The sequence below is a fragment of the Mauremys mutica genome, chromosome 1, assembly GCF_020497125.1.
Source record: "Mauremys mutica isolate MM-2020 ecotype Southern chromosome 1, ASM2049712v1, whole genome shotgun sequence".
NCBI classification, from domain to species: Eukaryota; Metazoa; Chordata; order Testudines; family Geoemydidae; genus Mauremys; species Mauremys mutica.
The window spans coordinates 362,793,014-362,864,663 of NC_059072.1; the positions used below are offsets into that span (position 1 = coordinate 362,793,014).

General features: G+C 46.7%; 4 protein-coding genes across 4 annotated transcripts; all 4 read right to left on the bottom strand.

The window, feature by feature from the left end:
• Positions 1-5,467: 5,467 nt before the first annotated feature.
• Positions 5,468-6,466, bottom strand: LOC123365304 (olfactory receptor 52R1-like). The gene has a single exon (XM_045008040.1). It carries the CDS (start codon positions 6,464-6,466, stop codon positions 5,468-5,470), a length of 999 nt encoding a protein of 332 aa, XP_044863975.1.
• Positions 6,467-22,697: 16,231 nt separating this feature from the next.
• Positions 22,698-26,467, bottom strand: LOC123361987 (olfactory receptor 52D1-like). The gene is made up of 2 exons (XM_045002210.1): positions 26,419-26,467; positions 22,698-23,763 (listed from the first exon to the last, which is right to left on the bottom strand). Exon 2 carries the CDS (start codon positions 23,694-23,696, stop codon positions 22,698-22,700), a length of 999 nt encoding a protein of 332 aa, XP_044858145.1. The 5' UTR covers positions 23,697-23,763; positions 26,419-26,467.
• A 14,510-nt stretch (positions 26,468-40,977) lies between these two features.
• On the bottom strand, positions 40,978-41,976 carry LOC123364065 (olfactory receptor 52E4-like). The gene has a single exon (XM_045005831.1). The coding sequence runs from the start codon at positions 41,974-41,976 to the stop codon at positions 40,978-40,980; it is 999 nt and encodes a 332-aa protein (XP_044861766.1).
• Positions 41,977-64,014: 22,038 nt separating this feature from the next.
• LOC123349613 (olfactory receptor 52R1-like) lies at positions 64,015-65,507 on the bottom strand. The gene has a single exon (XM_044987817.1). It carries the CDS (start codon positions 65,459-65,461, stop codon positions 64,463-64,465), a length of 999 nt encoding a protein of 332 aa, XP_044843752.1. The 5' UTR covers positions 65,462-65,507; the 3' UTR covers positions 64,015-64,462.
• Positions 65,508-71,650: the final 6,143 nt, after the last annotated feature.

Here is a 71,650-nt window from a genome sequence, read left to right on the forward strand (position 1 = left end):
ATAACTAAGTGTAGAGATCAAAGTAAAATACCTAAGAAATAAAGTGAAATCACAATCTGAGTTCTATAAACTAGACAGGGTTTGAATCAAGCAATATCTCACCCTGATGGTACAAATAGTTCATCAAACTTCCATACATGGGCCGGGAATTCTCCTTTTCAGCCTGGGACCACCTCCCCAATCAAAATCTTTTCTCTCTAGCTGTGTTTTGAGGTGTTGAGTTGTGGGGGGAGTGATGCCTAGGGCTGATGTCATTTCCCCCTTTTATAGCTTCTGCCACGTGCAGGGAACTTCATTGTCCCAAACGAAGCCCCCAGCACTGTTAGTGGAAAAGTACAGGCACATGATGGAGTCTGGTGTCACATGAGCTGGTCACATTCCCTTGCCTGCTTCAATGAGTCATAGCAGGGACCATTACCCATATCCTGGCTTGAATGTTCTCAGGAAAGTCCATCAGGTGGGGACAAGCTTCTTCCATGGCTCATTGTGCTTTCTGATGGGACATCAACATGAACAGTCCATTCACAAAGTTCTGGCTCGACTGCATGGAAACTACCTTGTGGACGTTACCACAGAAGCAAACACATTTGAAACACAGATATATAGTCAATATTCATAACTTCAAGCAAAAATGAAACATGCATACAAATAGGATCATCAAACCATAGCTTTTCCATTGACACCTCACATGACAAAGTTTCTACAAGATTTGTGGCAACTATATAACAATGGTGAATATAAAAGCAGCAAAGAATCCTGTGGCACCTTATAGACTAACAGACGTTTTGCAGCATGAGCTTTCGTGGGTGAATACCCACTTCTTCAGATGCAAGTGGTGGAAATTTCCAGGGGCAGGTTTATATATGCAAGCAAGAAGCAAGCTAGAGATAATGAGGTTAGTTCAATCAGGAAGGATGAGGCCGTGTTCTAGCAGTTGAGTGAAAACCAAGAGAGGAGAAACTGGTTCTGTAGTTGGCAAGCCATTCACAGTCTTTGTTTAATCCTGAGCTGATGGTGTCAAATTTGCAGATGAACTGGAGCTCAGCAGTTTCTCTTTGAAGTCTGGTCCTGAAGTTTTTTTGCTGCAGGACGGCCACCTTAAGATCTGCTATTGTGTGGCCAGGGAGGTTGAAGTGTTCTCCTACAGGTTTTTGTATATTGCCATTCCTAATATCTGATTTGTGTCCATTTATCCTTTTCCTTAGAGACTGTCCAGTTTGGCCGATGTACATAGCAGAGGGGCATTGCTGGCATATGATGGCATATATTACATTGGTGGACGTGCAGGTGAATGAACCGGTGATGGTGTGGCTGATCTGGTTAGGTCCTGTGATGGTGTCGCTGGTGTAGATATGTGGGCAGAGTTGGCATCGAGGTTTGTTGCATGGATTGGTTCCTGAGCTAGAGTTACTATGGTGCAGGGTGCAGTTACTGGTGAGAATATGCTTCAGGTTGGCAGGTTGTCTGTGGGCGAGGACTGACCTGCCACCCAAGGCCTGTGAAAGTGTGGGATCATTCTCCAGGATGGGTTGTAGATCCCTGATGATGCGCTGGAGGGGTTTTAGCTGGGGACTGTATGTGATGGCCAGTGGAGTCCTGTTGGTTTCTTTCTTGGGTTTGTCTTGCAGTAGGAGGCTTCTGGGTACACGTCTGGCTCTGTTGATCTGTCTCCTTATTTCCTCGTGCGGGTACTGTAGTTTTGAGAATGCTTGGTGGAGATTTTGTAGGTGTTGGTCTCTGTCTGTGGGGTTAGAGCAGATGCGGTTGTACCTCAGTGCTTGGCTGTAGACAATGGATCTTGTGGTGTGCCCGGGATGGAAGCTGGAGGCATGAAGGTAGGCATAGCGGTCGGTAGGTTTTCGGTATAGGGTGGTGTTAATGTGACCATCAATTATTTGCACCGTAGTGTCTAGGAAGTGGACCTCCCGTGTAGATTGGTCCAGGCTGAGGTTGATGGTGGGGTGGAAGCTGTTGAAATCGTGGTGGAATTTTTCCAGAGTCTCCTTCCCATGGGTCCAGATGATGAAGATGTCATCAATGTAGCGTAGGTAGAGAAGGGGCGTGAGTGGACGGGAGCTGAGGAAGCGTTGTTCCAGGTCAGCCATAAAAATATTGGCATATTGTGGGGCCATGCGGGTGCCCATAGCGGTGCCACTGATCTGGAGATATATATTGTCATCAAATTTGAAATAGTTGTGTCTGAGGATAAAGGCACAGAGCTCAGCAACCAGTTGTGCTGTGGCATCATCAGGGATACTGTTCCTGACAGCTTGTATTCCATCAGCGTGTGGGATGTTGGTGTAGAGAGCCTCTACATCCATGGTGGCCAGGATGGTGTATTCTGGAAGGTCACCAATGCATTGTAGTTTCCTCAGGAAATCAGTGGTGTCACGGAGATAGCTGGGAGTGCTGGTGGCATAGGGTCTGAGTAGAGAGTCCACATATCCAGACAGTCCTTCAGTGGTGAATATGGGGGTGCCAGGGTGTTGTTTTGGGGTACAGCCAGGAAGCTGATGGAACCGCTCTCCCCTAAACCATTTAGCTGGGTTGGCCTCTCCCCCTGCTTTGCTGGTGACATACAGCCAGCCAGCCCCTCTGGGCCCTGTTACCACCCAACACAACAGCAGGTGGTGTCACGCCCAGTTGAGTTACCTGAGTGCTTTACCTAATCCACTCATGGACCAACAATGGAGGCACCAGAGAAGTTCCCAGCTCCCAGCCTTGCACCCCTACTGGAGCATACACCCAGAATTAGACCGTCTTGCACTGCACAGAGATCTGTACAGCGTAAATTCATTAAATAGTCCGCTCCTCCCTCGATGAGGGGAAGTTCTGCACCAGCCTTTGCTAACGGAGCTAAGATTCCCAAACATCTCACTCAAAAGCAAACTGGTTAAGATAAAACATAAATCAGGTTTATTAACTACAGAAGGAGGGATGTTATGTAATTATAAGAGACAGGAAACAGATCAAAGCAGGTTACTTTGGAAATCAAACAAACTTGCATTCTAAGATTTATACACACTAGATAGAACAATAGAATATCAGGTTGGAAGGGACCTCAGGAGGTCATCTAGTCCAACCCCCTGCTTAAAGCAGAATCAATCCCCAACTAAATCATCCCAGCCATGGCTTTGTCAAGCCTGACCTTAAAAACCTCTAAGGAAGGAGATTCCACCACCTCCCTAGGTAACCCATTCCAGTGCTTCACCATCCTCCTAGTGAAAACGTTTTTCCTAATATCCAACCTAAACCTCTCCCACTGCAACTTCAGATAATTACTTCTTGTTCTGTCATCTTCCACCACTGAGAACAGTCTAGATCCATCCTCTTTGGAACCCCCTTTCAGGTAGTTGAAAGCAGCTATCAAATCCCCCCTCATTCTTCTGTTCTGCACATTAAACAATCCCAGTTCCCTCAGACTTTCATGTGCTCCAGTCTCCTAATAATTTTTGTTGCCCTCCACTGGACTCTTTCCAATTTTTCCACGTCCTTCGTGTAGTGTGGGGCCCAAAACTGGACACAGTTCTCCATATGAGGCCTCACCAATGTCTAATAGATTGGAATGATCACATCCCTCGATATGCTGGCAATGCCCCTCCGTATACAACCCAAAATGCCATTAGCCTTCTTGGCAACAAGGCACACTGTTGACTCATATCCAGCTTCTCGTCCACTGTAACCCCTAGGTCTTTTTCTGCAGAACTGCTGCCTAGCCATTCGGTCCCTAGTCTGCAGCAGTGCATGGGATTCTTCCATCCGAAGTGCAGGACTCTGCACTTGTCCTGGTTGAACCTCATTAAGTTTCTTTTGGCCCAATCCTCTAATTTGTCTAGGTCCCCCTGTAGCCTATCCTATCCCTACCTTCCAAGATATTGAACAAAACCAGCCCCAGGACCAACCCTTAGGGCACTCCACTTGGTACCGGCTGCCAACTAGACATGGAGCCATTGATCACTGCCCATTGAGCCCGATGATCTAGCCAGCTTTCTATCCCCTTATAGTCCAGTCATCCAGCCCATATTCCTTTAACTTATGGGAAAGAATACTGTGGGAGACCAAATCAAAAGCTTTGCTATAGTCAAGGAATAACACGTCCACTGCTTTCCCCTCATCCACACAGCCAGTTATCTCCTCATAGAAGACAATTAGGTTAGTCAGGCATGACTTGCCCTTGGTGAATCCATGCTGACTGTTCCTGATCACTTTCCTCTCCTCTAAGTGCTACAGAATCGATTCCTTGAGGATCAGCTCCATGATTTTTCCAGGGACAGAGGTGATGCTGACTGGCCTGTAGTTCTCCAGATCCTCCTTCTTCCCTTCTAAAAAGATGGGCACTACATTAGCCTTTTTCCAGTCATCCGAGACCTCCCCCGATCGCCATGAGTCTTCAAAGATAATGGCCAATGGCTCTGCAATCACATCCGCCAACTCCTTTAGCACCCTCGGATGCAGCTTATCAAGCCCCATGGACTTGTACTCTTCTAGCTTTTTTAAATAGTCCTGAACCATTTCTTTCTCCACAGAGGGCTGTGAAGTAGAATTGTCTATATCTCACCCCGACTGATGATACAAGCAGGCTTACAGAGTCTTGAGGCACAGGCTGCATCTGCTTTGCAGTCTGGGTTCCCCTCCCCCATTCAAAGTCTTTTGTCTTACAGAGCTTCTTGCACGTGTTGAGTTGTGCGGGAATGAAGACAAGAGATGATGTCACTCCCCATCCTTTATAGTTTCTTCCAGGTTGCTGGAAAGTCTATGTATGTGACATGGGTGGTCTGCCTCCATTGGACAAACATTCTCCATTGTCTCCGTACTCCCTCCGAGTAGGCTTTCTTATACAGAGTTCCTGAGCTAGTGGTTTCTTCCCTGGATGAGTGTTGACAACAGCAATTAACAGTATCTGGCTACTCCTTTCACATCCCTAAAAGGCTGGTTTTGGGTGTTTCCAGCCTCACATCACACTTTAGTAACTCACACATAGCAGGATTTCATAGCTTCACATACAATGAGAGTGCATACAATCCGAGGGGATATCAATGTTTAGCAGATTAAGACTTTAAGAATGATACCTCACAGGGCATATTTTGTACAAGACATACCATAATTACATCGCCATGGTAAATATGGGTGCTTTGGGGTGCAGAGTGTCACAGGGATGATCCAGAGAGTGACAGGGGGTGGGAAGGAAAGGAGCGAGTGAGGGGCGGGGCTTTGAGGGGAAGAGGCAGAGCCGAGAGGTGGGGCCTGAGGCTTCCAGTTACCAGCAATTAGAAAGGTGGCAACCCTATGAGTTGTACATAGGCAGATTCCCCAGTTTGTCAGGCTGACACAGCACAGTAAGGTCAGGAAAGGATTTAATGTCTCCTTGACTGGCTAGTCAGTGATTCAGGGAAGAGGGCCCAGTGCCGTGTCACCAGACAGCTCTGCATAGAGCTCGGTCTGAGATCCAGAGAACCAGGAGAAAACTTTAGGTCCATTTATGAGTAAAGGGCTGGAGCAGCCTATCCCGGATCTGTTGGTTCCTCGCCCCATAGATGATGGGGTTTAGCATGGGGGGCAGTAGGAGGTACATGTTGGCCATGAGAACGTGGAAATGTAGGGCCACATTGTGCCCAAAACGGTTGGTGAGGAAGGAGAAGAGAGCTGGGATGTAAGAGACTAAGATGACACAGAGGTGGGAGCCGCAGGTCCCAAAAGTCTTGAGCCGGGTGTCCTTTATTGGGAGTCTGAAGATGGCCCTGAGGATCTGGGTATAGGACACGGCGATAAAAAACACATCCAGCGTGGTCACGAAGAATGCCTCAGAGAGGCTGTAGTAACTACTGACGCTGATGTCAGCGCAGGCCAGCTTCACCACAGCCATGTGCTCACAGTACGTGTTTGGAATGATGTTGGTTCTGCAATATGGCCACCTCCTCGCCAGGAAGGGATGGGGCAGTATGAGCATGATGCCACGCAGCACCATGGCCAGGCCAATTTTGGCCACCACAGGATTTGTTAGGGTGGTGGAATGTCTCAGGGGATCGCAGATGGCCACGTAGCGATCAAAAGCCATGGCAACAAGGATCCCAGACTCTATCACAGAGAAGCTGAGAATGAAGTACATCTGGGTGAGGCAGGCACTGAAATTGATCTCCCTGGAATTGAACCAGAAGATGCTCAGCATTTTGGGTAGGATGGCTGTAGACACTACCAGGTCAATGATGGCCAGCATGCAGAGGAAATAGTACATGGGTACATGGAGGCTCGGCTCCGTCTTTACCATAAAAAGGATGGTGAAGTTCCCGAAGATGGCTATGGCGTACATGGTGCAGAAGGGGATGGAGATCCAGACATGGGCTGCCTCCAGGCCAGGAATGCCCAGCAGGATAAAGGTGGAGGGATTGATGAAGTCGGTTGAGTTGGAATCTGACATGATGAAGGGGAGAAGGTGTCCAACACTGAGGCAGAATGGTGTTTCCTGCATATACTGTATGTTCCCCTGACTTCCTGTATGTGCCCAGGGTCTTGGGTGATGGTCGTAGGACAAACACCTGGATGGAGAGACAATGTTAATATGAGACACTATATGCACTACTGGAGGCTGTTCTCGTGGATGAAGCAGATTGGTTGCTCTTCACACACTGAAAAATGACATTTTCATTATTCAGATAAGTGAATTATGAACAACTGACCCTACTAATGCCAATTCTATATTTTATGGTGCTCCTGCATCAATAGTTCCTCCACATCGTGGTGTGGGAAACCTTAGGAGGCATCAGCAGGAAACATGAGTGTATACTGGTTATCCCTTATTGTTCTCTAGGTCTTCTCTACACTGCCAAGTTTTTTCACCAAAAAGCAACATTTGGTGATAAAATAGCGGAGGTGTAAACATTATAAAGCCACTTTTGACAACGGAATTCCTCAGTTTCAGTGACGTAATAAATCCATCTTGACGAGAGTTGCAATGTTTTTATGCAACATTTTTGTCTCCAAAGTGCCAGTGTAGACACTGTTCTCGATGTTATCACTGTAATTGGCCAATTGCTTTTCTCCCATGCCCAACGTCCCCCACCCCTGGGAACACTCACCATGCTTCCAGTGTTCACCATCATGTGTGGTTGTCAAGGGTCAACGGGAAAGTGACTGGTGTGTTATCAGCAGTGTGTTTTGATGTAGTGTTTCAGTGCTGTACGTGTACTTAACAATAATGCTTCTCTTTATTGTTACTTGTGCTTCTCCAGATATGTCCTTGAAAGGAGGCACCCCCTCCACTCCAGCTGAGTGTCTCCACCAGATAAGAAAGTGCTCAAGATGGAGCAAGGAAGATATGTTCTGGGAGGTGCTGCAGTACTCTGATGCAGACAAGACAGAATGAAGGTGGTGGAAGGAAAGTGATAAGCAGAAAGAAAAGAAAATGAGAGATTCACTAGGGATGCAATGGAGAGGCTGATAAATTTTTTTTAGTGGCAAACCAACATGCTGCAGTCCCTACTGATGCTTCATACTGAGCAGATGGGTCCTTGCCTTCCCCTTCAGCACATTCAGAACTCTTTCCCATGTTCTCCCCAAACTCTACCCGCACATTTCTTTCCGATTTCTGGGATGTCTCACTTTCCCGTTCACTCGACTGCCACAGACACCTTTTCAAATGAAAACTAAATTAAATTAATGGAGATATCCTATCTCCTAGAACTGGAAGGGACTGTGAAAGGTCATTGAGTCCAGCCCCCTGCCTTCTCTAGCAGGACCAACTAGGAGTATAATTAATGCCAGTCAACAGCATGGTTTATGGAAAACAGGTCATGTCAAAGCAATCTGATTTCATCCTTTCATGAGAGTACACGTTTGGTGGATCAAAGGAACCGAGCAGATGCAATAGACTTCGATTTCTCTGCGGCATTTGATTTAGTAGGGAAAAACATTCAGTTAAAAAATGAACACTATACAAAGAGCACATGTTAAATGGACTAAAAGCCGGCTAACTGACAGCTTTCAGAAAGCAGTTGTCAATAGGCCATTGTCAGTGAATGGGGGTGTTTCTAGTGGGGTTCTGCAGGGATCAGTTCCAGGCCAAATGCTATTCAATTTTTCTCGTCACTAATCTGGAAGGAAATAGAAAATCGTTGCAAATAAAATTTTCTAACGACTCAAAGCTTGGCAGAGTGGTTACAATGAGGCAGCCAGGGTAGACATAACAATTGATCTGGAGCATTTGTTGAGCTGGGCCCATGCAAACAAAATGTTTTAATACAGTCAAATGCAACGTGATCCTTTTGGAACAGGCAATGCAGGCCCGACCCCCAGGCTAGGGCACTGTACTATGGAACGCAGGGACCCTGAAAAGGATTTAGGGGTCATTTTGGAAAACAAACTCATCATGAGCTCCCAGCATGATGCTCTGGCCAAAATGGCTAATTCAATCCTTGGATGCATAATCAGGGGAGTAATGCATTGGAGCAGGAGAAGGATTTTACCTCTGCAAATGGCATTGATGAAACCGACTGCGTCAAGTTTTGGGATCCACATTTCAAAAAGGACGTTGAAGAATTGGAGACAGTGCAGAAAAAAACCACAAAAATGATTGAAGACTGGAGAAGATGCTTGACAGAGAGAGAGATTTAAAGAGCTTCATCTATTTATCTCATCAAAAAGACAATCAAGCAGAGACTGCCATGGGGAGAAAACCGTGGCTACTAACGGGCTCTGTAATCTAGTTTAGAAAGGCAGAGGAAGACCCAATGGCTGGAAGCTGAAACCAGACAAATTCCAATCGGAAATAAGGGCCAAATGATTAGCACTCAGGGTGATTAACCGTTGGGACAAACAGCAAAGGGAAGTGGTGGATTCTTCAACTCCCCATGTCTGCAGATCCAAACTGGATGCTTCTCTGGAAGATCTGCCTGAGGGCTTTTCTACACTTAAGCATTTTGCAGTGCCACGGTAGTGTTTTAAGTGTAGACACGACTTACATGGACAAGAGGAATTCTCTCGTCAGTATAGGTAATTCACCTCTCCGAGAGTTGGCAGCGAGGTTGATGGAAGAATTGTTCCATCAACCTCATGCTGTTTACATCGGGGATAGGGTGATATAGCAACAGCTCTCAGGGGTGTGGATTCTTTTGTTGTTGGAAAAAAAGGAAATGCAATTTTGGGTTGCATTAACAGAGGCATAGCGCGCAAGTCATGGTAGGTGAGAGTACCGCTCTTCTCAGTGCTGGTTAGGTCTCAGTTGGAGTGCTGTGTGCTTTTGTCACTGCTGTCTGGAAAGGATGTAGAGAAACTGGAAAGGATCCAGAAGTGAGCGACAAAGATGATCCAAGGGATGGAATGCAAACCATAGGAGCAAAGGCTGAAGGAACTGGGTATGTTGAGGTTGGAAAAGAGGAGGAGGGTCATGATAACAGTCTTCAAGTATTTGAAAGGCTGCCATAAAAAAGATGGAGAAAATTTGTTCTCTCTTGAGACAGAGGGCAGAACAAAAGGCAATGGGTTCAAACTCCATGTAATGATACTGTCCATGTCAGCCACTCAATTAGGTCATTCAAACTCCAAATGCTGGTGGATATTCCAATATTTAGATTTACCAAGGCAGCCCAAAACAGCCCCTGTTTTACCTCACTGGCTACTCTGTCCAAACAATGCAGTTCCCTTAACTTAGTCTCAGGCCTCCATCCAGATACAAATGTCAAACATATGATGATAAATTCTGAAAATCTGATTTCATCATATAAAACAAAAGGTTTTTCCAATCCCAAAGGATCAGTCACACACCCAGTCCAATTATAACTTAGATCTTATCCAAAATACACGCTTATAGCCAATTCTTGTTAACTAAACTAAAAAGGTATTAAAAAAGAAAAGAGGTAGAATGTTAGTTAAAAGATCAATATACAGACAGACTTGAATTCAATTCTGGAGGTTCAGATACAAGCAGAGATGAGTTTGTAGTTTCCAAAAGTCCGTTTAGAAATAGTCCACAGGTTATAGTCCAATGTCCATAGTCAGGGTGATTTTAGTCAGTGATTGGGGATCTCAATTCTTATGGCTTAAGGTTTCCCCCTCTTGAAACCCAAAGCAGATCTGAGATGAAGCAGGATCGTGTCCCAGGGTTTTTATACATTTCCAGCAGCCTTTTGGCCTGAGAAAACAATAGGCTTAACTTTCCTTCTCCCAAACATCCTGGCAATTAGCACAGGGTCATTTATCCATTAAATAGTTCAGATGCAGGTTACCACAACCTTCAAAGAGACATATAGACAATAATACTATTTCCCTCAAGTGTCTCCCTAAATATTAATACTCCTTTCTTATCTTTGAATCAAAGCCATAGTAATAGACAAGACTTGTTTCCTTACATCACAACACCTGAGCAAAAATGTACCCTTCTATCTCTAGCAATGCAGGCTTGCATTTCAAAACTCTATTCATTTACATTTCTTCCTAACAAGTCTTTAAAGTTTGGCAATGGGGCAGGTCAGTCTGTGAGTCAATTAACTTTTTCTGGCCCTGTGTCACCTTTCAATGAGATATTATATTACACTCATAACGTCACACTACAGCAGAGCAGATTTAGATTAAATCTCAGAAAAAACTCCCTAACTGTAAGAACAGGAGGACAATGGAACAGTCGCCTAGGCAGATTGTGGAAGCTCCTTCACTGGAGGTTTTCCAAAGGTGACTGGAGTCATCTGTCCTGGATGGTTTATACACAACAAACCCTGCATCTTGGCAGAGGGTTAGACTAGCTGACCGTTGCAGGTCCCTTCTCACCCTGTCTACATCTACATGTACAATGTCAAACCCTAGTGTAGACCAGGTCTTGGTCAAACACAAGTTATGGAGCTCAATACAGAGGTAACTGGGTTAAATTTAATGGCTTGTGTTATACAGGAGGTCAGACAGGATGATCTAATTGTCCCTTCTTATCTTAAACCCTATGAATCTATCAATAAAGAAAGTAAATTTTAACTGTTTGGACTGAAATTTCCCACACTGGGTGTCTGCTTCTGGCGGAATTGTTTTTTGAAAGTTTCAGGCATCACAGTTCAGCCGACTTCTCAAATGAAGCCAGGAGAAAAGATGTCTTGTCTATGTTGAAAAATTCATACAATTATTCCAGTGAGGAGCCCTAGCACCACCATGCTTTCTATCAGAAAGTCAGGTGAGAGCCCCTCCGCCCCCCGTTAGCAGCCAGAGCCCTGAAATGTTGTGCAGCAGGACATCCAAATATGCGCTCTCGACTTCATCTAACCATGAACAAAACTGTCGGTGGTTTAACCCGTTTGCAATTATTTTGTTCACTATCTTAATAATGAGGTTCATCACTTCCACACATTCAGGGGGGAATGTTTGAGCGCACAGTGCTTCTTGGTGCAAGATGCAGTGAAACGTCATCAGCTCTCGATCCAGCGACTTTTGAAGTAAATTCACAAAAGCCCTTCTGTGCTCCTCTCATACTGGGTGCACCATCAGTAGACACCAGGTGAGTGGTGTTTATTCCTTTGGCTTTTAGACAACTCAAAACAGCCTCACAAATGTCCTGTCCCCGCGTTTGGCCCTTTAGCGGTATGAGTTCAATCAGTTCTTCCTGCGGCCCATCAAAGTTCACATATCTGCATAACAGTGCTATCTGCTCAATATCGTTTACATCACTTGACTCATCACAGGCAATTGAATATGCTTGAGCTGAATTGATGTCATCAATTTGCTTATTGGTGATGTTTGTTGCCATTTTAATGGTCCTGTCCTTGACGGTCTTTGCAGAGAGAGGCATTTCTTTAATTTTCTGAATAATTTCCTGTTTGTTTTTGAATTCAGAGAATAGATGCTCTGATATTTTTATGAACGATTCTTTCATGTATTCTCCGTCTGTGAACGGCTTCCCCCTTCTTACGATCTCATGAGCTGCCACAAAACTAGCAGCTGTAGTTGAGTTTGGAGAGTTGATCCACTTCCTGAAAGTATGTTTGCTCTGCTCAACTTTCCGTAGTAGTTCCGAAATCGCTCTCTTTCGCCCATCTTCAGTTGGGTACTTTTCAGAAAATGCTGAGTGCTTGTTTTGAAAATGTCTTTCAACGTTACATTTTTTGTTGTTTGCTAATTTCTCGCCACATATCAAGCACACAGGTAAGCCAGTGTCGTTGGCAGTGAAGGCAAAGGAATCTGTCCATGCAGAATTAAACTCTCTATTTTCTTCTGAGATTTTTCTTTTTTTGGGATGTATTCATGGTTAGCTTACCGCAGGGGTCGCACACTCAAGAAGCTGCCTGCAGGTAAAGGCGAGGGCTATAGACATGGATGTGACGCATATTTTAATTGACAAATTATAAAAACTTTTTAAAAATTTGATGTTAAAGTATCACCTCGAACTCCAAGATAACTGTGCAACAAAATAAACAAAAATAAAATAATATATAAATAAAAATTAAATTAATAAATAACCGTTATTCTTTTTTTTTCTTTTTTTTTTCTTTTGTCAAGGCCGAAGGGAGCCACAACAAGGAGGCTGAAGAGCCGCATGCGGCTCCGGAGCCGCGGGTTGCAGACCCCTGCTCTAGCCAATGTCTCTCTTTCCTTGTCTGCGCTTCTGTGCTATTTATCCAGCTTTAGGAGTAAACAGTAATTAAGGGACTTTTCCAAAGGGAGATGAGAACCCTTGGGCTCTCCGCTGAGTCAGAGAGGAATTGGCTGCTCTGTGTATTTGTGTATTTTTAAAAAGTAGTTGATTAGTAAGAAAACTAGGCATAATATTCTGATACCCTGTTAAGGCCTAGTATTAATGGGTAGATAGTAGCCAGAGAGATCTGGAGAAAGGTGACTGAGGGGAGACACAAACACTTTCTGCAGGCACACGGGGCTATCGCTAAGGGATCAGAGATCAGTAATTCTCATCAGTAACTATCATCATACTGTGCAGCAGGTTTCATTGAAGGATCTTCAAAACACCTAACAAAGGAAAGTCACTATGAACATATCGTCATTATACTGATAGGTAAACTGAGGCAAAGGGCGACGTGACTTGGTGAAGGTCACACAGAGAATGACAGACAGAACCCAGGAACCCTGACTTCCCTGCTGTAACCACGGTCTCTCCGTTAGTAACTGAGGGCATAACAAGAAAGAAATGGATTCATTGTGTAGCAGGGCTTGTTCCTTAGGTGGATGTGACAGACTTGGTCAGGATGCAACCTGGAACGGGGGTACCGCTGAGCCCTCTAGCACACCAACCTGGGCTCCGTCTCACACTGTGAGGCTGTGACAAGCTACAATCCTTTCCAGGTTTTGCACTTCCACAGCCAGACACAGCCAGGGACTGAAATTTCCAACACTGGGTGTCTGCATCCGGCTGAATTGTTTTTTGAAAGTTTCAGGCATAACAGTTCATCCAAATTCTCGAATGAAGCCAGGAGAAAAGACGTCTTGCCCATGTTGAAAAATTCATATAATTATTCCAGTGAGGAGCCCTAGCACCTCCATGCTTTCTATCAGAAAGTCAGGTGAGAACCCGCCCCCACCCGTTAATAGCCAGAGCCCTGAAATGCAAGAGGAGGAGGTGAGAGTCCCAGTGCATTAACTCACACACAGCTTACTCAGTTCTTCCTCCAAGGGGAGCAAAGAGGGACATTTTGGCCAGTGATATTGGAGCAAACTCATCCCCTGTGACAAGGGCCCTGGCACGTTTAATGGCTCTGCAGAGCAGAAAGGACCACAGACCTATTCTCCAACCCATCACGCCCTCCTTGCACTGGGTTTGTCGAGCAGGTGAGCTCCTCAGCAAGAGCTGGTACCTGTAAATTGTGAGACGGACGTGTCTTCCCTGGCAATCCCCCACAGGCAGCCGTTTCTCACACCTCTCTCACCGCAGCATCTGCAGCAGCATCCCATGCCAAGAGCTGACACAGGGGTGTGCACCGTTTATAATATAGCTGTGAGCAATCCCAGAGGGGTTCGCTCTGCCTCTAGGGGAGAAGCTGCAACTGAATGGAAACAGGCTGGAGACCAGAGACACTCTAGCCAATGTCTCTCGTTCAATGTTTGTGCTTCTGTGCTATTTATGCAGCCTTAGGAGTAAACAGTAATTAAGGAACGTTCCCAAAGGGAGATGAGAACCCTTGGCCTCTCCGCTGAGTCAGAGAGGAATTGGCTGCTCTGTGTATTTGTGTATTTTTTAAAAGTAATTGCTTAGTAAGAAAACTAAGGACAATTCCCAGCTCTCCATAGGGTCTGATACTCTGTAAAGGCCCAGTATTAATGGGTAGATAGTAGACAGAGAGAACTGGAGAAAGGTGACTGAGGCGAGACACGAACACTTTCTGCAGGCACATGGGGAGATCAGTAATTCTCATCAGTAACTATCATCATACTAAAAACATCAAATAAATTTGTTAGTTTCTAAAGTGCCACAAGTACTCCTGTTCTTTTTATCATCATACTGTGTAGCAACTTTCATTGAAGGATATTCAAAACAAATAGCATAGGAAATTTGCTATGAACATATACCCATTATACTGATAGGTAAACTGAGGCAAAGGGAGACATGGCTTGGTGAAGGTAACACAGAGAATGAAAGACAGAACAGAGTCCTGACTTCCCTGCTGTAACCACTGTCACTCCGTTAGTAACTGAGGGCATGACAAGAAGGAAATGGATTCATGGTATAGCAGGGCTTGTACCATGTGTGGACTTGCCCAGGCTGCAACCTGGAACAGGGGTACCGCTGAGCTCTCTGCCAAACCAACGTGGGCTCCCGCTCACACTGTGAGGCTGTGACAAGCTGCAACCCTCTCCAGGTTTTGCACTTCCACAGCCAGACACAGCCAGGAACAAACCCAGCTGCAGTTACATGAATGCTTTCACTAGGCACTTATGCACCAACAATAGAGAGGCTCCAGGCAATTCCTCCCAACCCCAGCTCCCCAGCCTAGGACCCCAGAGCTGCACCGTCTTACCCTGGTCAGAAGCCCAGTGAGGGTAAGTTATTTACCCAGTCCGCCCCTCCCTCCATGTGGAGAGCACAAGGCACTGGCCCCAGTCCCTGAGCAGGTTTCCCTTTGGCATTTCAAACAACACACTGTATTAGGTAAATAAAATATCAACCTGATTTATTAACTACAGAAGGACAGATTCCACCTGTCTTCCATACACAGGCTAGAAATCCCTTCAGCCTGGGACCAAATCACCAGTTTGGTCCTTGTTCCTAAGGGTTTTCCAGGTGTTGAGTTATGGGGTGGGGGAGTGAGGCCAAATAATTTTGTTACTTCCATCTTTTATGGCGTCTTCCATTTGGAGGGAACTTCATTTTTCCAAGCAAAAGCCCCCGGAACAGTTAGTGGAAAAGTACAGACACAAATGGAATCCAGTGTCACATGAGCTGGTCACATGCCCTCGCACGCTTTCAGAACTTTAGGTACAAAAATGATACATGCATACAAATAGGGTGATCATATTCTGCAAATCATAACTTTTTCATTGATACCTTACCTGACATACTTTGTATAAAATACATCATAATCATATCACCTTGGTAAATATGGGAGTCCCAGAGAGTTGCTTTCAGGCGCAGAATGTCACACCTCCCCGCTTCCAAGTATTTTTATTATACCACACCCTCTGCTTGGACACTTTGATTTGTTCAATGCCCATTGTGTCTTTCAACTCCTCCCTGAACCTTAACATGTGTTTAGTTACTGGTTTTCCTTTCCTCTCATTATCCCCTTGTAATGGGAGGCGGCCTTTGGCGGGACACTACTGAGAGTGTCAATTCAGAACAAATTGCTTAGAGCAGGGCAGTCACAGCCCAAGGCTGGGGGTCCTTTACATTTAAGGTGCCAAACCAGCCAAAGAGAGAGGTCTTTGGTTTTACCCCACTGGCTAACCAGAAGTCACACAAGCAATTCCCTCAGATACTCCAGTTCCCTTGTATCACCACCAGCACCACTCCTTATGGGGATGAATGATTATGAAAACCAACACCCCAGTAAAAGAAAAAAGGTTCTAGTCATCCCAATGGACCAAGCCCCAGACTCAGGTTAATCTACAGATTAGATTTTACCCACAAATCACTCGGTTGTCAATCCTTTAGAATCTAAAATCTACAGGTTTATTTATAAAAAGAAAGAAATATAGATGAGAGTTATAATTGGTTACATGGAATCAAATACATACAACAATTGCAAAGTTCTTAGTTCAGGCTTGTTTCAGGCTTGATGGGATTACTGTGGATTTAAATCAATCAAGTCTCTGGAGTAAAAAAACATCCCAGCCTGGATGGGTCATCCAGTCCTTTGTTCAGATCTTCAGTTTCAAGCACAGTTCCTCCAGAGGTCAGAAGCAGGATTGAAGACAAAATGGAGGGGATTCCAGGGCCTTTTATATCCTCTGCCAGGTGGAAGGGCACCCCTTTGTTCTTACTGTGGAAAATCACAGCAGCAAGATGGAGTTTGGAGTCACATGGGTAAGTCACATGTCCATGCTTGACTCAGTTTTAAGGCGGCAGCCATTGCTCCCCTGCTATCTTGAACGTTCCCAGGAAGGCTTCTCACATGTGGATTGGGTCTCCCAAGGTCCACTGTCAGTTAAGTGTTTCTTGATTTGACACTTACTCAGAATAGTCCTTTCTGAAGGAGCTGACGAAATGCTTCACCGATGCTATGTAGAATCAAACACATTGAGATACAAGTACGTAGCCAATATTCAACAAAGAGTCCTGTGGTATCTTATAGACTAACAGACGTACTGGAGAGTAAGCTTTTGTGGGTTTATACCCATTTCGTCAGATGCATAGCCACTATTCGTAAATTCAACTACAAAAATGATACACACATACAGACAGCATAATCATAACCAGCAAATTACAACCTTTTCATAGACACCTGACTCGACCTTCTTTGTGTAAGTTTTGGTGCTGCTATATGACATTGGTTGCAACAATGATCTATACGGTCACAGTTAATGTCAATAATGTCACAACCCTTCAGTAGCGATCTCAGCCTAAGGCGATCTTTGGGGTCTTGGTATGCCAGGTCTGATGAGGTAAGGAAGTAAGTGGGCTTTACATGTTGGCTAGCCCTCTGCGGAGCTGCTTCCCAACCCCAGGGTTATACCCATGGACATAATCCACCCCCCTCTTGGACTTTCCTTGTGATTCCCACTCCCAGCACTGGGACCTTCCCCACCCCCTTTCCGAGAGGGTTGTGATCTGTGCTGTCAGGGCTAACAGGTGTGTCTTTTCACAGCTGCTTTCTGTGTCTTCCCAACCCAGGGAATTTTCTCCTCCCCTCTGTCAGTTGGGTCATTAGCATTTCCACAGACACCACAGACCTGCATCCTGTCTTAAAGAGACAGAGTTAGTTTTCACAACCACCTCAGGAACAAAGCCCTGAGAAGTCGGGAGCTGGATTGGGGTACCCTCCGTCACCCCCTCTCTATCCCCGAGAGGTCAGTTGTGTGACTGCTCCCCTCCGGCAGGTCAGTTACACAGTTCCCTCTCGAAGCCTGAGCTACCGGTTGGGTGCCTGGGAGCACAAATGCTGAATCTTCAATTCTGTCCTGGGCATCCTCCCCCATGTGATCAGTGAGGAGACATTCCTGTACCCCCACTATTCCTCCCCCAGTTTCCCTCACTGGGCCCCCCTCTAGGGCACATACCCCTATGCTCTCTGGAGTGGGATCTCTCCCCTCGTCATCCGGGAAGGGCTCAGACACAGCTAACAGCCTGGACAGTTGTCTCCGTGGCAGGCTGCACACCCCTCCGTTCCCGAGGTGCTGTTGCCTCCTGCTGCAGTGTTAAAGGAACCCACATCCACCTCCTCAGTGGTTTCTATGAGCCTATCACCCTTCTCTGGCTCCCCTCCCGAGCACATCTCCCTTTGCTCCCTAGCATTGTGTCTGTACCTTGTTTAGTAGCACCATGGTCCCTTCTGGCCTTAAAGTCTGTGACTCTGTAACAAGTTGTGGATTTTACCCTGCTTGCTGTGCCACTGTGCAGGACTTCCCTAAGGTACAGCCTGGAACTGGGGTGCTGATGAGCCCTCTGGCACACCAGTCTGAGTCCCATCTCACACGGTGAGGACCCTCCAGGTCCTGCACTCATACAAACATTCATAGACAGGGACACCCCTGGCTGAGTCACATGAATGCTTTCACGAACCACTCATGAACCAACACTAGAGAGGTTCCACCCAATTCCCCCCAGCTCCCCAGCCTAGGACCCCAGAGCTGTACCGTTTTACCCCGGTCAGAAGCCTGACCAGAATAAGTTTATTACCCAGCCTGTCCCTCCTTCACTGTGGAGAGGACAACGCACCAGCCCCTGTTCCTGAGCAGATTCCCCTTTACAGTTCAAACACCACAGTGTGTTAGGTAAAAAATATAAATCAGATTTATTAAGTACAGAGAGATAGGTTTTAAGTGATTAGAACTAATAAGCGTAGAGATCAAAGTAGATTATGTTCTTATATACATGACATAGTTCCTACAAGATTTGTGGGAACTATATAACAGTGGTGAATATGGGGGTGTAAGAGTGTTGCTTTGGGGTACAGCATGTCACAGCAATATATCTATCAAACTAGAGCTCTCTAAGATCGAATTTTGTGTTTTTATATAAGGCATTCATCCATGTCCTGAAAAAGACTACATTCTGGTCTGTACCAAAGGAGAAAACCAAACTGAGGTACAGAGCAAAGGAATATGAAAGAGTGTTTTCCCCGCTACCCAACACACACGCAATATGTGACCCCCTGAAAATGTCCCTCTCACTTTCCTTGTTCAGCGAGTGTCACCTGCACTTTCTGTTTGTCAGACCTCAGCTTCACACACATTATTGGATCAACAGACCTTTTGCCACAGTATCTGGGGAGCTGTTCGTCCCATCAGGTATCATCATCATTTTCATGGGAAACCCCAAAGGAACATAGTCTCCTTACAAACCGAGCGCTGCCCGGATTGATCTTTGGGAAGGTGTTTAAGCAGGTCAAGTTACATATTTGTGCAGCGGCTGGTCTGTTGTGCCACCAAAGCTTTTGGCACCCAGGTGATCACAGGCCATATCGTGGAATTCCTTGGCATGCCCATTTCAGAACTCGCTGGTCTTTCACTCTAGCAATGTGTTCCCAACAAGAAAACTGCCAAAAACTGACACAGTGCTGATGGGGGCGGTTGTGGGTTGACTATATCCTCACTCCTGATCTTGTGCTGAGGATTTTGATACGGAGAAGCTGCTGGAGACCACGAGCATTGAAAACATCAGCCCAGAGTTCCTCAGCCTTCCTCAGTCCCCCACATTTTGCTTCCTTCCACTGGAGCTGGGGGACCCATTGTTCTATAGAGCTGAAGCTTTGTAGCAGCCTGTGGCCATGACATCCCCCCAAGGGCTGCACTGTATGAACGGAGCACCCACATCTTTCAAGCAGCCTCCAGCCCTGTCTATGTAGCTACCATCTGCCCAGCAATCCCTCTAGACAGGTTAATACTGAGCTGGTTGCTTTGCAGTTGCAGGCTGCTTGATGGTAATGGCCAGGGACTTCGTTTTCCTTAGTTAATAACCAGACTAATGCACCCGGCTTCTTGCCCAGCCAGATCAGCGCTCAGCTGCAGCCGTTCACAGTGCTACACCTGCACTTGCCACTGAAGTTTACGGAATAACAGACCCTTGAGTGTTTGTAACTGGTAGCCAGGGTGGGATGCACATTAGAAGCGGTAGAGAGAGGGAGGCGTGTGTGTGTGGGGGGAGTTAGAAAGGAAAGGAGAGAAAAGGAACCAAAATGGATGGAGAGAGTGAGAGAGAGAGAGAGATGGGACGATATCCAGTAGAACAGGGACTCCCTGCCTCTTCCATTCTGGGAAGCACTTTCCAAGGGAGAGACAAATGCTCTCCCTGACCTCAAATCCTCTCCCTGACCCTAAACCGGCACTGTCTAGTTCAGGAAATGTTTCCTTCAGGGATTCTGGCTGGATCAGTCTGGGAATTGGAGCACTGTGACCCACTCTCGGGGTGCAGCTTCCATTCTAGCACCTCCCTCTGGGAGCAGAGACCTGCAGGCCAAGCGCCAGGGCCCTGAGACTAGGTTTGGCTGGGCTCCCCCAGACTCTCCCATTGCTTCAACACACCCTACGAGAGCTCCTCCTTGGGCGCGCTCTGTTCCCAGTTTCTCTCTTTCTGGGCATAGGATCGTTAAAGCAAACAGCCCCGGCCTTACAAAAGGGGTTGTAAAACAATCCCTCTGCTTTAGAGAGCACAAGAGATACCCAGATCCCGTTAAACACCACACAGAACAGCTGCCCACCATTCCCTGCTTCAGTGGCCTCACTGCCCTGGAGCGTTCTTTGGGATTGGGTCAGATCTCTCTAAGGTGTCCAGGAGCCACCTCCTGCAACTCCTGGCTTCGCCTCCATCTGGAGTGTGTCTCTCAGCTGCAGCCATAGCTCTGCAACCAAAGAGTCCCCTCTGCCGTCCTTGTGCCTCTCCTGCCCCAGCTTCTTCTGACTCATCCAGTCTCTGTGTTTTTAAAGGGCTGGACCAACCACTCCTCTCTCTGTTCCCTCTTCTGGGGAGGTTCCACTCCTTCCAAGCCCAGCCCTCAGCAGAGAAGCTGGAGAACACTGGCTTTATCTAGAATGCAATTACTCCTTCCTTCTATCCAGGCGAGAACTTGTTAGGGCTGATAGTCTTAAATGGCCAACCTATCTACAGATAGATACCTCCGACCCAGCCTCTTGCCTCTGAGCACAAGGAGCCTGTGTGAAGAGTACAGTAAAACCCAAAAATATAAGGATACAGATGGTTCATACAATCAAACGTGAGTTAATAGGTGTGACAGATGGTCAGAAAGGGTTATGCAACTAGAAGGCTAATTGACTCAAATTCAACCTTTACAGACGTATTAGAGAAGTTTATAAATGGTAGTTAGGGCTATTCCTCATAAATAGTAATATATATGGGAAGTGGAATAGAGCTTTGAAATGCAAACCTGTATTGTTAGAGAATTAGCGGTAATGTTAATTGTATGTGTACTTATATCTGGTTACATGTTAACCATGTAACCATGGTTACATGTTAACCATGTAAACAGATGGTTCCTGTCTGTTGGTATGTCGGTTGATTCAAAGATCAAAAGAAAATATTAATATTTTAAATTAAACTTGGGTGCAATAACTTCATTGTCTCTACTCTCTCTGACGTTTGTAGTAAATAACCTATGAACCACTTTATGGATAATTATCTTATGCTGATGAATGGAAGAGTTACCTGTGTATACGTAGGAAATAGGTAATTCTACTTCAAAGCAACTATTCTTCATTATAGTAGCCTGCCAGTGGCCTATGAAAGAACACTTGGGTCATGTTCCTGTCATCTCAAATCTGCTTAAGCTTCATCAGGGGAAGCTCAAGTCACAAGACTCAGGTCTCCAGTTCCATTCTGGACCACCCTGATATTGGACATTGGACTGCAACCTAAGGATTAATTCTGAAAGAATTCTTTGCAACTCTAAAGCTCACCATCTCTACCATGAAACTGACTTAAGAATTCTATTCATATCTCTATGTATAACGATGTCCAGTTACTGCAGGGCAGAGAGAGACGTTGAGTCATTAACCAGGCCCACCTCCTACCCACAGGCAGGCTCCTTGTCAGGCTGAAGCAGCTCCCATCCCAGCCCGGGAACAGAGGGAACCCAGCTGTGGGGGATGGATGGAAAGTGGAGATTGTGACGGGATGTAACCCCCAGGGTGAAGCCTGGAAGCTGTTGGAACCGCTGTGCCTCCAAACCATTCAGCTGGGTTGGCCTCTCCCCCTGCTCTGCTGGTGACCCTCAGCCAGCCCATCCAGGACCAGTTATCACCCAACACAACAGCAGGTGGTGCCACACACCCAACTAAGGCACAGGCTGTATCTGCTTTGAGCCTGGGCTCCTGTCCCCCGTTCAAAGTCCTTTGCCTTTCAGAGCTTCTTGCAGGTGTTGAGTTGTGGGGACTGAAACCAAGTGATGATGTCACTCCCCATCCTTTATAGTTTCTTTGAGCTTGCTGGAAAGTCGATGTATGTGACATGGGGTGTGTGCCCTCCGAGGAGGCTTTCATATCCTGAGTTCCTCTGCTAGTGGTTTCTTCCCTGGATGGGTGGTCACGACAGCAATTAACACTGTGTGGCTACTCCTTTGACATACCTGAAAGGCTGGTTTTGGATGTTTCCAGCCTCACATCACACTTTATTAACTCACACATCGCAGGATTTCATAGCTTCACATACAATGAGAGTGCATACAATCCGAGGGGATATCAATGTTTAGCAGATTAAGACTTTAAGAATGATACCTCATAGGGCATATTTTGTACAAGACATACCATAATTACATCGCCATGGTAAATATGGGTCCTTTGGGGTGCAGAGTGTCACAGGGATGATCCAGAGAGTGACAGGGGGTGGGAAGGAGAGGAGTGAGTGAGGGGCGGGGCCTTGAGGGGAAGAGGCAGGGCAGAGAGGTGGGGCCTCAGGCTTCCAGTTACCAGCAATTAGAAAGGGGGCAACCCTGTGAGTTGTACATAGGCAGATTCCCCAGTTTGTCACGCTGACATAGCACAGTAACATCAGAAAAGGATTTAAGGTCTCTTTGACTGGCTAGTCAGTGGTTCAGGGAAGAGGGCCCAGCACCATGTCACCAGACAGCTCAGCACGGAGCTCGGTCTGAGATCCAGAGAACCAGGAGAAAACTTTAGGTCCATTTATGAGTAAAGGGCTGGAGCAGCCTTACCCGGATCTGTTGGTTCCTCGCCCCATAGATGATGGGGTTTAGCATGGGGGGCAGCAGGAGGTACATGTTGGCCATGAGAACGTGGAAATGTAGGGCCACATTGTGCCCAAAATGGTGCGTGAGGAAGGAGAAGAGAGCTGGGATGTAAGAGACTAAGATGACACAGAGGTGGGAACCGCAGGTCCCAAAAGTCTTGAGCCGGGCGTCCTTTGTTGGGAGTCTGAAGATGGCCCTGAGGATCTGGGTATAGGACATGGCGATAAAAGACACATCCATACCGATCACCAAGAATGCCACAGAGAGGCCGTAGTAACTACTGAAGCTGATGTCGGCACAGGCCAGCTTCACCACTGTTATGTGCTCACAGTACGTGTGGGGAATGATGTTCATTCTACAATATGGCCAACTCCTTGCCAGGAAGGGATAGGGCAGTATGAGTATGGCGCCACGCAGGACCAGAGCCAGGCCAATTTTTGCCACCATGGGATTTGTCAAGGTAGTAGAATGTCTCAGAGGATCGCAGATGGCCACATAGCGATCAAAAGCCATGGCCACGAGGATCCCAGACTCTATCACAGAGAAGCTGAGAATGATGTACATCTGGGTGAGGCAGGCACTGAAATTGATCTCCCTGGAATTGAACCAGAAGATGCTCAGCATTTTGGGTAGGATGGCTGTAGACAGGACCAGGTCAGTGATGGCCAGCATGCAGAGGAAATAGTACATGGGCACATGGAGGCTCAGCTCTGTCTTTATGATGAACAGGATGGCGAAATTTCCGAAGATGGCTTTGGCATAGATTGCACAGAAGGGGATGGAGATCCAGACATGGGCTGCCTCTAGGCCAGGAATGCCCAGCAGGATGAAAGTGGAGGGGTTGGTGAAGTCGGTTGAGTTGGAGTCTGACATGGTGAAGGAGAGAAGGTGTCCAACACTGAGGCAGAACGGTGTCTCCTGCATGTACCGTACGTTCCCCTGACTTCCTGTATGTGTCCAGGATCTAGGGTGATGGTCGCAGGACAAACACCTGGATGGAGAGACAATGTTAATATGAGACACTACATGTACAACTGGAGGCTGTTCTAACGAATGAAGCAGATTGGTCACTCGTCACACACTGAAAAATGACATTTTCATTATTCAGATGAATGAATTACGTACAACTGACCCTACTAATGTAATTTCATATTTTATGGTCCTTCCTTCATCAATAATTCCTACACATCAGAGTGTGGGAATCCTTAATAGGTGCCAGCAGGAAACACGAGAGAATATTGGTTATCTCTCTTCGTTCCTTAGGTCTTGTCTACAGTGCCACATTTTTTCCACCAAAAAACAGCATTTGGTGAAGAAATAGTGGAGGTGTAAACACTACAAAGCCACTTTTGACGACAGAACTCCTCGGGTTCAGTGATGTAATAAAGGCACCTTGACAAGACTTGTAAGGCTTTTTACGCAAAAAATTTGTCTCCAAAGTGCCAGTGTAGACACCATGCTTGATTTCATCTGTGTAATTGGCCTCTGGAAGGCATCCCACAATGCCCATCCGAACCACTCTGGTCAGGACTTTCAACTCTTCTGCCCTGCATGCAGGTAAATATTTTTCACTCCTCCCCCTTTAAAGGCCCAGGAATTTTGAAATTCCCTTTCCTGTTTGCTCGGCGTGGAGTGTTCACATCACATCTTCCCAGGTGGCCATGGCAGCTCCATGCAGCAAATGGTCTCCTGCTTGGACCACTGTGGAACTGCTCAGTATTTGAGGAGAGGAGGCTGAGGAGTCCCAGCTGTGCTCCCACTGTAGGAATTTCAATGCCTATGGGCAGATTTCTTGCAGCGTGTGGGAAAAGGGCTATGATTGGGACATGCTGCAGTGCAGAGGAAAATGAAGGAGCTGAGGCCTGCGTACCAGAAGGCAAGGGAGGCAAATGTTCACTCCGGAGTTGCGCCCCGGACCTGTCATTTTTATAAGGAGTTGGATGATATCCTTGGCAGCGACTCACCTTCCACCACCAAGAGCCCTGTGGATACTTCAGTGGGCTGGAGCTGACGGAATCTGGGCCTAACCCAGAGGAGGAAGTCATTGATGAGGAGGTGGAGACATTAGAAGTTGTGGTGCCCATGCCAGGGTTGCCCAGTGCTGCGTCCAGTCAGGAGCTGTTCTCCACTCTGGAGGTGTCCAGCCAGTCTCGGCAGTCACAGTCAGGTGAGGCAGAAGCAGGAGAGGAGACCCCTGGTAAGCAGTTTTGCTTTGTAAAGCGCAGAGGTGGGTGGAGGGCAGAGAAATGTTCAAGGCTGGCTGTGTTTGTGTGTGCTGGGCATTTCCCCGTGCAGCTAGGCAGTATGGCAGAACGGGGTGTTGATGCACACCGAGATTTCACTGGAATCCTCCAGAGAGACCTCTGGGAAACCTTCCTGCAGGTATTCTGCAATCCTCTGCGGGAGGTTCCTTGCAGAGCTTCTTTGTTCCTTCTTCCATTGAGGGACATTTCCTCCCGCCCTTCTGCAATTACTTGGGCAAGGACCAACGCAGCACACAGGTGATCAGCATAGGAACCGGGGCGGAAACCACAAGCATATAATAGATGCACCCTTGCTTCCTTCAGGCATCACAGTTCAGCCAGGAGAAGCCTGAAGCCAGAAGAAAAGACGTCTTGCCCATGTTGAAAAATTCATATAATTATTCCAGTGAGGAGCCCCAGCAACTCCATATTTTCCATCAGAAAGTCCGGTGAGAGCCTGTTAATAGCCAGAGCCCCAAAATGCAAGAGTCCCTGAGCATTAACTCACACACAGCTGGCTCCTGAGGTCTTTACTCAGTTCTTACTCCAAAGGGAGTTTTGCCTTAGTGGAGCCTGAGAACATATGGGCCGCGGCCTCAGAATTTGGCCTTGTATTGTCCATCTACTAAAAGCTTTTATCCTGAAGGATTCCCTGTGCCACTGAAATGCGGCCACCTCGGAGCTGGAGGCCATCAGCCAGGGGCAGAGCAAAGTGGGACATTTTGGCCAGTGATACTGGAGGAAACACATCCCCTGTGGCAAGGGCCCCAGCATGTTTAATGGCTCTGCAGACACGAAAGGACCACAGACCTATTCTCCATCCTATCACGCCCACATTGCACTGGGTTTGTCAAGCAGGTGAGCTCCTCAGCAAGAGATGGTGTCAGGGTTCCTTCCCCACTCTGAACTCCGGGGTACAGATGTGGGGACCCACACGAAAGACCCCCTAAGCTTATTTTTACCAGCTTAGGTTAAAAACTTCCCCAAGGCACAAATTCCTTTCTAGCCTTAGTATCGCTGCCACCACCAAGTGATTTAAACAAACATTCAGGGAGGGCCACTTGGAGCCCAAATATCCCCCCAAACCCCTACACCCCTTTCCTGGGGAGATTTGAGAATAATATCCTCACCAATTGGTACAGGTGAACACAGACCCAAGCCCTTGGATCTTAAGAACAATGAAAAATCAATCAGGTTCTTAAAAGAAGAATTTTAATTAAAGAAAAGGTAAAAGAATCACCTTGGTAAAATCAGGATGGTAAGTACTTTACAGAATAACAAAAGACTCAAGAACACAGAGGATTTCCCCTCTAGGCAAAACCTTAAACTTACAAAAACAGGGAAAATTCACAAGCTAAAAAAAAAGAGGTAATCTAATGCATTTCTTTTCTGCTATTACTTACTATTTCTGCAAGACTAGATGCTTTTTTTCCCCTGCCCTGTTTCCTGGCTGGCTCCCAGAGACACAGACAGAAAAACTTCTCCCCCTATTGGTCCTTTTGGTCAGGTGCCACCCCGGTAATCTGAGCTTCTTAACCCTTTACAGGCAAAAGAGGAATTAACCCTTTACAGGGTAAAGAGGGATTTTATACTGCCCTTAGCTGTATGTTTATGACAGATGGGTACCTGTGAGTTCTGAGACAGACGTGCCTTCCCTGGGGATCCCCCACAGGAAACCGTTTCCCACCCCTCTCTCACCCCAGCATCTGCAGCAGCATCCCACACCGAGAGCTGACACAGAGGTGTGCACCGTTTATAATATAGCTGTGCGCAATCCCGGGGGGGGGTTTGCTCAGCCTGTAAGGGAGAAGCAGCATCTGAATAGAAACAGGCTGGAGACTGGAGATACTCTAGCCAATGTCTCTCTTTCCTTGTCTGCGCTTCTGTGCTATTTATCCAGCTTTAGAAGTAAACAGTCATTAAGGGACTTTCCCAAAGGGAGATGAGAACCCTCGGGCTCTCCGCTGAGTCAGAGAGGAATTGGCTGCTCTGTGTATCTGTGTATTTTTAAAAAGTAGTTGATTAGTAAGAAAACTAGGCATAATAGTCTGATACCCTGTTAAGGCCTAGTATAAAGGGTAGATAGTAGCCAGAGAGATCTGGAGAAAGGTGACTGAGGGGAGACACAAACACTTTCTACAGGCACATGGGGCTATCGCTAAGGGATCAGAGATCAGTAATTCTCATCAGTAACTATCATCATACTGTGCAGCAGGTTTCATTGAAGGATCTTCAAAACACCTAACAAAGGAAAGTCACTATGAATATATCATCATTATACTGATAGGTAAACTGAGGCAAAGGGAAACGTGACTTGGTGAAGGTCACACAGAGAATGACAGACAGAACCCAGGAGCCCTAACGTCCCTGCTGTAACCACGGTCTCTCCGTTAGTAACTGAGGGCATAACAAGAAAGAAATGGATTCATGGTGTAGCAGGGCTTGTTCCTTAGGTGGATGTGACAGACTTGCTCAGGATGCAACCTAGAACGGGGGTACCGCTGAGCCCTCTGGCAAACCAACCTGGGCTCCCTCTCACACTGTGAGGCTGTGACAAGCTACAATCCTTTCCAGGTTTTGCACTTCCACAGCCAGACACAGCCAGGGACTGAAATTTCCAACACTGGGTGTCTGCATCCGGCTGAATTGTTTTTTGAAAGTTTCAGGCATAACAGTTCAGCCAAATTCTCGAATGAAGCCAGGAGAAAAGACGTCTTGCCCATGTTGAAAAATTCATATAATTATTCCATGAGGAGCCCTAGCACCTCCATACTTTCTATCAGAAAGTCAGGTGAGAACCCCCCCCCCACCCGTCAATAGCCAGAGCCCTGAAATGCAAGAAGAGGAGGTGAGAGTCCCTGTGCATTAACTCACACACAGCTTACTGAGTTCTTCCTCCAAGGGGAGCAAAGAGGGACAATTTGGCCAGTGATATTGGAGCAAACTCATCCCCTGTGGCAAGGGCCCTGGCATGTTAATGGCTGTGCAGAGCAGAAAGGACCACAGACCTATTCTCCATCCCATCACGCCCACATTGCACTGGGTTTGTCGAGCAGGTGAGCTCCTAAGCAAGAGCTGGGTACCTGTGAATTCTGAGACAGACGTGTCTTCCCTGGGAATCCCTCGCAGGCAGCCGTTTCCCACACCTCTCTCACCCCAGCATCTGCAGCAGCTGCCCACGCCGAGAGCTGACACAGGGGTGTGCACCGTTTATAATATAGCTGTGAGCAATGCCAGGGGGGCTCGCTCAGCCTCTAGGGGAGAAGCTGCAACTGAATGGAAACTGGCTGGAGACTGGAGACACTCTAGCCAATGTCTTTCTTTCCTTGTCTGCGCTTCTGTGCTATTTATCCAGCTTCAGAAGTAAACAGTAATTAAGGGACTTTCCCAAAGGGAGATGAGAACCCTTTGCCTCTCCGCCGAGTTAGAGAGGAATTGGCTGCTCTGTGTATTTTTTAAAAGTAGTTGCTTAGTAAGAAAACTCAGGATAATGCCCAGCTCTCCATAGGGTCTGATACTCTGTAAAGGCCCAGTATTAATGGGTAGATAGTAGCCAGAGAGATCTGGAGAAAGGTGACTGAGGGGAGACACGAACACTTTCTGCAGGCACTGATGAGATCAGTAATTCTCATCAGTAACTATCATCATACTGTATAGCAACTTTCATTGAAGGATCTTCAAAACATCTAGCAAAGGAAAGTGACTATGAAAATATACCCATTATACTGATAGGTAAAATGAGGCAAAGGAAGATGTGACTCGGTGAAGGTCACACAGAGAATGACAGACAGAACCGAGGAGTCCTGATTTCCCTGCCGTAACCACAGTCTCTCCATTAGTAACTGAGGGCATGACAAGAAGGAAATGGATTCATGGTATAGCAGGGCTTGTTCCTTAGGTGGATGTGACAGACATGCTCAGGATGAAACCTGGAATGGGGATACCACTGAGCCCTGTGGCAAACCAACCTGGGCTCCCGCTCACACTGTGAGGCTGTGACAAGCTGCAATCCTCTCCTGGTTTTGCACTTCCACAGCCAGACACAGCCAGGGACGCACCCAGCTGCAGTTACATGAATGCTTTCACTAGGCACTTATGCACCAACAATAGAGAGGCTCCAGGCAATTCCCCCCCACCCCAGCTCCTCAGCCTAGGACCCCAGAGGTGCACCGTCTTACCCTAGTCAGAAGCCTGGTGAGTGTAAGTTTTTACCCAGTCCGCCCCACCCTCAGTGTGTAGAGGACAATGGACCAGCTCCTGTCTCTGGGCAGGTTTCCCTTTTGTATTTGAAAGAACACACTGTATTAGGTAAAAAACATAAATCCGATTTATTAACTACAGAAGGATAGATTTTAAGTAATTATAAGTAATAAGTGTACATATAAAAGTAGATTACCTAAGAAATAAAGCAAAATGACAATCTGAGTTCTAGAAACTAGACAGGATTTGAACCATACAGTGTGTCACTCTGATGGTACAAACAGTCCAACTGCCTTCCATACACAGGCTAGAAATCTCTTCAGTCTGGGCACCAAATCACCAGTTTTGCCCTTGTTCCTAAGGTTTTTCCAGGTGTGGAGGGGAGTGAGACCAAGTGATTTTGATACTTCCACCTTTTATGGCTTCTTCTATGTGGAGGGAACTTCGTTTTTCTAAGGGCTGGTCCACACTAGCTCTTTAAATCGAATTTAGCAGCGTTAAATCGAATTAAGCGTGCACCCGTCCACACCAGGAAGCCTTTTAATTCGACATAGAGGGCTCCTTAGTTCGACTTCGGTACTCCACCTCGACAAGGGGAGTAGCGCTAAATTCGACATGGCTATGTCAAATTAGGCTAGGTGTGGATGCGAATCGATCTTAGTAGCTCCGGGAGCTATCCCACAGTGCAACACTCTGTTGACGCTCTGGACGCCAGTCGGAGCTTGGATGCTCTGACCAGCCACACAGGAAATGCCCCGGGAAAATTTGAATTCCTTTTCCTGTCTGGACAGTTTGAATCCCATGTCCTGGTTGCTCATCGGGGCGAGCTCAGCAGCACCTGCAACGATGCAGAGCTCTCCAGCAGAGGAGTCCAGGCAATCTCAGACTAGAAAGAGGTCCCCAGCATGGACTGACCGGGAAGTCTCAGATCTGATTGCTGTGTGGGGCGATGTGTCTGTGCTTTCGGAGCTGCGCTCCAGCAAACGGAATGCAAAGACCTTCGAGAAGGTCTCCAAAGCCATGAGAGACAGAGGATACAGCCGGGATGCAATGCAGTGCCGCGTGAAAGTCAAGGAGCTGAGACAAGGCTACCAGAAACTCAGAGCAGCAAACGGACGCTCCGGAGCCCAGCCCCAGGCATGCCGCTTCTACGAGGCACTGCATGCCATTCTCGGTGGGTCTGCCACCACTGCCCCACCAGTGTGCGTGGACTCTGAGGATGGGATAGTGTCAACGGACTGTTCCTCGGAGATGTTCGCGGACGGGGAAGATGAGGAGGACGAGGCAGTCGACGGCGCTTTCCCCGACAGCCAGGATCTCTTCCTCACCCTCACTGAGATCCCCTACCAACCCTCCCCAGCCGTTACCACGGACCCTGAATTGGGAGAAGGATCAGTCCGTAAGTGCTTTAAACAAGTTAACATTTATTTATTAAAAGCAGCTAAGACCAACGAGTTAACATTTTTTTAGTAATTAAACAGGGAGAGACATTAGGAGAACAGAAGGTCTACATACAGGGGGATGGAACTTTTATCTTCATAAGATATCTCCAGGAAACTCTCCTGGAGGTAATCTGAAAGTCTATGCAGGAGGTTCCTTGGCAGAGCTAGCTTATCGTGTGCCCCGAGGTAGCACACTTTGCCTTTCCATGCTACAAGCTGGAACTCCGGGACCATTGCCCTCACGAGCATGGCAGAGTAGGCCCCTGGGTGGTGGTGGCTTTCTTCCAGCATGCGCGCTCTCTCTGCACGTGAGACTCTCCTCAGGGTGATCTCTCTCGCACACTCCTGCATGAAATTAGAGTAATTGGGGTACTATTAGTAATGGGAGCGCTTAACTGTTCCTTTGCATAACAAGAAGCCTCACTTAACAGCCACGTGCTGCAGTCTACAGAGTGGCAGCATACAGGGATCTTTCCCAGTGAACAGCTGCGAGGGGGTGCAACAGGGGTTGAGTTTATGCTTTCAGGATTGCCTGCATCAAGAGGACAGAGCTGTACATTCACTTCTATGAATCCAAAAGTGTTTGGCTTACCATGCCTTGCTGCTACACGAATTCTTCTTTCCTGCAAAGGTTCTCTGATCTGCAGCCCAATACCCCAGGCAATGAAAGCGCATTCAGAGAAATCGAACTTTCCATTAGTGAGTGCGCATGAGACAGGTGCTGTGCATACTCTTGTTCACAGACACCGAGTAGACTATGTTTTTTTGTTTAAAAAATGTATCATTGTAAAAAATTCACTACCTTTTTGACATCACACAGGTGCAACTGTATCACGACCTGATGCACCATGCCCCTCACAGATGATGGCGCAAACTAGAAGGCGTAAGAAAAAGACAAGGGACGAGATGTTTGCTGAACTTATGGGCTGCTCCAGAGCCGAGGCGGACCAGCAGAGCCAGTGGAGGGAGAACCTCAGTCAGCAGCACCGCTCACTCTGCGAACGGGAGGACAGGTGGTGTCAGGAGGACCAGCAGGCGACTCAAACGCTGCTTGGACTAATGAGGGAGCAAACGGACATGCTCAGGCGCCTTGTCGATGTTCTGCAGGACCGCAGGCAGGAAGACAGAGCCCCCCTGCACTGTATCTGCAACCGCCCACCCCCGCCTCAAACTCCAATCCCCCCCTCATCAAAAATAACAAGAAGGAGGGTCACCAGGGGCCGTGAAAACTGTCACTGCACCACAGGACAGTGTTAAATTACCCAAAAGCTATCAGTTACTACATTTTGAAAAGTCCTTCCCTTACTGTGTTCTTGATTATTAAAAGTAGTTTTCTGTTACTTACTTTTTCCGTCATGGTTTTTTACACAACGCTGTGTTAGATGTCTTGGGTGGGTCGTTGGGTGGTTGAGGGGGTAGTGTAATGCATAGGACAGTCACCTTTAGCAGGGTACAGAGACGGGGGCTGGATCAGCAGCATGACACACGCACAGTGCAGTCAGTAGGCGGTTAGCTGGTATGGGAGGTGGTTTGCAGGTTTTCTGTCGTTGGGGGTGGTACGTGCATTTGTAGCGGGGGAGGGGGGTTACAGATGTCATGCAACGGTCCCTGTAATGGACCGCAGAGCCACGCAGCAGAGGAATCTGTATCTGTCCTCCCCCGCAACAAGGCCACATAGCCCCCGCACACAGAGTCCAAAAAAGGAGGGATGGCAGGATCCGTTGAAACAACCAGTCCGGCACTGCTGACCGGTCTGGGAGCGGGAGCATGTCAAACCTCGACTTTAGAGGCGGTCTTTACATGACCACACACCCTACCCAGCACAGTGTGCGTCCCAGTTTCAACCCTTTAACGCAAAGTCATCAATAAAGACACCGTTGTAAAGCTACAGTGGAGCACGTACTTTAATTTTTAAATGTGTGTTAGAAGTTGGGGAAGCGGGGTGGACGGGGTATGTAACTGCAGAGGCTAGTCAACAGTAACTTGGTAAAGAAACAGGGGCAGGTTCAGCTTCTCTGTGAAGAAACTGAACAGTCACACTTCACGCTGCTCGCTGGTACTTGAAGACTTCCTTGTCACTGTGCAAGGTGCCTGCATAGGGCGTGACGAGCCAGGGCATTAGCGGGTAGGCTGGGGCCCCTAAGATCAGTATGGGCATCTGCACATCCCAAGCGTTATTTTGTGGTCCGGGAAGAAACTACCTTCCTGCAGGCGTCTAAGCAGACCAGAGTTCCTGAAAACACGCGCGTCATGAACTTTGCCTGGCCACCCGACGTTGATGTTGGTAAAACGTCCCCCATGGTCCACCACTGCTCGCAGCACCATTGAAAATTAGCCAAATTTCTCAGCAGCTGACTGCGGAAGACGTGGACGATAAGTTGCGAGGAGCTGACAGCGGCCACAACTGCAGCGGGATCCGTGCTCGCAGTGCTGTGGCGCCCGCGCTGTCACTGAGAAGAAAAGTGCACGAACAGATTGCCAGCTGGCGCTTTCAGGGAGGGATGCTGGGCGTGATTGACGGTTCAATGATGACAGTTACCCAAAACCACCCTCCACACAATTTCCCGCCCCCAGCATGCATTGGTGGGAAATCCCAGCATTCCAATGGGCGGCGGGGAGTGCGGGAACTGTGGGATAGCTTCCCACAGTGCACCGCTTCCAAAGTCGACGCTTCGCCCGTTACTGTGGACTCACACAGTCGAATTAGTGTATTTATTGTGGATACACAACTTCGACTTCATTAGGTCGATTCCAGAAATTCGAATTAAGATGAATCGAAATAGTCTTGTAGTGTAGACGTACCCTAAGCAAAAGCCCCCAGAGCAGTTAGTGTAAAAGTACAGGCACAAATGGAATCCAGTGTCACATGAGCTGGTCACATGCCCTCGCACACTTTCAGAACTTTAGGTACAAAAATGATACATGCATACAAATAGGGTAATCATAGTCAGCAGACCATAACTTTTTCATTGATACCTTACATATCATATCACCATGGTAAATATGGGAGTGCCAGGGAGTTGTTTTGGGGCACAGAATGTCACACCTCCCCACTTAGTTTACTGCAGGAGTGTTTGTCATTGACTAATCTGGAGGGAGTGTGCACAAGGCCTTCTCAAGGTTTGGAACATTCAACACCTAAGTGTTGCAAACATTGTGGTGTTCTCCACATGTGTTTTTAAAAAGTTCTGTGTGCCTTCTCTGCGTCACTAGAAAACCTCTCCTTGTATCTGTGCAGCATTGTAAAACCATTGTGCTTTTCTAACTGGTGATAACTCAATACAGATATTCATCAATGCTATGCAGTGGTGTGCCTCAGTTTCCCCTTCCACACAGAAGACCAGATTTATTATGGTTTCCCTGCTGTGACGAGCTTTGAGCCTGTTTACAGGTGATAGCTGAGAAGCAGTATCTGCATACGGCTTCTTGTTTCTATTTGTAGCATGTCCGAAAGCTTTCCCCAAAAATCATGCATGTGACACCTTTTCATAGGATTTACCATCAGTACCAAATTCTTTGTTATAACATTTCCCATTAGCAACAACCATTGCATCATGAGATTTAACAATAACACAAAATCTTTTATCACAGGTAGGTGTTTCCAAGTATTTTTATTATACCACAACTTCTGCTTGGACACTTTGATTTGTTCAATACCCATTGTGTCTTTCAACTCCTCCCTGAACCTTAACACGTGTTTAGTTACTGGTTTTCCTTTCCCCTCAGTATCCCCTTGTAACGAGGCGGCCTTTGGCGGGACACTACTGAGAGTATCAATTCAGGACAAATTGCTTAGAGCAGGGAAGTCAAAGCCCAAGGCTGGGGGTTCTTTACATTTAAGGCGCCAATCCAGCCAAAGAGAGAGGACTTTGGTTTTACCCCACTGGCTAACCAGAAGTTATACAAGCAATTCCCTCAGATACTCCAGTTCCCTTGTATCACCACCAGCGCCACTCCTTATGGGGATGAATGGTTATGAAAACCAACACCCCAGTAAAAGAAAAAAGGTTCTTCCGATCCCAAAGGACCAAGCCCCAGACCCAGGTAAATATACAAGTTAGATCTTACCCACAAATCACTCTGTTGTGAATCCTTTAAAATCTAAAATTTCCTCCTCCCCTCTGTCAGTTGAGTCATTAGCATTTCCACAGACAGCCCTTGATTCAGTTGGACCTGCATCCTGTTTTAAAGAGACAGAGTTAGTTGTCACAAGCACGTCAGGAACAAAGTCCTGAGAAGTCGGGAGCTGGATTGTGGTACCCTCCATCACCCGCTCTCTATCCCCGAGAGGCGAGTTGTGTGACTGCTCCCCTCCGGCAGGTCAGTTACACAGTTCCTTCTCGAAGCCTGAGCCACAGCTTGGGTACCTGGGAGCACAAATGCTGAATCTTCAGTTCTGTCCTGGGCATCCTCCCCCATGTGATCAGTGAGGAGACATTCCTGTACCCCCCACTATTCCTCCCCTGGGCCCCCCTCTAGGACACATACCCCTGTGCTCTCTAGAGTGGGATCTCTCCCCTGGTCAGCCGGGAAGGGCTCACAGCTAACAGCCTAGACAGTTGTCTCAGTGGCAGGATCCATACACCCCTCCCATCCTGAGGTGGTGTTACCTCCTGCTGCAGTGTTAAAGGAACCCACACCCACCTCCTCAGTGGTTTCTATGATTCTAGTGGGCTCCCCTCTGGAACACATCTCCCTATACTCCCTAGCATTGGGTTTGTCCCTTGTTTAGCAGCAACATGGACATTTTTTTCCCGGAGTCAGCGCTGCCTTCAGCAGAAGGGCAGGAGCTGGTTTCAACTACCGCCACCCCTGGAAGCATGCAGTTTCCCACTGCTGCAGGGGAATCAAGGAGACTCTCTTTTCTTCACCAGTTCCTGGGACTTTTCCCTTTCCATCTGAGGTCCCAGCAGACTGCTCCTTCTTGCTGCAGACAGACACTTTAACAACCTGAGCTATATGGAGAGAACCATTGCCAATTAGCATATCAATAGGAGTATCGTCTATCCCTCGGCTGATCGGTGGTATTACGATGATAGTACTTCCTGGAGTCTTCAGTCTCCAGAAGCCTGACCAGTGTAAGTTTATTACCCAGTCTGTCCCTCCCTCAGTGTGGAGAGTACAATGCACCAGCCCCTGTTCCTGAGCAGATTTCCCTATTGCATTTCAAACAACACACTGGTTTAGGTAAAAAACATAAAATCGATTTATTAACTAAAGAAGGATAGATTTTAAGTGATTATAACTAAGTGTAGAGATCAAAGTAAAATACCTAAGAAATAAAGTGAAATCACAATCTGAGTTCTATAAACTAGACAGGGTTTGAATCAAGCAATATCTCACCCTGATGGTACAAATAGTTCATCAAACTTCCATACATGGGCCGGGAATTCTCCTTTTCAGCCTGGGACCACCTCCCCAATCAAAATCTTTTCTCTCTAGCTGTGTTTTGAGGTGTTGAGTTGTGGGGGGAGTGATGCCTAGGGCTGATGTCATTTCCCCCTTTTATAGCTTCTGCCACGTGCAGGGAACTTCATTGTCCCAAACGAAGCCCCCAGCACTGTTAGTGGAAAAGTACAGGCACATGATGGAGTCTGGTGTCACATGAGCTGGTCACATTCCCTTGCCTGCTTCAATGAGTCATAGCAGGGACCATTACCCATATCCTGGCTTGAATGTTCTCAGGAAAGTCCATCAGGTGGGGACAAGCTTCTTCCATGGCTCATTGTGCTTTCTGATGGGACATCAACATGAACAGTCCATTCACAAAGTTCTGGCTCGACTGCATGGAAATTACCTTGTGGACATTACCACAGAAGCAAACACATTTGAAACACAGATATATAGTCAATATTCATAACTTCAAGCAAAAATGAAACATGCATACAAATAGGATCATCAAACCATAGCTTTTCCATTGACACCTCACATGACAAAGTTTCTACAAGATTTGTGGCAACTATATAACAATGGTGAATATAAAAGCAGCAAAGAATCCTGTGGCACCTTATAGACTAACAGATGTTTTGCAGCATGAGCTTTCGTGGGTGAATACCCACTTCTTCGGATGCAAGTGGTGGAAATTTCCAGGGGCAGGTTTATATATGCAAGCAAGAAGCAAGCTAGAGATAATGAGGTTAGTTCAATCAGGGAGGATGAGGCCCTGTTCTAGCAGTTGAGTGAAAACCAAGAGAGGAGAAACTGGTTCTGTAGTTGGCAAGCCATTCACAGTCTTTGTTTAATCCTGAGCTGATGTTGTCAAATTTGCAGATGAACTGGAGCTCAGCAGTTTCTCTTTGAAGTCTGGTCCTGAAGTTTTTTTGCTGCAGGACGGCCACCTTAAGATCTGCTATTGTGTGGCCAGGGAGGTTGAAGTGTTCTCCTACAGGTTTTTGTATATTGCCATTCCTAATATCTGATTTGTGTCCATTTATCCTTTTCCTTAGAGACTGTCCAGTTTGGCCGATGTACATAGCAGAGGGGCATTGCTGGCATATGATGGCATATATTACATTGGTGGACGTGCAGGTGAATGAACCGGTGATGGTGTGGCTGATCTGGTTAGGTCCTGTGATGGTGTCGCTGGTGTAGATATGTGGGCAGAGTTGGCATCGAGGTTTGTTGCATGGATTGGTTCCTGAGCTAGAGTTACTATGGTGCAGGGTGCAGTTGCTGGTGAGAATATGCTTCAGGTTGACAGGTTGTCTGTGGGCGAGGACTGGCCTGCCACCCAAGGCCTGTGAAAGTGTGGGATCATTCTCCAGGATGGGTTGTAGATCCCTGATGATGCGCTGGAGGGGTTTTAGCTGGGGACTGTATGTGATGGCCAGTGGAGTCCTGTTGGTTTCTTTCTTGGGTTTGTCTTGCAGTAGGAGGCTTCTGGGTACACGTCTGGCTCTGTTGATCTGTCTCCTTATTTTCTCGTGCGGGTACTGTAGTTTTGAGAATGCTTGGTGGAGATTTTGTAGGTGTTGGTCTCTGTCTGTGGGGTTAGAGCAGATGCGGTTGTACCTCAGTGCTTGGCTGTAGACAATGGATCTTGTGGTGTGCCCGGGATGGAAGCTGGAGGCATGAAGGTAGGCATAGCGGTCGGTAGGTTTTCGGTATAGGGTGGTGTTAATGTGACCATCAATTATTTGCACCGTAGTGTCTAGGAAGTGGACCTCCCGTGTAGATTGGTCCAGGCTGAGGTTGATGGTGGGGTGGAAGCTGTTGAAATCGTGGTGGAATTTTTCCAGAGTCTCCTTCCCATGGGTCCAGATGATGAAGATGTCATCCATGTAGCGTAGGTAGAGAAGGGGCGTGAGTGGACGGGAGCTGAGGAAGCGTTGTTCCAGGTCAGCCATAAAAATATTGGCATATTGTGGGGCCATGCGGGTGCCCATAGCGGTGCCACTGATCTGGAGATATATATTGTCATCAAATTTGAAATAGTTGTGTCTGAGGATAAAGGCACAGAGCTCAGCAACCAGTTGTGCTGTGGCATCATCAGGGATACTGTTCCTGACAGCTTGTATTCCATCAGCGTGTGGGATGTTGGTGTAGAGAGCCTCTACATCCATGGTGGCCAGGATGGTGTATTCTGGAAGGTCACCAATGCATTGTAGTTTCCTCAGGAAATCAGTGGTGTCACGGAGATAGCTGGGAGTGCTGGTGGCATAGGGTCTGAGTAGAGAGTCCACATATCCAGACAGTCCTTCAGTGGTGAATATGGGGGTGCCAGGGTGTTGTTTTGGGGTACAGCCAGGAAGCTGATGGAACCGCTCAACCCTAAACCATTTAGCTGGGTTGGCCTCTCCCCCTGCTTTGCTGGTGACATACAGCCAGCCAGCCCCTCTGGGCCCTGTTACCACCCAACACAACAGCAGGTGGTGTCATGCCCAGTTGAGTTACCTGAGTGCTTTACCTAATCCACTCATGGACCAACAATGGAGGCACCAGAGAAGTTCCCAGCTCCCAGCCTTGCACCCCTACTGGAGCATACACCCAGAATTAGACCGTCTTGCACTGCACAGAGATCTGTACAGCGTAAATTCATTAAATAGTCTGCTCCTCCCTCGATGAGGGGAAGTTCTGCACCAGCCTTTGCTAACGGAGCTAAGATTCCCAAACACCTCACTCAAAAACAAACTGGTTAAGATAAAACATAAATCAGGTTTATTAACTACAGAAGGAGGGATGTTATGTAATTATAAGAGACAGGAAACAGATCAAAGCAGGTTACTTTGGAAATCAAACAAACTTGCATTCTAAGATTTATACACACTAGATAGAATAATAGAATATCAGGTTGGAAGGGACCTCAGGAGGTCATCTAGTCCAACCCCCTGCTTAAAGCAGAATCAATCCCCAACTAAATCATCCCAGCCATGGCTTTGTCAAGCCTGACCTTAAAAACCTCTAAGGAAGGAGATTCCACCACCTCCCTAGGTAACCCATTCCAGTGCTTCACCATCCTCCTAGTGAAAACGTTTTTCCTAATATCCAACCTAAACCTCTCCCACTGCAACTTCAGATAATTACTCCTTGTTCTGTCATCTTCCACCACTGAGAACAGTCTAGATCCATCCTCTTTGGAACCCCCTTTCAGGTAGTTGAAAGCAGCTATCAAATCCCCCCTCATTCTTCTGTTCTGCACATTAAACAATCCCAGTTCCCTCAGACTTTCATGTGCTCCAGTCTCCTAATAATTTTTGTTGCCCTCCACTGGACTCTTTCCAATTTTTCCACGTCCTTCGTGTAGTGTGGTGCCCAAAACTGGACACAATACTTCAGATGAGGCCTCACCAATGTCTAATAGATTGGAATGATCACATCCCTCGATATGCTGGCAATGCCCCTCCGTATACAACCCAAAATGCCATTAGCCTTCTTGGCAACAAGGCACACTGTTGACTCATATCCAGCTTCTCGTCCACTGTAACCCCTAGGTCTTTTTCTGCAGAACTGTTGCCTAGCCATTCGGTCCCTAGTCTGCAGCAGTGCATGGGATTCTTCCATCTGAAGTGCAGGACTCTGCACTTGTCCTGGTTTGAACCTCATTAAGTTTCTTTTGGCCCAATCCTCTAATTTGTCTAGGTCCCCCTGTAGCCTATCCTATCCCTACCTTCCAAGATATTGAACAAAACCAGCCCCAGGACCAACCCTTAGGGCACTCCACTTGGTACCGGCTGCCAACTAGACATGGAGCCATTGATCACTGCCCGTTGAGCCCGATGATCTAGCCAGCTTTCTATCCCCTTATAGTCCAGTCATCCAGCCCATATTCCTTTAACTTATGGGAAAGAATACTGTGGGAGACCAAATCAAAAGCTTTGCTATAGTCAAGGAATAACACGTCCACTGCTTTCCCCTCATCCACACAGCCAGTTATCTCCTCATAGAAGACAATTAGGTTACTCAGGCATGACTTGCTCTTGAGGCACAGGCTGCATCTGCTTTGCAGTCTGGGTTCCCCTCCCCCATTCAAAGTCTTTTGTCTTACAGAGCTTCTTGCACGTGTTGAGTTGTGCGGGAATGAAGACAAGAGATGATGTCACTCCCCATCCTTTATAGTTTCTTCCAGGTTGCTGGAAAGTCTATGTATGTGACATGGGTGGTCTGCCTCCATTGGACAAACATTCTCCATTGTCTCCGTACTCCCTCCGAGTAGGCTTTCTTATACAGAGTTCCTGAGCTAGTGGTTTCTTCCCTGGATGAGTGTTGACAACAGCAATTAACAGTATCTGGCTACTCCTTTGACATACCTGAAAGGCTGGTTTTGGGTGTTTTCAGCCTCACATCACACTTTAGTAACTCACACATAGCAGGATTTCATAGCTTCACATACAATGACAGCGCATACAACCCCAGGGGATATCAATGTTTAGCAGATTAAGACTTTTAGAATGATACCTCACAGGGCATACTCTGTACAAAACATACCATAATTACATCACCATGGTAAATATGGGTGCTTTGGAGTGCAGAGTGTCAGGGATGATCCAGAGATTGACAGGGGGTGGGGAGGAGAGGAGCGAGTGAGGGGAGGGGCTTTGAGGGGAAGAGGCAGAGCAGGGGCGGAACCTGGGGGAAGAGGCAGGGCACAGGGGCAGGGCCTGAGGCTTCCAGTTACCAGCAATTAGGAAGGTGGCAACCCTATGAGTTGTACATAGGCAGATTCCCCAGGTTGTCACGCTGACACAGCACAGTAAGGTCAGGAAAGGATTTAATGTCTCCTTGACTGGCTAGTCAGTGATTCAGGGAAGAGGGCCCAGCACCATGTCACCAGACAGCTCTGCATGGAGCTCAGTCTGAGATCCAGAGAACCAGGAGAAAACTTTAGGTCCATTTATGAGTAAAGGGCTGGAGCAGCCTTACCCGGATCTGTTGGTTCCTCGCCCCATAGATGATGGGGTTTAGCATGGGGGGCAGCAGGAGGTACACGTTGGCCATGAGAATGTGTAAATGCTGGGCCACATTGTGCCCAAAACGGTTGGTGAGGAAGGAGAAGAGAGCTGGGATGTAAGAGACTAAGATGACACAGAGGTGGGAGCCGCAGGTCCCAAAAGTCTTGAGCCGGGTGTCCTTTGTTGGGAGTCTGAAGATGGCCCTGAGGATCTGGGTATAGGACACGGCGATAAAAAACACATCCAGCGTGGTCACGAAGAATGCCTCAGAGAGGCTGTAGTAACTACTGACGCTGATGTCAGCGCAGGCCAGCTTCACCACAGCCATGTGCTCACAGTACGTGTTTGGAATGATGTTGGTTCTGCAATATGGCCACCTCCTCGCCAGGAAGGGATGGGGCAGTATGAGCATGATGCCACGCAGCACCATGGCCAGGCCAATTTTGGCCACCACAGGATTTGTTAGGGTGGTGGAATGTCTCAGGGGATCGCAGATGGCCACGTAGCGATCAAAAGCCATGGCAACAAGGATCCCAGACTCTATCACAGAGAAGCTGAGAATGAAGTACATCTGGGTGAGGCAGGCACTGAAATTGATCTCCCTGGAATTGAACCAGAAGATGCTCAGCATTTTGGGTAGGATGGATGTAGACACTACCAGGTCAATGATGGCCAGCATGCAGAGGAAATAGTACATGGGTACATGGAGGCTCGTCTCCGTCTTTACCATGAAAAGGATGGTGAAGTTCCCGAAGATGGTTATGGCGTACATGGTGCAGAAGGGGATGGAGATCCAGATATGGGCTGCCTCCAGGCCAGGAATGCCCAGCAGGATAAAGGTGGAGGGATTGATGAAGTCGGTTGAGTTGGAATCTGACATGGTGAAGGGGAGAAGGTGTCCAACACTGAGGCAGAATGGTGTTTCCTGCATATACTGTATGTTCCCCTGACTTCCTGTATGTGCCCAGGGTCTTGGGTGATGGTCGTAGGACAAACACCTGGATGGAGAGACAATGTTAATATGAGACACTATATGCACTACTGGAGGCTGTTCTCGTGGATGAAGCAGATTGGTTGCTCTTCACACACTGAAAAATGACATTTTCATTATTCAGATAAGTGAATTATGAACAACTGACCCTACTAATGCCAATTCTATATTTTATGGTGCTCCTTGCATCAATAGTTCCTCCACATCGTGGTGTGGGAAACCTTAGGAGGCATCAGCAGGAAACATGAGTGTATACTGGTTATCCCTTATTGTTCTCTAGGTCTTCTCTACACTGCCAAGTTTTTTCACCAAAAAGCAACATTTGGTGATAAAATAGCGGAGGTGTAAACATTATAAAGCCACTTTTGACAACGGAATTCCTCAGTTTCAGTGACGTAATAAATCCATCTTGACGAGAGTTGCAATGTTTTTATGCAACATTTTTGTCTCCAAAGTGCCAGTGTAGACACTGTTCTCGATGTTATCACTGTAATTGGCCAATTGCTTTTCTCCCATGCCCAACTTCCCCCACCCCTGGGAACACTCACCATGCTTCCAGTGTTCACCATCATGTGTGGTTGTCAAGGGTCAACGGGAAAGTGACTGGTGTGTTATCAGCAGTGTGTTTCGATGTAGTGTTTCAGTGCTGTACGTGTACTTAACAATAATGCTTCTCTTTATTGTTACTTGTGCTTCTCCAGATATGTCCTTGAAAGGAGGCACCCCCTCCACTCCAGCTGAGTGTCTCCACCAGATAAGAAAGTGCTCAAGATGGAGCAAGGAAGATATGTTCTGGGAGGTGCTGCAGTACTCTGATGCAGACAAGACAGAATGAAGGTGGTGGAAGGAAAGTGATAAGCAGGAAAGAAAAGAAAATGAGAGATTCACTAGGGATGCAATGGAGAGGCTGATAAATTTTTTTTAGTGGCAAACCAACATGCTGCAGTCCCTACTGATGCTTCATACTGAGCAGATGGGTCCTTGCCTTCCCCTTCAGCACATTCAGAACTTTTTCCCATGTTCTCCCCAAACTCTACCCGCACATTTCTTTCCGATTTCTGGGATGTCTCACTTTCCCGTTCACTCGACTGCTACAGACACCTTTTCAAATGAAAACTAAATTAAATTAATGGAGATATCCTATCTCCTAGAACTGGAAGGGACTGTGAAAGGTCATTGAGTCCAGCCCCCTGCCTTCTCTAGCAGGACCAAGTCTAGGAGTATAATTAATGCCAGTCAACAGCATGGTTTATGGAAAACAGGTCATGTCAAAGCAATCTGATTTCATCCTTTCATGAGAGTACACGTTTGGTGGATCAAAGGAACCGAGCAGATGCAATAGACTTCGATTTCTCTGCGGCATTTGATTTAGTAGGGAAAAACATTCAGTTAAAAAATGAACACTATACAATATCAGTAGAGCACACGTTAAATGGACTAAAAGCCGGCTAACTGACAGCTCTCAGAAAGCAGTTGTCAATAGGCCATTGTCAGTGAATGGGGGTGTTTCTAGTGGGGTTCTGCAGGGATCAGTTCCAGGCCAAATGCTATTCAATTTTTCTCGTCACTAATCTGGAAGGAAATAGAAAATCGTTGCAAATAAAATTTGCTAACGACTCAAAGCTTGGCAGAGTGGTTACAATGAGGCAGCCAGGGTAGACATAACAATTGATCTGGAGCATTTGTTGAGCTGGGCCCATGCAAACAAAATGTTTTAATACAGTGAAATGCAACGTGATCCTTTTGGAACAGGGAATGCAGGCCCGACCCCCAGGCTAGGGCACTGTACTATGGAACGCAGGGACCCTGAAAAGGATTTAGGGGTCATTTTGGAAAACAAACTCATCATGAGCTCCCAGCATGATGCTCTGGCCAAAATGGCTAATTCAATCCTTGGATGCATAATCAGGGGAGTAATGCATTGGAGCAGGAGAAGGATTTTACCTCTGCAAATGGCATTGATGAAACCGACTGCGTCAAGTTTTGGGATCCACATTTCAAAAAGGACGTTGAAGAATTGGAGACAGTGCAGAAAAAAACCACAAAAATGATTGAAGACTGGAGAAGATGCTTGACAGAGAGAGAGATTTAAAGAGCTTCATCTATTTATCTCATCAAAAAGACAATCAAGCAGAGACTGCCATGGGGAGAGAACCGTGGGTACTAACGGGCTCTGTAATCTAGTTTAGAAAGACAGAGGAAGACCCAATGGCTGGAAGCTAAAACCAGACAAATTCCAATCGGAAATAAGGGCCAAATGATTAGCACTCAGGGTGATTAACTGTTGGGACAAACTGCAAAGGGAAGTGGTGGATTCTTCAACTCCCCATGTCTGCAGATCCAAACTGGATGCTTCTCTGGAAGATCTGCCTGAGGGCTTTTCTACACTTAAGCACTTTGCAGAGCCACGGTAGTGTTTTAAGTGTAGACACGACTTACATGGACAAGAGGAGTTCTCTCGTCAGTATAGGTAATTCACCTCTCCGAGAGTTGGCAGCGAGGTTGATGGAAGAATTGTTCCGTCAACCTCATGCTGTTTACATCGGGGATAGGGTGATATAGCAACAGCTCTCAGGGGTGTGGATTCTTTTGTTGTTGGAAAAAAAGGAAATGCAATTTTGGGTTGCATTAACAGAGGCATAGTGCAGAGGCATAGTGCATCATGGTAGGTGATAGTACCGCTCTTCTCAGTGCTGGTTAGGTCTCAGTTGGAGTGCTGTGTGCTTTTGTCACTGCTGTCTGGAAAAGATGTAGAGAAACTGGAAAAGATCCAGAAGTGAGCGACAAAGATGATCCCAGGGATGGAATGCAAACCATAGGAGCAAAGGCTGAAGGAACTGGGTATGTTGAGGTTGGAAAAGAGGAGGAGGGTCATGATAGCAGTCTTCAAGTATTTGAAAGGCTGCCATAAAAAAGATGGAGAAAATTTGTTCTCTCTTGAGACAGAGGGCAGAACAAAAGGCAATGGGTTCAAACTCCATGTAATGATACTGTCCATGTCAGCCACTCAATTAGGTCATTCAAACTCCAAATGCTGGTGGATATTCCAATATTTAGATTTACCAAGGCAGCCCAAAACAGCCCCTGTTTTACCTCACTGGCTACTCTGTCCAAACAATGCAGTTCCCTTAACTTAGTCTCAGGCCTCCATCCAGATACAAATGTCAAACATATGATGATAAATTCTGAAAATCTGATTTAATCATATAAAACAAAAGGTTTTTCCAATCCCAAAGGATCAGTCACACACCCAGTCCAATTATAACTTAGATCTTACCCAAAATACACGCTTATAGCCAATTCTTGTTAACTAAACTAAAAACGTATTAAAAAAGAAAAGAGGTAGAATGTTAGTTAAAAGATCAATATACAGACAGACTTGAATTCAATTCTGGAGGTTCAGATACAAGCAGAGATGAGTTTGTAGTTTCCAAAAGTCCGTTTAGAAATAGTCCACAGGTTATAGTCCAATGTCCATAGTCAGGGTGATTTTAAGTATCAGAGGGGTAGCCGTGTTAGTCTGGTTTTGTAGAAGCAGCAAAGAATCCTGTGGCACCTTATAGACTAACAGACGTTTTGAAGCATGAGCTTTTGTGGGTGAATACCCACTTCTTCGGATGCAAGCAGTGGATGATTTTAGTCAGTGATTGGGGATCTCAATTCTTATGGCTTAAGGTTTCCCCCTCTTGAAACCCATAGCAGATCTGAGATGAAGCAGGATCGTGTCCCAGGGTTTTTATACATTTCCAGCAGCCTTTTGGCCTGAGAAAACAATAGGCTTAACTTTCCTTCTCCCAAACATCCTGGCAATTAGCACAGGGTCATTTATCCATTAAATAGTTCAGATACAGGTTACCACAACCTTCAAAGAGACATATAGACAATAATACTATTTCCCTCAAGTGTCTCCCTAAATATTAATACTCCTTTCTTATCTTTGAATCAAAGCCATAGTAATAGACAAGACTTGTTTCCTTACATCACAACACCTGAGCAAAAATGTACCCTTCTATCTCTAGCAACGCAGGCTTGCATTTCAAAACTCTATTCATTTACATTTCTTCCAAACAAGTCTTTAAAGTTTGGCAATGGGGCAGGTCAGTCTGTGAGTCAATTAACTTTTTCTGGCCCTGTGTCACCTTTCAATGAGATATTATATTACACTCATAACGTCACACTACAGCAGAGCAGATTTAGATTAAATCTCAGAAAAAACTCCCTAACTGTAAGAACAGGAGGACAATGGAACAGTCGCCTAGGCAGATTGTGGAAGCTCCTTCACTGGAGGTTTTCCAAAGGTGACTGGAGTCATCTGTCCTGGATGGTTTATACACAACAAACCCTGCATCTTGGCAGAGGGTTAGACTAGCTGACCCTTGCAGGTCCCTTCTCACCCTGTCTACATCTACATGTACAATGTCAAACCCTAGTGTAGACCAGGTCTTAGTCAAACACAAGTTATGGAGCTCAATACAGAGGTAACTGGGTTAAATTTAATGGCTTGTGTTATACAGGAGGTCAGACAGGATGATCTAATTGTCCCTTCTTATCTTAAACCCTATGAATCTATCAATAAAGAAAGTAAATTTTAACTGTTTGGACTGAAATTTCCCACACTGGGTGTCTGCTTCTGGCGGAATTGTTTTTTGAAAGTTTCAGGCATCACAGTTCAGCCGACTTCTCAAATGAAGCCAGGAGAAAAGATGTCTTGTCCATGTTGAAAAATTCATATAATTATTCCAGTGAGGAGCCCTAGCACCACCATGCTTTCTATCAGAAAGTCAGGTGAGAGCCCCTCCGCCCCCCGTTAGCAGCCAGAGCCCTGAAATGCAAGAGGAGGAGGTGAGAGTCCCAGTGCATTAACTCACACACAGCTTACTCAGTTCTTCCTCCAAGGGGAGCAAAGAGGGACATTTTGGCCAGTGATATTGGAGCAAACTCATCCCCTGTGGCAAGGGCCCTGGCACGTTTAATGGCTCTGCAGAGCAGAAAGGACCACAGACCTATTCTCCAACCCATCACGCCCTCCTTGCACTGGGTTTGTCGAGCAGGTGAGCTCCTCAGCAAGAGCTGGTACCTGTAAATTCTGAGACGGGCGTGTCTTCCCTGGCAATCCCCCACAGGCAGCCGTTTCTCACACCTCTCTCACCCCAGCATCTGCAGCAGCATCCCACATCAAGAGCTGACACAGCGGTGTGCACCGTTTATAATATAGCTGTGAGCAATCCCAGAGGGGTTCGCTCTGCCTCTAGGGGAGAAGCTGCAACTGAATGGAAACAGTCTGGAGACCAGAGACACTCTAGCCAATGTCTCTCATTCAATGTTTGTGCTTTTGTGCTATTTATGCAGCCTTAGGAGTAAACAGTAATTAAGGAACGTTCCCAAAGGGAGATGAGAACCCTTGGCCTCTCCGCTGAGTCAGAGAGGAATTGGCTGCTCTGTGTATTTGTGTATTTTTTAAAAGTAGTTGCTTAGTAAGAAAACTAAGGACAATTCCCAGCTCTCCATAGGGTCTGATACTCTGTAAAGGCCCAGTATTAATGGGTAGATAGTAGCCAGAGAGATCTGGAGAAAGGTGACCAAGGCGAGACACGAACACTTTCTGCAGGCACATGGGGAGATCAGTAATTCTCATCAGTAACTATCATCATACTAAATACATCAAATAAATTTGTTAGTCTCTAAGGTGCCACAAGTACTCCTGTTCTTTTTATCATCATACTGCGTAGCAACTTTCATTGAAGGATATTCAAAACAAATAGTAAAGGAAATTTGCTATGAACATATACCCATTATACTGATAGGTAAACTGAGGCAAAGGGAGACATGGCGTGGTGTAGGTCACACAGAGAATGACAGACAGAACAGAGTCCTGACTTCCCTGCTGTAACCACTGTCACTCCGTTAGTAACTGAGGGCATGACAAGAAGGAAATGGATTCATGGTATAGCAGGGCTTGTTCGTTAGGTGGGTGTGATGGACTTGCCCAGGCTGCAACCTGGAACAGGGGTACCGCTGAGCTCTCTGCCAAACCAACGTGGGCTCCCACTCACACTGTGAGGCTGTGACAAGCTGCAACCCTCTCCAGGTTTTGCACTTCCACAGCCAGACACAGCCAGGAACAAACCCAGCTGTAGTTACATGAATGCTTTCACTAGGCACTTATGCACCAACAATAGAAAGGCTCCAGGCAATTCCCCCCCAACCCCAGCTCCCCAGTCTAGGACCCCAGAGCTGCACCGTCTTACCCTGGTCAGAAGCCCAGTGAGGGTAAGTTATTTACCCAGTCCGCCCCTCCCTCCATGTGGAGAGCACAAGGCACTGGCCTCAGTCCCTGAGCAGGTTTCCCTTTGGCATTTCAAACAACACACTGTATTAGGTAAATAAAATATCAACCTGATTTATTAACTATAGAAGGACAGATTCCACCTGTCTTCCATACACAGGCTAGAAATCCCTTCAGCCTGGGACCAAATCACCAGTTTGGTCCTTGTTCCTAAGGTTTTTCCAGGTGTTGAGTTATTGGGGGGGGAGTGAGGCCAAGTAATTTTGTTACTTCCATCTTTTATGGCGTCTTCCATTTGGAGGGAACTTCATTTTTCCAAGCAAAAGCCCCCGGAACAGTTAGTGGAAAAGTACAGACACAAATGGAATCCAGTGTCACATGAGCTGGTCACATGCCTTCACACGCTTTCAGAACTTAAGGTACAAAAATGATACATGCATACAAATAGGGTGATCATATTCTGCAAATCAACTTTTTCATTGATACCTTACATGACATACTTTGTATAAAATACATCATAATCATATCACCTTGGTAAATATGGGAGTCCCAGAGAGTTGCTTTCAGGCGCAGAATGTCACACCTCCCCGCTTCCAAGTATTTTTATTATACCACACCTTCTGCTTGGACACTTTGATTTGTCAATGCCCATTGTGTCTTTCAACTCCTCCCTGAACCTTAACATGTGTTTAGTTACTGGTTTTCCTTTCCCCTCAGTATCCCCTTGTAATGGGAGGCAGCCTTTGGCGGGACAGTACTGAGAGTATCAATTCAGAACAAATTGCTTAGATCATGGCAGTCACAGCCCAAGGCTGGGGGTCCTTTACATTTAAGGTGCCAAACCAGCCAAAGAGAGAGGTCTTTGGTTTTACCTCACTGGCTAACCAGAAGTCACACAAGCAATTCCCTCAGATACTCCAGTTCCCTTGTATCACCACCAGCACCACTCCTTATGGGGATGAATGGTTATGAAAACCAACACCCCAGTAAAAGAAAAAAGGTTCTAGTCATCCCAATGGACCAAGCCCCAGACTCAGGTTAATCTACAGATTAGATCTTACCCACAAATCACTCGGTTGTCAATCCTTTAGAATCTAAAATCTACAGGTTTATTTATAAAAAGAAAGAAATATAGATGAGAGTTATAATTGGTTACATGGAATCAAATACATACAACAATTGCAAAGTTCTTAGTTCAGGCTTGTTTCAGGCTTGATGGGATTACTGTGGATTTAAATCAATCAAGTCTCTGGAGTAAAAAAACATCCCAGCCTGGATGGGTCATCCAGTCCTTTGTTCAGAGCTTCAGGTTCAAGCATAGTTCCTCCAGAGGTCAGAAGCAGGATTGAAGACAAAATGGAGGGGATTCCAGGGCCTTTTATATCCTCTGCCAGGTGGAAGGGCACCCCTTTGTTCTTACTGTGGAAAATCACAGCAGCAAGATGGAGTTTGGAGTCACATGGGTAAGTCACATGTCCATGCATGACTCAGTTTTAAGGCGGCAGCCATTGCTCCCCTGCTATCTTGAACGTTCCCAGGAAGGCTTCTCACATGTGGATTGGGTCTCCCAAGGTCCACTGTCATTTAAGTGTTTCTTGATTTGACACTTACTCAGAATAGTCCTTTCTGAAGGAGCTGACGAAATGCTTCACCGATGCTATGTAGAATCAAACACATTGAGATACAAGTACGTAGCCAATATTCAACAAAGAGTCCTGTGGTATCTTATAGACTAACAGACGTACTGGAGCATAAGCTTTTGTGGGTTTATACCCATTTCGTCAGATGCATAGCCACTATTCGTAAATTCAACTACAAAAATGATACACACATACAGACAGCATAATCATAACCAGCAAATTACAACCTTTTCATAGACACCTGACTCGACCTTCTTTGTATAAGTTTTGGTGCTGCTATATGACATTGGTTGCAACAATGATCTATACGGTCACAGTTAATGTCAATAACGTCACAACCCTTCAGTAGCGTTCTCAGCCTAAGGCGATCTTTGGGGTCTTGGTATGCCAGGTCTGATGAGGTAAGGAAGTAAGTGGGCTTTACATGTTGGCTAGCCCTCTGCGGAGCTGCTTCCCAACCCCAGGGTTATACCCATGGACCTAATCCACCCCTCTCTTGGACTTTCCTTGTGATTCCCACTCCCAGCACTGGGACCTTCCCCTCCCCCTTTCCGAGAGGGTTGTGATCTGTGCTGTCTGAGCTGACCGGTGTGTCTTTTCACAGCTGCTTTCTGTGTCTTCCCAACCCAGGGAATTTTCTCCTCCCCTCTGTCAGTTGGGTCATTAGCATTTCCACAGACACCACAGACCTGCATCCTGTCTTAAAGAGACAGAGTTAGTTTTCACAACCACCTCAGGAACAAAGTTCTGAGAAGTCGGGAGCTGGATTGTGGTACCCTCCGTCACCCCCTCTCTATCCCCGAGAGGTCAGTTGTGTGACTGCTCCCCTCCGGCAGGTCAGTTACACAGTTCCCTCTCGAAGCCTGAGCTACCGGTTGGGTGCCTGGTGTTGAGATGAGTTCCTGTCTGCATCCTATAGAACTTGCCCATACCGGTATTGCCCTGGCCTCTTCTTTTGTCATTCAGTGTTGAACGCTTTCTAAGACAATATGCATTTCCTCACCTTTTGGGGGCGAAGCCAGACTTTAAGGCACCTGCTCCCCTACATGGTGTAAACTTCGCTTGTGCCAATCAGAAACGAACACAAACAGGTTTTGGGCCCCGTCCCCTATGACACTTCTATGATGTCATTGTGGGTACTTTATGGCCTGCCTGCCATGTGCAGGCAGGGAGAGGAGAAAGAAAAACGAATCCTGTGTATACCCGTGTGTCCTGTGTATACCTGTAACCGAGCCTGATCACCTCGAAGCCTCTCTCTCAGCTCACGTGTTTCAAACAGAGCTTCTACGTTTGCCGGTCGTTATGCGTTGGTTTGTATTTGTAAGTATCAGTTATTACTAAATGCTGCATCTGTGTTTATAAATATTGTTAGTAGATATTTTAGTCATTGTGTGTTTTAAGTTTCATTAACTCTATTAGCTAATCATACGCTGCTCCCTTACCCCTTGTAATTATCCCCAATAAAACTTTTACATTGATTAAGTTTAGTGTGTGTGTGTGTCTGCAGTTTGCATCGTGACCCACACTCTCCTTGCATCCCTTACCAATATAGTCTGTTGCCACGTGCAGCCTGGTAAATAACAAGCCTGCATTTTCTTTCGCCCCTGCGAGCCCGTGGCAATCCACATGGCGTCACGAACAGGATGCAAGGAAGTTGGGCCATGCCCGTGGCACGCTGCAGACCGCGCAGATGATGAAACTGAACAGTTCCAACATTTGCAGTTTCACCTTTTTACTAGCCAAAATTCGACTAATCCAAAAATAGAATGGATCTGTTCCCTTGGCTCGGGCAAAACGCTAAAAGGCTATACTGTGCCTTTAACCCTGGCAGATACGGGATGCCTCCTCCGGTGCCACCCGAGCTTTAGGTGTCAGCCAGCCGATTGTTCTCTACAGCCTCAGTGCACGGAGACTGTGGAAAACCTCCGTGCTGCAGATCCCTCTCAGCTTTGGAGAGAATGTAGCCGCATTGTTAGAAAATCTGGAGGTACCGTTTCCAAATTGATTCCCCCACCTCGGGTAATGCCTGCTGATCCGGCACACAAATTATTATGCCAGATGATAAAAGAATTAGATTTAATTAAGAAAACCAAAAAATTGTGACCCGATTAATATAAATCTGAGGATGTTTCCACCGTCCTGTTTAGCATGATATGCAAGGCCCTTGATCTGTGCTCTGTCCTCCACGGGGGCACAATGTTTGCCGCTAAACAGGCAGCCCCAGGCTCACCTAAAGATGATAATGAGGAGAAGACAGAAAAGGTAGAGCCCATCACTACCCCCCTCCCCCCAAGTCCCGCTCAGAAAATTTTGCCACCCCCATATGAAGCTCCTAAAACTCCTCTGTATCCAGCTCTGCCAACAGCCCCAGAATTTACTGAATCTGAAACTGTAGCAGAAGCTTTGCCTATTGTGATAACTAAAACTAAAATGGATGCACAAACAGGCAACACCACGCAGGTTACTGAACTGCAAACTCGTACTAAAGCCGAACTTAAAGAGTTTTTAAATGAAACGCAACGAAAAACCGATGAGGCCCCTATGGTTTGGGTCGGACGGCTAGCCTTAGAACACGGAGCCGAACTGGTGGACCGTGAGGAGGCTGGCATCTTAGCTAAAACGGCCAATTGGGCACGAGGCTTCCCGGGTCATGCTTTATTAAATAATCGCATTTGGCCACTTACCACCCCGGCAGCTGCCATTTTAGCAATGCAAGGCACTTTTAAAGGATTGTATATCCCCCCGGGAGCCTTAGTCTCTCCACATGATTTAATATGGGCCATCGCAGGAGCTTCCATAGCCCTGTGGGATCCACTACAAAACCCACTTAATTTAACTGTTCAACAGCAATTGGTGGCCACACCCTTTATATATGTTACTGATCCCACACAAATTCCTGTCTCAGCAGAGGCAGTTGATTTAGCATTAGAAGCTGCTCCTGGAGCTGACACCGGTGCCATGCTGCACTTGCATGCAGCTGTTCGCAGATCCATCGTAACGTTATTTGAAGTAGTTAGTAAGATTAAGTTGTCACAGCCGCCCCTGCCTGTTGTCCTCCCAGTTGAGTCGCCACCAAAAGACCCTCCAAAGAGTCAGTTTAATCCCCCAAAAAATCCTGAGCGAACTAAAGCTGAACGGGCACGATTTGGCTTCCTTCTTAACAAAGGAATCCCCAAAGAAGCCCTGCGTAAAATGTCAGGCCAAGAGCAGCAAACTATAGCCGAACAGCTAGGCTGGAAAAATTGGGAGGACTATGTTAGATCAAAAAACGAATAGGGGCCGGATGCTGCCCGGCCCAAATTAAAGACCCCACCGATGAACGCCCATACGCCACCCTGTCAGTTAACGGTGACACTCCCACCTCCTTTTTATTAGACACTGGAGCTCAAGTTAGCATTATTGAGCCCAACGTTCCCCACTGTCCTACTGGCTCCTTTATGTTTGTTCAAGGCCTCAATGCAGTACAAGAAAAACCCGTGGTTTGGGTTAAAATTAAATACGTAAGAAAAATAAAAGCCTTGTTAGGATCAAAAAATCTGCTCGGTGTCTCAGATATTAAAAAATTTAAACTGCATAATCAAATTCTGCAAGCCCTCCCTATAACTGTAGGCAATCACTCCCCCTATACCCCCGAAGTAGTTAACTCCCAGCCATGGAAATTTTCCCCTATCCCCACAAAATCTGAAGGGCTTCCCCTTATTGAAGCCTTGCTCACTCAGCTTCTAAAAGAGAAAAAGATAGAAAGGGTTACTGCATCCACCTTTCTGTCCGTGGGTTGGGGTATTCCCAAGCCCGGCGATCCCTCTAAATATCGCCTTGTCATTGATTATAGACAAGCTAACAGCCGTGTAAAGCCTATTGCATTTTCCAGCTCTGTCACCATTCCAGAAATACAGCGGCAACTTAGCGATGCAAGTAATCAGTGGGCATGTACTCTTGATTTAAAAGATATGTTTTATCAAATCCCACTCCAGGACACACAAGGAATCTTAAATTTTGCTTTTAAGGGCGTCCAATATAAATGGAAAGTCTGCCCACAGGGGTTCTGTAATTCACCTGCACTTGCATCGTCCCATCTCAATATCACATTACAAAAGGTAAAACCCCTACAGGATGTGTCTGTGTTAGCCTATGTAGATGACATTGTCATTTGTGGGCCCAATCCACAAGCAGTTCAAAGTACCACCCAAATGGTAATAGACGCATTAGAAGCAGATGGGTGGCAAATTAACAAAACAAAGAGCCACCTGCAGGCCAGCCAGCAATTCTCATTTTTGGGACTCCATTTCACTCCCACCACTCACACACAAGCCCCAGCCAGCGTATTAGACCCTTGGACAGAGGCCCCTCCAAAAAATAAACGAGAGCTTCAGCAGCTACTAAGTCTCCTTAATTATCACCGCCAATATATTCCGGCGCAATTAATTTCTAACCTAGAAATCCTACAAAGCTCTCTCTCTTCTAAACGCTCCCGAGAAGTGTGGAATGCATCAGCACAAAACAGCTTAGAGAAGCTAGCTGGCTGGTTCGCCTCTAACCCCCCTCTCGCCCGTTTTAATTCCCAAGAACCCCTCAACATTGATTTGTTTATCACAAAACACCATGTAGGGTTCACTGTATTGCAACATGGTAATGCCATTTACAATTGGGCCCATCGCCTGTCTGGACCCCAGTATAACTATGGTCTAGTGGGAAAAATGCTACTAGCTGCGTCCAGTGCTCGTCACTGGTCCCAAGTCCCTATCCCAGGTACCCTGTCTGGACCACGTGTTCATTTAATCCCGTGGCTTACAAGTACCCCTCCACCCGAGTTTCATGGCACTACTCGCACCTGGCAGCTTCTATGTTTCCAGGTTGAGGTAGCTTGGCAGGCATGGACCCTAACTCCCAGCGATAACATCTTAGCCCCCCCATCTCACCAACCGTTATGCATTGAAGTAAAATATGATCCCTGGGTTGTGTCTGACGGGGGCACCTCACCATCCCCTAGGGCGGGAGTTCTTTGCTCCACATGTAATCACTTTAATGTGCAGTTACTGCCCCCCTCCTGCTCCGCACAAGAATGCGAAGTGCAGGGCGTTCTTTTAGCTGCCCAGCATGTTGCTAATGCCCACTCTGCCAACAAGCAAGTTGTTTTAGGTATCGATTCTCAATTTTGTTTAGACATTTTAATTGAGCAAGCCTCTCCCTCAGCTTTTGTTAAAATATGGGACCAAATTTTTACCCTAATTCATAAATTCTCTCACCCTTGGTTCGTTACGCACTGTCCCTCTCATCGACCAGACTCTAACCCCCTGCATTCCAGTCTTGATCAAAGAATGAGAGAGGTCTCTCAAGTTCATATGGCAAATCCCGCCCCACAGGCCGACCCGCTGTTGCGCTGGCTCCACGAAGAATGGGGACACTTACCACCCACAAAATTGTACAGCCTGTTATCTGGCTTTTCTAACCAAAAGCCCGACGTTAGCCGCAGTCAGTGCGAGCTCATTGTTCAGTCCTGCTTGCAGTGTGTGCAGGTAAAAACTATGAATCGTCCCCGATATGAGCGCTCTGCATACGCTGCAGAACACTTTGCCCCAGGTAGTACGTGGCAAATTGACTTAATAGGACCCCTGCCAGGTGCTCGTCGTTTTCCAAAAGCCTTAGTTACTGTCGATCTGGGGTCTCGACAAACTTTTTGTGTCCCTCTTACTAAAGCCAATGCTGCTTCTGTCGCTGTGGCTCTTAAGCAAACAGCAGCTGCCTGGGGCACTCCCACTGAAGTCCAAGCAGATGGTGGGCCATCCTTTACCAGCAAAAGCATTGAACAGCTCATTTTTGGATGGGGGGCTTCCCTTCACATCCATACTAAATATCATCCTCAAAGCAATGGTGTGGTGGAGCGAAAAATCGCAGTCCTTAAGACTATGTTGCGAACAGCAAACCCCAAGCCTGATTTTAAAAACTGGAGCTCATTTTTACCCCAGGTACTTATCGCACTCAACAAAAGTTACTCTTGCTGGCCTCACATTTCACCTACACCTAAGCCACCTTGGTCCCCCATGTTTAACACCAGCCAACTGGTTTGGCTTACAGAACCCCAAGCCTCTGGCCATCGAGAACCTATAAAAGCCACCATTCTCCGGGCCGGCAAGTACCCTAACACCTACTTAGTGGCTACAAGTACCCCCAGTGACAAGCTAGTTCATCATAACTGGCTCAGCAAATGTAGTTCTTAATAAACAAACTAATGCCCCTGAGCAGGGCTCGTATTATTCTGTTTTACAGGTTATGCTGCTCTCCCTCACAACATCTTTGCCAATGGAGCCCTTAGGAGAAGGTGGACTACAAACTTGGTTCGCCGCCTATTGGGTGCAGGAGGTCAGTGGAAACCAGTCCCTGTCAGCGCTGAGTCCAGAAGATTGTCTTGTTTGCTCCACTCAGTTCTCACCTAAATATCCATTACCCTTTCAATTTGTACCAATAGTTTATAATTTTTCTTCATTTAATATATTTAGTGTAAATTGTTCTTTCCCCTATGTGCAGTGGGCTGCTTCTAGTGTTTGGAATAATTGTTCCTCACAATTTAATTCTTATGTGTTTCCAGTTCTTAATGCTTCAGGTAGAAGTGATCATAGCTTTCCTTTAATTGAAAGTATTAGAGTTCGAGCATCTCATTGTTGGGTTTTTGTTGGTAATAGCTTAACCCCAGCCCCTACGTGGGTTGGTACTTATTCTAATTGTTCTATGTGGAGTTTCTCTTATGCTAATACCTCCCTAACTAAACCCACTCTTAATTCTACCTACCCCCCTCCCATTAATTGTTCTTATCGTTTTAATTATAATATTTTATTTGGAACCTTCTATACCTCCATAACACATACGTATCTGTTTCATGCCCAGCATATGCATCATGCTGAGGCTGCATGTATCAATCGTGCATCCAGCTTTTATTCTGTAACCAATAATGGGTGGAGCCATACCGCAGTTTCTTCCTTAAGACCTGGTCATTTTTGGATTTGCGGTAATGTTGCGTTTGCTGTGCTTCCTCCCAATCCCCAGGGTATATGCACCATTGGCACCCTGTATCTACAGGGCGGAGGTATTTATACCTTGCCATCTAGCCACCGACACCATCGTAGTACCCACTCTTTTTGGACTCGTTTGCAAACAACAGCTTCCTCCCTCGCCTCCTCTATTGTTAGTTTTAACCCTGTTGGTTATATGATGTTATGTGATCAAGTGCTGTTTCAATCCCTTGCTATTGAAATGCTTGCTAATACTACAGGCAAGGGCCTCTCCCTAATTAATCAGCAGTTAAATTCCCTTGTTCAGTATAGTATTCAAAATAGACTAATGATTCAATATTTGTTACAATCTTCCTCATTTTGTACTAAATTTGCTGAAGTATATCCCGACTTTGCTGATAAATGCTGCGTTTCTTTGCCTTCTATTTCTCCTAATTTGTCCTCAATTGTTAAAGACCTGCAAACGTTGAGCTCTACTGCCAGAGAGTCACGACAGTCCTTCCAGTTTTGGTCATGGCTCGATTGGCTTGGCCTTGCGCCCTACAAATCCTATTTCCAATCCCTGTTTGTGTCCCTTCTGGTTGGGCTCGCTCTTCTCTGTCTCGGATGTGCCTTCATTAAAGCCTGCATTCACAAGTTTGTTGCCTCGGCCTATATCGCTTCCATCCCCGAAGCGCATCCCCTCGTAGGTGGGAATGAGGAGTCGGACTCGGAAGTTTAGGTTTTCAGCCAAACTATTTCGGCCAGGGCACGGGGGCATGTTGAGATGAGTTCCTGTCTGCATCCTACAGAACTTGCCCATTCCGGTATTGCCCTGGCCTCTTCTTTTGTCATTCAGTGTTGAACGCTTTCTAAGACAATATGCATTTCCTCACCTTTTGGGGGCGAAGCCAGACTTTAAGGCACCTGCTCCCCTACATGGTGTAAACTTCGCTTGTGCCAATCAGAAACGAACACAAACAGGTTTTGGGCCCCGTCCCCTATGACACTTCTATGATGTCATTGTGGGTACTTTATGGCCTGCCTGCCATGTGCAGGCAGGGAGAGGAGAAAGAAAAACGAATCCTGTGTATACCCGTGTGTCCTGTGTATACCTGTAACCGAGCCTGATCACCTCGAAGCCTCTCTCTCAGCTCACGTGTTTCAAACAGAGCTTCTACGTTTGCCGGTCGTTATGCGTTGGTTTGTATTTGTAAGTATCAGTTATTACTAAATGCTGCATCTGTGTTTATAAATATTGTTAGTAGATATTTTAGTCATTGTGTGTTTTAAGTTTCATTAACTCTATTAGCTAATCATACGCTGCTCCCTTACCCCTTGTAATTATCCCCAATAAAACTTTTAAATTGATTAAGTTTAGTGTGTGTGTGTGTGTGTCTGCAGTTTGCATCGTGACCCACACTCTCCTTGCATCCCTTACCAATATAGTCTGTTGCCATGTGCAGCCTGGTAAATAACAGGCCTGCATTTTCTTTCGCCCCTGCGAGCCTGTGGCAATCCACACCTGCCGGAGCACAAATGCCGAAACTTCAATTCTGTCCTGGGCATCCTCCCCCATGTGATCAGTGAGGAGACATTCCTGTACCCCCACTATTCCTCCCCAGTTTCCCTCACTGGGCCCCCCTCTAGGACACATACCCCTATGCTCTCTGGAGTGGGATCTCTCCCCTGGTCAGCCGGGAAGGGCTCAGACACAGCTAACAGCCTGGACAGTTGTCTCCGTGGCAGGCTCCACAACCCTCCCTTCCCGAGGTGCTGTTGCCTCCTGCTGCAGTGTTAAAGGAACCCACACCCACCTCCTCAGTGGTTTCTATGAGCCTATCACCCTTCTCTGGCTCCCCTCCCGAGCACATCTCCCTTTGCTCCTAGCATTGGGTCTGTACCTTGTTTAGTAGCACCATGGTCCCTTCTGGCCTTAAAGTCTGTGACTCTGTAACAAGTTGTGCATTTTACCCTGCTTGCTGTGCCACTGTGCAGGACTTCCCTAAGGTATAGCCTGGAACTGGGGTGCTGCTGAGCCCTCTGGCACACCAGTCTGAGTCCCATCTCACACGGTGAGGACCCTCCAGGTCCTGCACTCATACAAACATTCATAGACAGGGACACCCCTGGCTGAGTCACATGAATGCTTTCACGAACCACTCATGAACCAACAATAGAGAGGTTCCACCGAATTCCCCCCAGCTCCCCAGCCTAGGACCCCAGAGCTGTACCGTTTTACCCCGGTCAGAAGCCTGACCAGAGTAAGTTTATTACCCAGCCCGTCCCTCCCTCACTGTGGAGAGGACAACGCACCAGCCCCTGTTCCTGAGCAGATTCCCCTTTACAGTTCAAACAACACACTGTGTTAGGTAAAAAATATAGATCAGATTTATTAAGTACAGAGAGATAGGTTTTAAGTGATTAGAACTAATAAGCGTACAGATCAAAGTAGATTATGTTCTTATGTACATGACATAGTTCCTACAAGATTTGTGGGAACTATATAACAGTGGTGAATATGGGGGTGTAAGAGTGTTGCTTTGGGGTACAGCATGTCACAGCAATATAACTATCAACTACAGCTCCCTAAGATCGAATTTTGTGTTTTTATATAAGGCATTCATCCATGTCCTGAAAAAGACTACATTCTGGTCTGTACAAAAGGAGAAAACCAAGCTGAGGTACAGAGCAAAGGAATATGAAAGAGTGTTTTCCCCACTACCCAACACACACGCAATATGTGACCCCCTGAAAATGTCCCTCTCACTTTCCTTGTTCAGCGAGTGTCACCTGCACTTTCTGTTTGTCAGACCTCAGCTTCACACACATTATTGGATCAACAGACCTTTTGCCACAGTATCTGGGGAGCTGTTCGTCCCATCAGGTATCATCATCATTTTCATGGGAAACCCCAAAGGAACATAGTCTCCTTACAAACCGAGCGCTGCCCGGATTCATCTTTGGGAAGGTGTTTAAGCAGGTCAAGTTACATATTTGTGCAGCGGCTGGTCTGTTGTGCCACCAAAGCTTTTGGCACCCAGGTGATCACAGGCCATATCGTGGAATTCCTTGGCATGCCCATTTCAGAACTCGCTGGTCTTTCACTCTAGCAATGTGTTCCCAACAAGAAAACTGCCAAAAACTGACACAGTGCTGATGGGGGCAGTTGTGGGTTGACTATATCCTCACTCCTGATCTTGTGCTGAGGATTTTGATACGGAGAAGCTGCTGGAGACCACGAGCATTGAAAACATCAGCCCAGAGTTCCTCAGCCTTCCTCAGTCCCCCACATTTTGCTTCCTTCCACTGGAGCTGGGGGACCCATTGTTCTATAGAGCTGAAGCTTTGTAGCAGCCTGCGGCCATGACATCCCCCCAAGGGCTGCACTGTATGAACGGAGCACCCACATCTTTCAAGCAGCCTCCAGCCCTGTCTATGTAGCTACCATCTGCCCAGCAATCCCTCTAGACAGGTTAATACTGAGCTGGTTGCTTTGCAGTTGCAGGCTGCTTGATGGTAATGGCCAGGGACTTAGTTTTCCTTAGTTAATAACCAGACTAATGCACCCGGCTTCTTGCCCAGCCAGATCAGCGCTCAGCTGCAGCCGTTCACAGTGCTACACCTGCACTTGCCACTGAAGTGTACGGAATAACAGACCCCTGAGTGTTTGTAACTGGTAGCCAGGGTGGGATGCACATTAGAAGCGGCAGAGAGAGGGAGGCGTGTGTGTGTGTGGGGAGTTAGAAAGGAAAGGAGAGAAAAGGAACCAAAATGGATGGAGAGAGTGAGAGAGAGAGAGAGATGGGACGATATCCAGTAGAACAGGGAGTCCCTGCCTCTTCCATTCTCGGGAGCACTTTCCAAGGGAGAGACAAATGCTCTCCCTGACCTCAAATCCTCTCCCTGACCCTAAACCGGCACTGTCTAGTTCAGGAAATGTTTCCTTCAGGGATTCTGGCTGGATCAGTCTGGGAATTGGAGCACTGTGACCCACTCTTGGGGTGCAGCTTCCATTCTAGCACCTCCCTCTGGGAGCAGAGACCTGCAGGCCAAGCGCCAGGGCCCTGAGACTAGTTTTGGCTGGGATCCCCCAGACTCTCCCATTGCTTCAACACACCCTATGAGAGCTCCTCCTTGGGCGCGCTCTGTTCCCAGTTTCTCTCTTTCTGGGCATAGGATCGTTAAAGCAAACAGCCCCGGCCTTGCAAAAGGGGTTGTAAAACAATCCCTCTGCTTTAGAGAGCACAAGAGATACCCAGATCCCGTTAAACACCACACAGAACAGCTGCCCACCATTCCCTGCTTCAGTGGCCTCATTGCCCTGGAGTGTTCTTTGGGATTTGGTCAGATCTCTCTAAGGTGTCCAGGGACCAGCTCCTGTAATTCCTGGCTTCTCTCCATCTGGAGTGTGTCTCTCAGCTGCAGCCATAGCTCTGCAACCAAAGAGTCCCGTCTGCCGTCGTTGTGCCTCTCTCCTGCCCCAGCTTCTTCTGACTCATCCAGGCTCTGTATTTTTAAAGGGCTGGACCAACCACTCCTCTCTCTGTTCCCTCTTCTGGGGAGGTTCCATTCCTTCCAAGCCCAGCCCTCAGCAGAGAAGCTGGAGAAAACTGGTTTTATCTAGAATGCAGTTACTCCTTCCTTCTATCCGGGCGAGAACGTGTTAGGGCTGATAGTCTTAAATGACCAACCTATCTATAGATAGATACCTCTGCCCTAGCCTCCTGCTTCTGAGCACAAGGAGCGTGAGCGAAGAGTACAGTGAAAGCCCAAAAATATAAGAATACAGATCGTTCATACAATCAAACGTGAGTTAATAGGTGTGACAGATGGTCAGAAAGGGTTATGCAACTAGAAGGCTAATTGACCCAAATTCAACCTTTACAGACGTATTAGAGAAGTTTATAAATGGTAGTTAGGGCCATACTCTATAAATAGTAATATAAATGGGAAGTGGAATAGAGCTTTGAAATGCAAACCTGTATTGTTAGAGAATTAGAGGTAATGCTAATTGTATGTGTTTACTTATATCCTGTTACATGTTAACCATGTAAACAGATGGTTCCTGTCTGTTGGTATGTCAGTTGATTCAAAGATCAAAAGAAAATATTAATATTTTAAATTAAACTTGGGTGCAATAACTTCATTGTCTCTACTCTCTCTGACGTTTGTAGTAAATAACCTATGAACTGCTTTATGGATAATTATCTTATGCTGATGAATGGAAGAGTTACCTGTGTATACGTAGGAAATAGGTAATTCTACTTCAAAACAACTATTCTTCATTATAGTAGCCTGCCAGTGGCCTATGAAAGAACACTTGGGTTATGATCCTGTCATCTCAAATCTGCTTAAGCTTCATCAGGGGAAGCTCAAGTCACAAGACTGAGGTCTCCAGTTCCATTCTGGATCACCCTGATACTGGACATTGGACTGCAACCTAAGGATTAATTCTGAAAGAACTATTTGCAACTCTAAAGCTCACCATCTCTACCATGAAACTGACTTAAGAACTCTATACATATCGCTATGTATAATGATGTCCAGTTACTGCAGGGCAGAGAGAGACATTGAGTCATTAACCAGGCCCATCTCCTACCCACAGACAGGCTCCTTCTCAGGCTGAAGTAGCTCCCGTCCCAGCCCGGGAATAGAGGGAACCCAGCTGTGGGGGCTGGATAGAAAGTGGAGATTGTGATGGGATGTACCCCCAGGGTGAAGCCTGGAAGCTGTTGGAACCGCTGTGCCTCCAAACCATTCAGCTGGGTTGGCCTCTCCCCCTGCTCTGCTGGTGACCCACAGCCAGCCCATCCAGGACCAGTTATCACCCAACACAACAGCAGGTGGTGCCACACACCCAACTAAGGCACAGGCTGTATCTGCTTTGCAGCCTGGGCTCCTGTGCCCCGTTCAAAGTCTTTTGCCTTTCAGAGCTTCTTGCAGCTGTTGAGTTGTGGGGGAGTGAAACCAAGTGATGATGTCACTCCCCATCCTTTATAGTTTCTTTGAGCTTGCTGGAAAGTCGATGTATGTGACATGGGGTGTGTGCCCTCCGAGGAGGCTTTCATATCCTGAGTTCCTCTGCTAGTGGTTTCTTCCCTGGACGGGTGGTCACGACAGCAATTAACACTGTCTGGCTACTCCTTTGACATACCTGAAAGGTTGATTTTGGGTGTTTCCAGCCTCACATCACACTTTAGTAACTCACACATAGCAGGATTTCATAGCTTCACATACAATGAGAGTGCAAACAATCCGAGGGGATATCAATGTTTAGCAAATTAAGACTTTAAGAATGATACCTCATAGGGCATATTTTGTACAAGACATACCTTAATTACATTGTGTGGCAAAGTTCCTCCTCTCCTCTAGTAGGTCCTGCGCTTATTGGCAGATTTCTTCCCCTCAGTGGTTTTCCCCTTGGATGAAACCCATAGTCTGGATCAACTACTCCTATGTCTGATTAGGAGTAGCAGGGCTAGGGAGGAACCCGGACCCGCCCTCTACTCCGGGTTCCAGCCCAGGGCCCTGTGAATTGCAGCAGTCTCTATAGTGCTACTTGTAACCGCTGCTTGACCGCTACAGCTCCCTGGGCTACTTCCCTATAGCCTCCTTCAAACACCTTCTTTATCCTCACCACAGGATCCTCCTGGTGTCTGATGTTGCTTGATTGCATGGTGTTTCCTCAATCCTCCAGTAGTACCCCCTCTCAGTTCTTAGTTCCTTGTGTCTCTTGCTCCCAGCTCCTCATGCGCACTTCCTTCCTCTGGCTCCTCCCCCCTTGACTGGAGTGAGCTCCCCTTTTTATACCAGGTGCCCTGATTAGCCTGTCCTGATTGGCTGCAGGTGCTCCAATCAATGTAGCTCTCTCCGGTGCCTTCTAGAAAGTTCTTAATTGGCCCCAGGTGCCTTGATTAGCCTGTTCTGATTGGCTGCAGGTGCTCCAATCAATGTAGCTCTCTCCGGTGCCTTCTAGAAAGTTCTTAATTGGCCCCAGGTGCCTTGATTATCCTGGAGCAACTGCCATTTTGGTTCCCATGGTACTAGGGATTTGCTTAGCCTGGAGCTAACATACCTGCTCCTCGGTACTTTCCTGTAGCCATCCGGCCTTGCTCCATCACAATTGGCATTGTAAATATGGGTGCTTTGGGGTGCAGAGTGTCACAGGGATGATCCAGAGAGTGACAGGGGGTGGGAAGGAGAGGAGTGAGTGAGGGGTAGGGCCTTGAGGGGAAGAGGCAGAGCAGGGGCGGAACTTGGGGGAAGAGGCAGGGCAGAGAGGTGGGGCCTCAGGCTTCCAGTTACCAGCAATTAGGAAGGGGGCAACCCTATGAGTTGTACATAGGCAGATTCCCCAGTTTGTCAGGCTGACACAGCACAGTAAGGTCAGGAAAGGATTTAATGTCTCCTTGACTGGCTAGTCAGTGATTCAGGGAAGAGGGCCCAGCACCATGTCACCAGACAGCTCAGCACGGAGCTCAGTCTGAGATCCAGAGAACCAGGAGAAAACTTTAGGTCCCTTTATGAGTAAAGGGCTGGAGCAGCCTATCCCGGATCTGTTGGTTCCTCGCCCCATAGATGATGGGGTTTAGCATGGGGGGCAGCAGGAGGTACATGTTGGCCATGAGAACGTGGAAATGTAGGGCCACATTGTGCCCAACACGGTGTGTGAGGAAGGAGAAGAGAGCTGGGATGTAAGAGGCTAAGATGACACAGAGGTGGGAGCCGCAGGTCCCAAAAGTCTTGAGCCGGGCATCCTTTGTTGGGAGTTTGAAGATGGCCCTGAGGATCTGGGTATAGGACACGGCGATAAAAGACACATCCATACCGATCACCAAGAATGCCACAGAGAGGCCGTAGTAACTACTGACGCTGATGTCGGCACAGGCCAGCTTCACCACAGCTATGTGCTCACAGTATGTGTGGGGAATGATGTTCGTTCTACAATATGGCCAACTCCTCGCCAGGAAGGGATAGGGGAGTACGAGTATGGCGCCGCGCAGCACCAGAGCCAGGCCAATTTTGGCCACCATGGGGTTTGTCAAGATGGTGGAATGTCTCAGAGGATCGCAGATGGCCACATAGCGATCAAAAGCCATGGCCACGAGGATCCCAGACTCCATTGTAGGGAAGCTGAAACTGAAGTACAGCTGAGTGAGGCATGCAGTGAAATTGATCTCCCTGGAATTGAACCAGAAGATGCTCAGCATTTTGGGTAGGATGGATGTAGACAGGACTAGGTCGGTGATGGCCAGCATGCAAAGGAAATAGTACATGGGCACATGGAGGCTTGGCTCCGTCTTTATGATGAACAGGATGACAAAGTTTCCCAAGAGGGCTATGGCATAGATTGCACAGAAGGGGATGGAGATCCAGATATGGGCTGCCTCTAGGCCAGGAATGCCCAGCAGGATGAAGGTGGAGGGGTTGGTGAAGTCGGTTGAGTTGGAGTCTGACATGGTGAAGGAGAGAAGGTGTCCAACACTGAGGCAGAACGGTGTTTCTTGCATATACTGTATGTTCCCCTGACTTCCTGTATGTGCCCAGAGTCTTGGGTGATGGTCGCAGGACAAACACCTGGATGGAGAGACAATGTTAATATGAGACACTACATGCACAAGTCGAGGCTGTGAAGCAGATTGGTCGCTCTTCACACACTGAAAAATGACATTTTCATTATTCAGATAAGTGAATTATGAACAAGTGACCCTCCTAATGCCAATTCTATATTTTTTGGTGCTCCCTGCATCAAAAGTTCCTCCACATCGTGGTGTGGGAAACCTTAGGCGGCACCAGCAGGAAACACGAGTGTGTACTGGTTATCTCTTATTGTTCTCTAGGACTTGTCTACACTGCCAAGTTTTTTCACCAAAAAGCAACATTTGGTGAAGAAATAGTGGAGGTGTAAACACTACAAAGCCACTTTTGATGACAGAACACCTCGGGTTCAGTGACGTAATAAAGGCACTTTGACGAGACTTGTAAGGCTTTTTACGCAAAAATTTTGTCTCCAAAGTGCCAGTGTAGATCCTGTGATTGATTTCATCAGTGTAATTGACCTCTGGAAGGCATCCCACAATGCCCATCCTAACCACTCTGGTCAGGACTTTCAACTCTTCTGCCCTGCATCCAGGTAAATATTTTCTACTCCTCCCCCTTTAAAGGCCCAGGAATTTTGAAATTCCCCTTCCTGTTTGCTCGGCGTGGAGTGTTCACATCACATCTTCCCCGGTGGCCATGGCAGCTCCATGCAGCAAATGGTCTCCCGCTTGGACCAGTGTGGAACTGCTCAGTATTTGGGGAGAGGAGGCTGAGGAGTCCCAGCTGTGCTCCAGCTGTAGGAATTTCAATACCTATGGGCAGATTTCTTGCAGCTTGTGGGAAAAGGGCTATGACTGGGACATGGTGCAGTGCAGAGGAAAATGAAGGAGCTGAGGCATGAGTACCAGAAGGCAAGGGAGGCAAATGGTCAACATCTACAGTAGAACCAGTAGAGTTACAAACACCAGAGTTACGAACTGACCGATCAACCACACATCCCATTCGAAAGCAGAAGTAGGCAATCAGGCAGCAGCAGAGGCCCCCCCCCCACAAAGGAAAAAACAAGAGAGTTCTGCGTTAAACGTAAAGTATTACAAAAATAAAGGGAAAGTTTTTAAAAAAAGATTTGACAAGATTAAGAAACAATGGAAAAGCTGATATGGGATTTGTTAAAAAAAAGTCTAGGAGTATAATTAATGCCAGTCAACAGCATGGTTTATGGAAAACACGTCTTGTCATATAAATCCAATTGCATCCTTTCATGAGAGTACACATTTGGTTGATCTAGGGAACCAAGCAGATGCAACAGACTTAGATTTTTCTGAGGCATTTGATTTAGCAGGGGAAAACATTCAGTTAAAAAAATGAACAATATACAGTATCAGTAGAGCCCATGTTAAATGGACTAAAAGCTGGCTATCTGACAGATCTCAGAAAGCTGTTGTCAATGGGCCATTGTTAGCGAATGGGGGTGTTTCTAGTGGGGTTCTGCAGGGATCAGTTCTAGACCAGATGATATTCAATTTTTTCATCAGTGATCTGGAAGCAAATAGAAAATCATTGCAAGTAAAATTTGCGGACGCCACAAACCTTGGCAGGGTCGTTACAATTAGTCGGCCTGGGCAGGCATAACGGTTGATCTGGAGCATTTGTTGAGCTGGGCCCATGCAAACAAAATGTTTTAATACAGTCAAATGGAAAGTGGTCCTGTCGGAACAGGCAATGCAGGCCCGACCCCCAGGCTAGGGCTCTGTATTATGGAATGCAGGGACCCTAAAAAGGGTTTAGGGGTCATTGTGGACAACCAACTCATCATAAGCTCCCAGTGCGAAGCTGTGGCCAAAATTGCTAATGCTCCTTGGATGCATAATCAGGGGAGTGGTGAGTTGGAGCAGGGAAGGATTTTATCTTTGAACATGACGTTGATGAAACCAACTGTGTCATGTTCTGGGGTCCACATTTCAAAAAGGATGTTGAGAAACTGGAGAGGGTGCAGAAATTGGAGATGGTGCGGGAAAAAAAACCCACAAAAATGATTGGAGAAAATGCCTTACAGAGAGAGAGAGAGGTTTAAAGAGCTTCATCTATTTATCTTATCAAAAAGACAATCACGCAGAAACTGCCATAGGGAGAAAACTGTGAGTAATAACGGGCTCTGTAATCTAGTTTGGAAAGGCAGAGGAAGCCCCAATGGCTGGAAGCTGAAGCCAGACAAATGCCAATTGGAAATAAGGGCCAAATGATTAGTACTGAAGGTGATTAACCGGTGGGACAAACTGCAAAGGGAAGTGGTGGATTCTCCAACTCCCCATGTCTTCAGATCCAGACTGGATGCTTTTGTGGAAGATCTACTTGAGGGCTTGTCTACACTTAAAACATTACAGCAGCGCTGCAAAGCACTTACATGTAGACACTATTCACAGCGATGGAAGAGGTTGTCCCGTTAGTGTAGGTAATTCACCTTCCTGAGAGATGGTAGCGAGGTCGATAGAAGAATTGTTCTGGTGACCTCATGCCGTTTACATTGGGGTTAGGTAGATATAGCGACAGCTGTCAGGGGTGTGGATTATTTTGCTGTTGCAAAAAAAGCAAATGCAATTTTGGGTTGCATTAACAGGCATAGCGCGCAAGTCATGGTACTCAGCACTCTCTCTACTCAGCACTGGGTAGGTCTCAGTTGGAGTGCTGTGCGCAATTTTGGTCACCTCTGTCTAGAAACGATGTAGAGAAACTGGAAAGGATCCAGAGTTGAGTGACAAAGATGATCCAAGGGATGGAATGCAAACCATAGGAGCAAAGGCAGAAGGAACGGGGTATATTTAGTTTGGAAAAGAGGCGATTAAGGAGGTACATGATAGTGGACTTCAAATATTTAAAAGGCTGCTATAAAAAAGATGGAGAAAATTGGTTCTGATACTCATACTCATAACAGATTTAGATTAAATCTCAGAAAAAACTCCCTAACTGTAAGAACAGGAGGACAATGGAACAGTCGCCTAGGCAGGTTGTGGAAGCGCCTTCACTGGAGGTTTTCCAAAGGAGGCTGGAGTCATCTGTCCTGGATAGTTTAGACACAACAAATCCTGCATCTTGGCAGGGGTTAGACTAGCTGACCCTTGCAGGTCCCTTCTCACCATGTGGCTCTATGATTCTACAATGTAAAATCCTAGTGTAGACCAGATCTTAGTTAAACACAAGGATGGAGCTTAATACAGGGGTAACCCTAACCCTAAATTTAATGGCTTGTGTTATACAGAAGGTCAGACAGGATGATGTAATTGTCCCTTCCGATCTTAAACCCTATGAATCTATTGATAAAGAAAGTAGATCAGACATTTATATTTACTCTGTCTCATAATACACGAACAAGGAAACATTCAATTACATTGAAAGTCTGCACATATAACACTGAGAAAAGAAAATTGATTACATTATCCATATGTGGCCAGTGGAACTCCTTGCTGCATTATTGGAGCAAAGAGCATAGCTGAATGGGATTCACAAGTGGATTGGCCATTGCAGGTGATGCTGGTGGCACCATGGTTAGTTAAGGCTGTCTGACACCTTCAATTAGGAGAGCTCATTTTCAGTTGGTTATAAGTCTATCAAACTTTAACCATTTGGACTGTTGTTGGAGAGCTTATCCCTTCACCCTCCCTTTCCCTGGCCCTTCTCACGTGAACAGAGAGCAGCAGTACCCAGAGTCTGAAGGTGCAAACAATTTGATGTTTATTGGGGTGAACTTCCAGCAAGCACGATTCCAGTTTCCTTCCTTAGTGTCCCCCTTCCCAGCTCTGACACCACAGAGCCTTGCCTGTGTCCCTGTTCCCATTCCCCCCTTTAGCAAAACATGATCCCAATTCCCCCACCCCCATTCCCTCTTTCCATCCCCCCTCCACTTCCTGATTGACTGCAGACTATATAGTAACTGCTTAGCTTAACATTGTAATATGGTTCTTTAACCAGTTATATCCCACCACCTTAATTGGTTTACACCCAACAAAATGAATTATACAGCAGACAGAAACAATCACAGAACCAGACAGAGATTATACAGACAAACAACAGGGAAGTGCAGACAACAGTGACAGAACAATACAGAAATGAGGATTTCACCCCTGCTATTGATAAGTGAGTTTTTGCCGGACAGGATGATCTCAAACTAAGTTTCCTTTTACATCTTCTAGGCTCTTCCCTTCCTCTGGAGGTGATCGATTAATCACCTTTTTAACAGCCCAAAACTGCCTTATTTCAGTGTGACTGGTGAGGACGTGACCATTCGCTTCCCAGCTTAAGGCTGCCCCTGCTGTTTAGCCAAAGACCTTAGCCTAAGAACAAGGCCTCAGACTATCCTAGTGATAGAAGACCTATAAACAGGCAGGCTGATTTTGATCCTTCTTTTGTACTTCTATAACTAGCTAACTGATAATGCACCTAAATTCTTAAAGTATGGGCCTTTGCAGACAGGCCTGACTATCTATATCCTAACAGCTGCCTGACACCTTCAGTTAGGAGACGTCATTTCAGTTGCTTATAAGTTTGCAAAACTTTAACCATTTGGACTGAAATTTCCCACACTGGGTGTCTGCTTCTGGCTGAATTGTTTTTTGAAGTTTCAGGCATCACAGTTCAGCCAGGAGAAGCCTGAAGCCAGAAGAAAAGACGTCTTGCCCATGTTGAAAAATTCATATAATTATTCCAGTGAGGAGCCTCAGCACCTCCATATTTTCCATCAGAAAGTCCGGTGAGAGCCTGTTAATAGCCAGAGCCCCAAAATGCAAGAGTCCCTGAGCATTAACTCACACACAGCTGGCTCCTGAGGTCTTTACTCAGTTCTTACTCCAAAGGGAGTTTTGCATTAGTGGAGCCTGAGAACATATGGGCCACGGCCTCAGAATTTGGCCTTGTATTGTCGATCTACTAAAAGCTTTTATCCTGAAGGATTCCCTGTGCCACTGAAATGCGGCCACCTCGGAGCTGGAGGCCATCAGCCAGGGGCAGAGCAAAGTGGGACATTTTGGCCAGTGCTACTGGAGGAAACACATCCCCTGTGGCAAGGGCCCCAGCATGTTTAATGGCTCTGCAGAGACGAAAGGACCACAGACCTATTCTCCATCCTATCACGCCCACATTGCACTGGGTTTGTCAAGCAGGTGAGCTCCTCAGCAAGAGATGGTGTCAGGGTTCCTTCCCCACTCTGAACTCCGGGGTACAGATGTGGGGACCCACACGAAAGACCCCCTAAGCTTATTTTTACCAGCTTAGGTTAAAAACTTCCCCAAGGCACAAATTCCTTTCTAGCCTTAGTATCGCTGCCACCACCAAGTGATTTAAACAAACATTCAGGGAGGGCCACTTGGAGCCCTACCTTCCCCAAATATCCCCCCAAACCCCTACACCCCTTTCCTGGGGAGATTTGAGAATAATATCCTCACCAATTGGTACAGGTGAACACAGACCCAAGCCCTTGGATCTTAAGAACAATGAAAAATCAATCAGGTTCTTAAAAGAAGATTTTTAATTAAAGAAAAGGTAAAAGAATCACCTTGGTAAAATCAGGATGGTAAGTACTTTACAGAATAACAAAAGACTCAAGAACACAGAGGATTTCCCCTCTAGGCAAAACCTTAAACTTACAAAAACAGGGAAAATTCACAAGCTAAAAAAAAAGAGGTAATCGAATGCATTTCTTTTCTGCTATTACTTACTATTTCTGCAAGACTAGATGCTTTTTTTCCCCTGCCCTGTTTCCTGGCTGGCTCCGAGAGACACAGACAGAAAAACTTCTCCCCCTATTGGTCCTTTTGGTCAGGTGCCACCCCGGTAATCTGAGCTTCTTAACCCTTTACAGGCAAAAGAGGAATTAACCCTTTACAGGGTAAAGAGGGATTTTATACTGCCCTTAGCTGTATGTTTATGACAGATGGGTACCTGTGAGTTCTGAGACAGACGTGTCTTCCCTGGGGATCCCCCACAGGAAACCGTTTCCCACCCCTCTCTCACCCCAGCATCTGCAGCAGCATCCCACACCGAGAGCTGACACAGGGGTGTGCACCGTTTATAATATAGCTGTGCGCAATCCCAGGGGGGTTTGCTCAGCCTCTAAGGGAGAAGCAGCATCTGAATAGAAACAGGCTGGAGACTGGAGATACTCTAGC

Bases quoted from the DNA above. Each gene is read 5' to 3' on its own strand.
- LOC123365304 (XM_045008040.1), bottom strand. From the start codon at position 6,466: ATGCAGGAAACACCATTCTGCCTCAGTGTTGGACACCTTCTCCCCTTC.
- LOC123361987 (XM_045002210.1), bottom strand. From the start codon at position 23,696: ATGCAGGAGACACCGTTCTGCCTCAGTGTTGGACACCTTCTCTCCTTC.
- LOC123364065 (XM_045005831.1), bottom strand. From the start codon at position 41,976: ATGCAGGAAACACCATTCTGCCTCAGTGTTGGACACCTTCTCCCCTTC.
- LOC123349613 (XM_044987817.1), bottom strand. From the start codon at position 65,461: ATGCAAGAAACACCGTTCTGCCTCAGTGTTGGACACCTTCTCTCCTTC.